This window comes from Anabrus simplex, chromosome 7 (assembly GCF_040414725.1).
Source record: "Anabrus simplex isolate iqAnaSimp1 chromosome 7, ASM4041472v1, whole genome shotgun sequence".
Classification (NCBI taxonomy): Eukaryota; Metazoa; Arthropoda; class Insecta; order Orthoptera; family Tettigoniidae; genus Anabrus; species Anabrus simplex.
In genome coordinates, this window is record NC_090271.1 from 80789295 (window position 1) to 80861383 (window position 72089).

Below are 72089 nucleotides of genomic sequence, written 5' to 3' on the forward strand. Positions count from 1 at the left end.
TTTTCAATTATTGAACTATATAATTAATTAATAAGATGTATATATTTAATCACTGATAGGCCATGTTTAAATTAATATATATATAGGGTTTTTATCATCCATTTCAATCATCATTTCATATCTTTGTATCGCGGCTATAACGTATTCTGAACGAACCACATATTGGGTAAAGTATTTCAACATCATTCATATTAATAACTTGCAGAAAATTTTCCAATAGCCGTTGTGAGGTGACCAGAGTCAGCAGGCTAATTTCAGCCCATTTCCAGGAAAAGTACGTCATCTAGGTTACGAGAGACCTCACCCTCTCTACCTCATGAAGAGACAGTTGATACATTATAAACGCCCACTTTTCGAACTTCGCTACCTGACGCTTTATTTCAGCGGGAAAGTTCAGCCTATGTGAATGAACGTAATGAAGCAACGTGATGGATTCACAGCAATACATAGGAGAAGGGATGAGACCTCTAATCTTACTGGACCATGTGATATGGCTGATGGAAGGAGACTTTTGAACCGATATATACCCGCCGACAAGAGCTGGAGAGGACATTCTTATTCTCACTCTTAGACACTGAGACACTCTTGGAAGACACTCTTACTACGATTCTACGTCTGCACATCGGAGAAGATTTTAACTTAGTTCACTTCGCATCTGAGTAGTACCGTAGGATACTACTCAAGTTACTCTCATTGGGACTTGTTATCTCAATGACGAGAGGTATAGACAACGGGAGACCGGTTTTGACTAGTACAGGGAAGGAGAGCTTTTATTATGAATTTAGCTACGCTACTGTTCCGTAATACGGAAGAATACAAGTGTATTCTCTCCATGAGCCTAGCCCATGGTGGTTTTGCACTTAAAAGTAAGACTCATTACGACTTTATGTAAGGAGTAAAGTAGGAAGTGTAAAAGGCAGGAAAAGCATAAGTAGGACTGGAATCCAACAACAGATGAGGCAGCCGGTACGAGAGATCAACACATCAACAGAGTCTACATATGGTGAGCTTATGGCATAAGTTACTGCAAGTCTTCGCGCAACAGTTCATTTTCTTAAAGTTAATTTCATTCAATTTTTCTTTTGTTTCCGTAAGTTCAGATTTCGTTAATACGCCGTTACGTCACGTTTTTCATCCTGATAAATAGCTGTTTTAATTTGTATGTTCTGAAATTATTATTAATGATCCTTAAAATCTAAGTTAGTGTACTTAATGATTTGTGTCCGTCACCTCACCCCTGGGAGTTTTTTGAGTCTCATTACGTATTATTATTAGTATTATTATTATTATTATTATTATTATTATTATTATTATTATTAATTATCAACTTTCGTTTTCAAGCCATAAGCTTGAAGGCTGGCGCCTATGGGATATTGTTTATGGAGAAACAATGAGATATCATTTATTTATTTTAATATTAAAGTGACCCGCCACGTTATAATTTTGTCAAACATTTGTGGGCCGAGTGGGTACGTCACAAATGTGCACTCGTAACTTTACTCAGAATCAACCAATTTGATTAGGTAAGAGCTAAAATGAAAGAGGTTGATGTACTGAGTGTTCTTAGGCCAAAACGAACTCCGTACCTCAATTAGAACCAAAGATATTTCAAAGAGACAAAAAAATGAAAAATCAAATAATTTGAGGAAGGCGGAAGTTACATGATTTATAGTACCTGATGACAAATCTGTGCATGAATACCTTTCATTTAAAGAGTGAAGGAAGTCGACCGGATAGAATGGCCGGACTGACTGACTTACTTTAGTTTTTATATTTTTTTAAATATATAGATGGCAGAGAAAATCTATCGTCCGGCTCCATGGCCGACTGTTCAGCGTTTTGTACCCTGGGTTCGATTACCGCCCAGATCCACGGACTTTACTCGCAAATGGTTAATTCATTTGACTCGGGGCTGGGTGTTTGTGCTGTCCCCCAATATTACTTCACCTCACACATTACACTAACACGCAGCTTGCTAAACACGTCAGACAGTGCCCACCATCGATAAAAGCTGCACCAAGCTAGCAATAGCCACATTATTATAATCGTATGGCATCAGCTACTACCTGCAGATATTTTGATGTGGGCTACCTGCACGTTAGTTTCGACGTTCTGTTTTACTCCATCAGATAGCAGAGTAAACCGGAAGTTTCTCGGGTGATCTTTGGCTGAGTTTTATTTAATTCTGTCGGGCAAACATAAAATATGTCACCAGAGATCTTTTGCATGACGATAACGTACGATATGGAGTGTAAAATTGTCTTCTTTCTGAGTTTGAACCCGTGATCTTGGATCCGAAAGCCGATACCACCACTGATCCACAGAGAGGGCTATTGTAACTTATCATTTTACTGCTCAGAAAACTGGACGTGACAGTTTTAGGGTAAATACCATGCGAAATGAAAGTCAGGAAAAATTGACGTCTCTTCACGACTTTGCTTTACTGCTTCAGAGGACTGGGTGTTTTTGTCGTCCTTGACGCTCCTTTCCTTACATTCAACACTCTACACTTCCACAATTACACTTGCATGCAGGTTTCTATCATATGGTGAAAGTAGTGGCAAAAGATCTGCAGAGGTCGACGCCACGAACAATTAAAAAAAAAAAAAAAAAAAAAACAGTATTCTAAATTCAAGTATGCTGATATCTTAGGAATAATAATAATATATTCCTATCATCATCATTATTATTATTATTATTATTATTATTATTATTATTATTATTTACTGTATGTCGAGTCGTCAGCCCTTGACTGGTTGGATCCACAATATCTGACCAATCAGATAGCCCAAACGTCACGTCACGTAGGCCTACTAGCGAAATGAGGATTGAGTTAGTTTTCCGCAGCTTTCCTCATCAAGCCGTAAGGTGATAATGGCATATCAGTCTGCCAAGCCCACTGAAATGCACACACTAACTGACGTTGTGAGTGTTGCCTTCACAACATCCCACCACAGGGACTAGCTGCTCATACATCGGTCACTTTCATATTGCCAAAGATGAGATGAGAATAAATTAAAAGAAACTGACTCTAGCTCATACCAGAAGATACAGTGGACTATAAACACTATATCTGACTAGAGATGGACCTGAGATTTATTTCTAGAAGTAGTACTGTGCTAAGGATATAACTGTAGTAGCTTTCGTATATCAGGCACATTAAATCAAGAACATATGATATAAATACAGTACTGAACCATTCTGTTCATGGTCAAAGAACGTTGATATAAGGATAATTATGGTAAGCATACGAGACCACAAAGAAAGGACATCAGGTGGCATTTTATTGTGCAATAGTATCTAACATTGCACGCTTTTCAAGATAACTTAGCGTCAGAAGCGAGCTGAAGTTCCCAAGATGCTTTTTAAAATGTATTATCCCAAGCGAACCTCTTGACTTATAGCGTGGGACGCGAACAACTCCGTGAGAAGCCGCGGGAAGTTTATATTGGAGGTAAATGAATGTATTCAATATCCCCGCTCACAAGAGAAATATAGAGCATTGGATGTAATAATTGCAATGAGCATATTTTTCTGGAAAATTTGATATGCTACATGACATTAGTTGTAATCACAATAAAGGAATGAATAATTACTCTGCGTACCGTGGGAGAATTTTCCTCTCCGCGGGCACGCTCATGAGGACCCATACACGAAGAGCTATGTAGCGTGGGTGCACGATCGCTAATATATACGGCCACCGAGGGCGCGAGCGTCATTTACTGTGTGTATCGCTGTCAATAAGGTGTCTGTCACGCAGCGACTCAGCGAAGGGAAGATTACCTTTGTCTACGAGCATCGCAGTCAGTTTACCTTGTCCTGGGGACTTTTTCTCTTACGTCACGTGTGTACTGGACGCTGCTCATCCATTGCGCTGAGGCAGTAATTTGGAGCGGAGCCACAGAACATCCTTCACGGCATCGAGGTACGACCGTGGACCATCAGCGACGTCCAATCAACGCACCGACCACATCGAGGAGGCGGAAATCGAGTCACCTGCAGTTGAACGTCACAGCAGACCAGGATGTCACCAGTCATCAAACTACGATTGCTGTCGCCTGCCCACAACGTTAACATGATGGCTTAAATTAGCAATGTCCACAGGGGAACTGTTCAGATTATATCATAAGACACAGGTCAGATCATTCCACTTCTTAGCATGCAACAGATAGCAAATGGTTAGGTCAGCAACAGATAAATTTGGTCTTCCGCCAATATGTAAATAAGTAGGTGTCTGAGGGCACATGTAAATAGAATTTATGCCCAGGACTCAAGCTTAGTTGGATAGTTAATGTGTGCATGTTGTTGTTCTCATTTATTTTCGTTAGTGTCATAATTGAATAGATACAATGTTTCAATATAGGGAAATTAAGGTCGTGTACTTTCATTTATCCAAGACTTACGCAGTCTCAAATGGGTATAGCCAGGACAAGTTGTTTAGATACTAGCTAAATGTATGGAGCATGGTAGACTGTAGTGTTAATTTGTGAGACGAAGAAAAGCATAAGATCTATATTTCTTTAATGCACTCGGACTAGCGTATCAAAGTGAGCGGGTCATGTACTAAGAAGCCCATAAGAAACTAGGAATATGTTTGTTAGGCCAAGAGTATAGAGACAAGGCCCATAAATAGCATGATAAATAAAGGCTTCAGTGGTAATTTGATAATTTTGGTGCCAGCAATAGCGCCAAGGTGTATTTGTATGAATGTGCCAGTTAGAGCACCAGTGTGAAGTTAATAAACGGGCCAGTTGTATTTGAGTTATAACTGGAATAGAGTGTTGAATTTTGAACTCTAAGGAATAAACTGGCATGCAGTAATTACATGGGAACTATATAATAAGAGGGGGAAATGAAGGGTAGATGAATGGGCCGGAACGAGGGGAGAGTCGTCACTTGGCTCTGTTTACAAGTTGTCGACCAAGAGAGAATTGTGGTTGTAGAAACATGGCCGCTCAGTTTATACAAAAACCGAGGCGTGTTGAAGGACAAAAATTAGGTCGTTCTGACGTCACGACACGAGAGTCTGCAGCGAGGAACAATACGATTTCTGTCAAGGGGAAAGGATAGCAGTAGCCTTTTAGTACTGCCGTCTGTAAGATAAATTTTTATACACGATTACGTGTGTCATTTAAAGGTGTACGTAACTATTGATATGTGCCTGCACGATGTAAATAACATTTTTCTCATCATACTAGAAGTCATGTTGTCGTAGGATTTGGGAATAGTCTCGTGGTCGATTTCCAGACGGTAGAGCGTGTATTGCATGCTTAGTTTATAGCTTATATTAATCATGAGTACTGTGGCATAGATTCAATTTAGGAATAGGTTATGTTCTTTGTAAATATGATTTGGTTATTAGCAGACTTATGATTCAATTTATTTTCTTTTGACGGAGCCATTATGCTGGCTGTTGCAGTATCGGGTGTTTCCACGAGGCTACCAATCTCCTCCACAAGGCCATTAACTCCAGGCGAGATGCCTCTTTACTTCAATAACTTTTTTTAATGACAACATTGTCCATTATGTAAATTTCATTGAGGATTTTCGTTTATAACAATTTTAAATATTATTATAATAAATTAGTTTATTATAGCGAACGTGCAGCTCAGTTATAGTTTTTTGGCTCGAATTAGTTCACATCCTGCTCATTTATTCCTCTTCATTTATTTTATTTGTCACGTTGACCCCTTTTGTACCCGTAATCCCTCGTTACTGCTGTTGCTGCCAGAGCTGATGAAGAGGATCTTCGAGCAAGGTAAGCTATGTGCCAAAAGGATTCGCCTGGTGGTGAGCGTATTGTTCACTATAATGTACTTGGACAGATCTCAGCATTTTCTTGACGCTGACAAGGGAGAATGAGGAGAATGGCGATAGATATAGAAGAACTAAGAAGAAACCATCATATAGCCATTGAAGGCATAAAATTCATTAAACCCTTACTTGGTTATCTCAAATATAAAAAATTAAAGGATTTAAGATGTAATAAAGGAAATATAGGACAGTGAGGATTTGGCCACATACACTGACGAAGTCGTACCATACCAAATAGCTTTAAGTGAATTCATTTTTAATATGCTACAGGTTTTGACAGCTAAGTTATCATTACAATTTATAGCACGAAACGGAAAAAGATGAATTAATTATTGTTGGGATATTAAAAACTTGCATGAAAGTAATAACATTATATCTTGGTCACCGGACCGCAAACTAGTTTGATGCGGCTCTCCATCCTACCCTACCTTGTGCCAACTCCATGTCTTCGTTATTTTCTCCCTTCCTCTCTTCTGTATATATATATAGTTTCTTGTTATTTAATTAATTACCCGTTTTAGTTCTTCCTGGCCAATGCATGTACGAATTTTGAAATGATAAGTCACGCCCACCCTTGACTAAAACTGGAGATGGACAATGAACACGGCATCAACAGTCACGTAAAACTACAAGCTTGAATGCATTTTTGAATATATTTTTTACTTTTTTCGCGTATTTCTGCCACCTAAAAACCAAATTAAACCCCATGACGCAACAGTCCTGAAGAGCCGTGGGATACCAAGCGACCGCTGCTTAGCCCGAAGCCCTGCAGATTATGGAGTGTCGTGTGGTGAACACGACGAATCCTCTCGGTCGTTATTCTTGGCTTCCTAGACCGCGGTCGCCATCTCACCGTCAGATAGCTAACCCCATGACACTACAGCCTTGAAGGGCCTTGGCCTACCAAGGGACCGCTCCTCAGTCCGAAGGCCTGCAGATTACGGGGTGTCGTGTGATCATCACGACGAATACTCTCGGCCAAGAACAGTCCTCACTTCGAGATTTTATTTAGTCATCTTCTGTCCATCGCAACTGAGGACCTGAGAATAGCAGAGGCGTATGCGCCAAAGCATACGTTTTGGCTTTTTATTGCAACATACAGTATCAAGCGTACTATTTCATGCCGCCGGACTGAGTGGCTCAGGCTGTAGTCGATTGGAGAGTTCGTTCATATCCAAACCGTATCGACTTAGCAGGCAAGAAATAGTAATATGATTTAATAATGTTATTTGCTTTACGTCCCACTAACTACTTTCACGGTTTTCGGAGACGCCGAGGTGCCGCAGTTTTGTCCCGCAGGAGTTATTTTATGTGCCAGTAAATCTACCGAACACGGGGCTGACGTACATGAGCACCTTCAAATACCACCGGACTGAGGCAGGATCGAACCTGCCAATTTGGGGTTAGAAGGTCAACCCCACTGGTTGAACCCCACTGTCGGCAGCCCCGAAGATGGTTTCCCGTGGTTTCCATTTTTCCACTATAATTAAGGCCACAGCCGCTTCCTTCACACTCCTAGCTCTTTCTTAGCCCATCGTTGCCATAGAACCTGTCTCCGTCGGTGCGACGTAAAGCAAATTGGAAAAAAAAAAGAAAAAACTAGAGAAGGAGTCAGGAGAACAGAAATAGCCGTAAGTCTAGTTTAAAGCTCATAGTAATAACAACAAAACGCAGCAAGATCACAGGCATTTGCGTTACACAGACTTTCTTCTAATGATTCGAGAATCGAATTCCAGCGGTTTATGATCTCCACGTGTGAACAAGTGGTCATTATTCTTGTACCGAGCTGTATTAATAGCATTACTTACAGCAGTTAATGTTCTCCGCCATTCAATAAAGGAATATCACTCCCTTATCTTAAAAAAAGGTTATCTCTTATTCTTTTATTGTCTTTTGTTTCCAGCAGCGTGGACGAAGACTCCCTTAAACATAACCGGCTTAAGACCTAAGGCTTACCCAGGAGGCTTGTCGCAAACAAAAACAAACCTCATGGTCCTGCAGACTTTATGAGAGACCTTCATCTTGTAATGACCCGGTATTAAGTATCTTATATTGTATGTCTACCCCTTGTTCCTATTTTCTCACACGGGGTTGAGGATGAAGAGAGACGAAATTATATGACATGTTTTTACGGCCGCAACTCCTTGGCTAAATGGTTAGCGTGCTGGCCTACGGTCCAAAGTGTTCTGGGTTAGATTTCCAGGCGGGTCGGGGATTTTAACCTTCATTGGTTAATACTGATGGCTCGGGGGCTGGGTGTGTGCGTGTCGTCTTCATCATTAGAATTCATCATAGGTAGGGCGCCATCCTCACAGATGCGCAGGTAGCCTATAAGGTGTCAACTCGAAAGACCTGTACTAGGACTCTCCGGAGGCCGCACGCCATTATTATTATTATTATTATTATTATTATTATTATTATTATTATTATTATTATTATTATTATTATTAATGGTTCATGTTTGTGGGTTACTGTAGTCACGTCCTAGTTCGTGAACCATGGGCAACGGCTGAGTGGCCTAGTAAGTGGTCCTGAGAGTCGGGATAGTAGTTGCTATGGAATGGGAGTGGGCATCTCGGACATATTCTGAGTCGTGGCCCTCCTTGTGCTCAGGCGGCTAGGATTATACAATCACCGGTGGTCCATAACCCGTTAGAGGAGAGATCCTCACTTGGACTATGTGCAAGTAGGGGAGCATCCTGCTTCATGAATTTACCGAGCTCAGAACATTTTAAGCAAGCATCGGACCTATGGGAGTAATGGAGTCCCACTCCCATTTGACAGGCGAGGGACTCCTTGGAAACAACTTGGCGAACGAAATGGAATTCGATGGGGAGCTATCAATATTAATGGGGCTTATGGAAGAAAGAAGGTAGAACTGGCTGAGTCAGCAAAGAGGATGCATCTGGATGTGCTAGGAGTAAGTGATATTCGGGTAAGGGGAGATAATGAGGAAGAGATAGGAGATTATAAGGTGTACTTGACGGGTGTTAGAAAGGGAAGGGCAGAGTCTGGGGTAGGGCTCTTTATCAGGAATACCATAGCACGCAACATAATTTCTGTTAGGCACGTAAATGAGCGAATGATGTGGGTAGATTTGTCAGTGGGAGGAATTAGGACAAGAATTGTGTCCGTGTATTCACCATGTGAGGGTGCAGATGAGGATGAAGTTGACAAGTTTTATGAAGCATTGAGTGACATCGTGGTCAGGGTCAACAGCAAGGATAGAATAGTGCTAATGGGCGATTTCAATGCGAGAGTTGGGAATAGAACTGAAGGATACGAAAGGGTGATTGGTAAATGTGGGGAAGATATGGAAGCTAATGGGAATGGGAAGCGTTTGCTGGACTTCTGTGCTAGTATGGGTTTAGCAGTTACGAATACATTCTTCAAGCATAAGGCTATTCACCGCTATACATGGGAGGCTAGGGGTACCAGATCCATAATAGACTATATCTGAACAGACTTTGAATTCAGGAAATCTGTTAGGAATGTAAGAGTTTTTCGGGGATTTTTCGATGATACAGACCACTGTAGTGAACTAAGTATCTCTAGGCCTAGGGTAAAGAAAGTGAAATCTGTCTGCAAACGAATAAGGGTAGAAAATCTCCAGGACGAGGAAATTAGACAGAAGTACATGGATATGATTAGTGAGAAGTTTCGAACAGTAGACAGTAAGCAGGTTCAGGATATAGAAAGTGAAAGTGTGGCATACAGGGATGCTGTAGTAGAAACAGCAAGGGAATGCCTAGAAACAACTGTGTGTAAAGATAGGAAAAGGCGAACATCTTGGTGGAATGATGAAGTGAGAGCAGCTTGTAAACGTAAAAAGAAGGCTTATCAGAAATGGCTCCAAACAAGGGCCGAGGCAGACAGGGATTCGTACGTAGATGAAAGAAACAGAGCGAAACAAATAGTTGTTGAATCCAAAAAGAAGTCATGGGAAGATTTTGGTAATAACCTGGAAAGGCTAGGTCAAGCAACAGGGAAACCTTTCTGGACAGTCATAAAAAAATCTTAGGAAGGGTGGGAAAAAGGAAATGAACAGTGTTTTGAGTAATTCAGGTGAACTCATAATGGACCCCCAGGGAATCATTGGAGAGGTGGAGGGAATATTTTGAACATCTTCTCAATGTAAAGGGAAATCATCATGGTGGTGTTGCAAACAGCCAAGCTCATGGGGAGGAGGAAAATGATGTTGGTGAAATTATGCTTGAGGAAGTGGAAAGGATAGTAAATAAACTCCATTGTCATAAAGCAGCAGGAATAGATGAAATTAGATCTGAAATGGTGAAGTATAGTGGGAAGGCAGGGATGAAATGGCTTCATAGAGTAGTAAAATTAGCGTGGAGTGTTGGTGAGGTACCTTCAGATTGGACAAAAGCAGTAATTGCACCTATCTACAAGCAAGGAAACAGGAAGGATTGCAACAACTATCGAGGTATCTCATTGATTAGTATACCAGGCAAAGTATTCACTGGCATCTTGGAAGGGAGGGTGCGATCAGTCGTTGAGAGGAAGTTGGATGAAAACCAGTATGGTTTCAGACCACAGAGAGGCTGTCAGGATCAGATTTTCAGTATGCGCCTGGTAATTGAAAAATGCTACGAGAGGAATAGGCAGTTGTGTTTATGTTTCGTAGATCTAGAGAAAGCATATGACAGGGTACCGAGGGAAAAGATGTTCGTCATACTGGGGGACTATGGAATTAAAGGTAGATTATTAAAAGCAATCAAAGGCATTTATGTTGACAATTGGGCTTCAGTGAGAATTGATGGTAGAATGAGTTCTTGGTTCAGGGTACTTACAGGAGTTAGACAAGGCTGTAATCTTTCACCTTTGCTGTTCATAGTTTACATGGATCATCTGCTGAAAGGTATAAAATGGCAGGGAGGGATTCAGTTAGGTGGAAATGTAGTAAGCAGTTTGGCCTATGTTGACGACTTGGTCTTAATGGCAGACTGTGCCGAAAACCTGAAGTCTAATATCTTGGAACTTGAAAATAGGTGCAATGAGTATGGTATGAAAATTAGCCTCTCGAAGACTAAATTGATGTCAGTAGGTAAGAAATTCAACAGAATTGAATGTCAGATTGGTGATAAAAAGCTAGAACAGGTCGATAATTTCAAGTATTTAGGTTGTGTGTTCTCCCAGGATGGTAATATAGTAAGTGAGATTGAATCAAGGTGTAGTAAAGCTAATGCAGTGAACTCGCAGTTGCGATCAGCAGTATTCTGTAAGAAGGAAGTCAGCTCCCAGACTAAACTATCTTTACATCGGTCTGTTTTCAGACCAACTTTGCTTTACGGGAGCGAAAGCTGGGTGGACTCAGGATATCTTATTCATAAGTTAGAAGTAACAGACATGAAAGTAGCTAGAATGATTGCTGGTACAAACAGGTGGGAACAATGGCAGGAGGGTACTCGAAATGAGGAGATAAAGGCTAATTTATGAATGAACTCGATGGATGAAGCTGTACGCATAAACCGGCTTCGGTGGTGGGGTCATGTGAGGCGAATGGAGGAGGATAGGTTACCTAGGAGAATAATGGACTCTGTTATGGAGGGTAAGATAAGTAGAGGGAGACCAAGACGACGATGGTTAGACTAGGTTTCTAATGATTTAAAGATAAGAGGTATAGAACTAAATGAGGCCACAACACTAGTTGCAAATCGAGGATTGTGGCGACGTTTAGTAAATTCTCAGAGGCTTGCAGACTGAAAGCTGAAAGGCATAACAGTCTATAATGATAATGTATATATGTATGTTATTATTATTATTATTATTATTATTATTATTATTATTACGGCCGGATTCCCTTCCTGACGCCAAACTCAGCCGAGGGGCTTCATTCCAACTCCTAGGCCTTTCCTATCCCACCGTCGCCATAAGACCTATCTGTGTCGGTGCGACGTAAAGCCCCTAGCAAATAAATAAATAAATAAATAAATGATGGTAAATGAAATTGTGTAAGGAAATGGAAGGAATCGGCTCTGGCCTACGAACAGGAACTGTCTCGGAATTTGCCTAGAAGAGAAATTTTAGGAAGCGACAGAAAATCATTCTCAGGATAGTCGAAAGTGGAGTTCGAACCCACTCATCTCCTGAGTGCAGAGTTTGGCTCCATCGCCGTAGCAAGCTAACACTCGGTGGTATTGGTGGTGGTGTATGTATGTATGTTTGTTGGGTATTCAGACCGAAGGCAGGACTCAGCTAAGAACCCCCTGGTCGCCAACCCACGCTCCCAAGTTAAGAGCCCCTAAGACCCCTTCTAGTCGCGTCTTACGACAGGCAGGGGATGCCGAGGGTGTTATTCTACCACCCGCACCCACAGGGGGACGTTCCACTCTGTAATATCTAGGCTTGTATTATTTCAGAGTAATCATTAGTAATTTCATATTGCATTGCTTTACTTGTGATTATTGAAAATGAAAAATGGCAGTGAATTGTGGTTCTGATATTGTTATACCTGTGTTTCCTTTTACATATTTCTACGTATTCTTAGTAATATTACATATTTTTAGATATGTGAAGAATGCAACATGTTTGTACATATCCAAGTAATTATTCAAAAAAGTTTGAAAATTATGTCAGCTCGTTTAAATTTAAGACTATAGTAAAATGAATGTAAAATTTCATCTCAGAATATATTTCAATTGCTAAAGTCGGCTTTAGAATTCCTTCGAAACTGCGATCCCTAACCCTTTTTTCTGTGAAATACAAGAGGTCAAATGTCTCCAATCTATAGAACAGTAAACCTTTCTCAGACTCTGGGATGGCTAGTTGCCTTTCGTTTGTCAGTTTCCAATAAACTTCGTATAGCCTTGAAACAAAATCTAAATTATTCAAGCTCTGTGTCTGTTTGCAAGATCATTAGTGGCAAAGAAGGAGAGGCCCCGGAATATATTCCACCCAGCTAGTTTCTTTCTTTTAAAATGTGCACCGGTGACTTCCTGCGATGTTGAACGGTCCTTCTCAGCCTACAAGGGAATTTTATCGGATCAGCGACAAACATCACAACGGAAAAACATGAAGTATTTGATGACACACTGCACATCACGATAAAAAAATTACCGTACTATTTGTATTAATTGATAGGGGTTTAAAAACAGATTCTATATTTAATTTATTTAGTAACGTTTTCTTGATTCACTTTCAGGGCATGAGGGAAACAGGAAATCAGATACAGCAATACATTGTTATATACTCCACAATTTACACTTCATAACATCTTTTTAAATATTTGAAGTATTTTGATTATTTAATATTGTCAAATTTAGAAAATAGACTATAAATTATAGAATCTCCGTGGCTCAGGTGGCAGTGCGCCAGCCTCTCACCGCTGGGTTCCGTGGTTCAAATCCCGGTCACTCCACGTGAGATTTGTGTTGGACAAAGCGGAGGCGGGACAGGTATTTCTCCGGGTACTCCGGTTTTCCCTTCCACAATTCATTCCAGCAACACTCTCTAATGTCATTTCATTTCACCTGTTATTCATTAATCATTCCCCCAGAGGAGTGCGACAGGTTTCGGCAGCCGGCACAATTCCTATCCTTGCCGGTAGATGGGGCTTCATTCATTGCATTCCTGACCCGGTCGAGTGACTGGAAACAGGCTGTGGATTTCCACTATAAATTATCCAAAGTAACAATGATGACTTTGTCATAAAATATGGAGGTATTTACAACATTGTCATTTCGTAACCATAAATCATAATAAAGGAATATACAAACATTTTAGTAAATATTACGTACTATTACATATTTTATGAATACATATCTAATTACATATTTTTAGAATATTACATTTGTAACTACATATTCCACTGAACCCGTGCTTCGCTACGGAATTCTACATTGTATACAGAATTATGGATGATGTACACGTTGTAAATAATATTTCATTAAATTTCATAATAACATAGGTAGGTACCGGTATATAAAAAATTAAATTTTAGGTACCTTACCCCCTAAACTACAATTTCATCCAGCGTGAATAAAGTTATTTACAGCCTATACTGTAGTGCTTTATTGTCTTAAGATATCGATTTTCATTAAATTCTGTTCTCCCATTTTCTCGTGGCTCGGTTCTGATACGGACTTGCAACACAAATCAAAATTCTTGAAAATCTATTATCATAGCCGGTATGGTAAAAATGTAAAAGAAATAAATGATCGGAAATTTAATTCTATATACAGTAACTTAAGTTACGTAGTATTTATCGATAGCACCAATAGTAACATAGATTTTTTGAATTGAATTTTAGGCTTTCCCCTAAACTACCATTTCACTCAGTGTGAATAAAATTATTTATAGCCTAGATTGTAATGCCTCACTCCCCGACTTTAAATACCTAGCGAGTTTCATTAAATTCTCTTCAGCCATTTTCTCGTGATGCGCGTATAGACAGGCATGACGGAAAATTAAAAAGTACATTTCCTTGTTATAATAATAATAATAATAATAATAATAATAATAATAATAATAATGTTATTGGCTTTACGTCCCACTAACTACTTTTCGGTTTTCCGAGACGCCGAGGTGCGGGAAGTTTGTCCCGCAGGCGTTCTTTTACGTGCCAGTAAACCTACCGACATGAGGCTGACGTATTTGAGCACCTTCAAATACCACCGTACTGAGCCAAGATCGAATCTGTCAAGTTGGGGCCAGAAGGCCAGCGCCTCAACCATCTGAGCCACTCAGCCCGGTATTTCCTTGTTACTGAGAACATGAGCGATACAGAAATACCATTCTTTTTAAAATTCTGAGCAATGTACAGACAGAACTCTTATTTTATACGTGCAGATTTCACACTTCGATATCACAAACATTCCGGCCCTAGTAATCATAAATATGTATTATGCAATGCAGCATCTATGGAATACAGGAAGGGGATCCGGATACAGAAATTAACACCAAAATCGCATCACAAGAATGTGTTTCTGAAAGTAAAACTATCGTGAGTGTAATCGTATTCTTTACGATGTCGATGGACGGCTTCATCAATGAATGGATTGCAGTCCTTTGAAACGTAGAATGTTCAGGATACCACGTCGCCATCGAGCCGGGAAATCATATGAATTCTTAACCCTCATAAAAAGCAAGAAAAACCTATTTCGGTCACATTTTCCTCAGTGACAAATACAGCCGGGTACAATCGCGATCACAAGAATTCCGCGTGGAAAAGGAAACGGGTAACGTTTGGGCGAAGATTTTGGCCAACCCTGAGGATGAAGGAAAAGTAACCAAGCCATCGTCACATGTGTTCGTCTTCCAGGAGGTGTGGCTTGCGACGTTGCGCACTCAGAGGTCACTCGTAACTCCATTTTTTCGGGAACTGATTAAGACGTTTCTATGGTTAAACATTCTGGCTATACTAGCTTTTCCTAATCAAGGAGCACAATGAATTAACTGTAATTTAAATAAGATGGAGTGTGCACGATGTAATCCCACCCCAATATATGGCATGTAATTGTGATATCGGCGCTGACAATAACTACACAGGAACGATTTTCCAAACGCCCTTGGTCTCTGATAGTCATAATTATTTAATGCCAGGTTATTTTTACTTGTTTTTTGGGGATAAAAATTATTATTATTATTATTATTATTATTATTATTATTATTATTATTATTATTATTATTATTATTATTATTATTTTAGTAGTAGTAGTAGTAGTAGTATTAACAAGGTCTGTATTGACGAAAATAAGGGTCATTCTTTCTTACAGTGGTTGAGCGCGATGCCGTTTGATAATTAAGTCATTAGTGGAGACCCTTAATATTTCAGCCAGACTTCGCTCACAAGAATTACAAAGAAACTGGAGAATTTGACCCTCAATGAGTTGACATACACATTACGTCTGTTGCCTTGAAGGAGGCGTGTGGTTCCTCCCTTCATTCCCCTCTCCCTTCATTGTCGAGCCAGTGGGACGTATGGGAAGGCCGGGAAGCAAGTACCTTCCCCTACGCGTGTGTTTCGATCATGGTAGATACCCTCGTACTTCCGTTTTCTCCACCTCCCCTCACTCTTCAAATGTGTGCATGTGTTAACGCGTCTGATGGATGTGACAAATGAGAGAGAGTGTGTAAGCAGGTACTGGGTGGTTCTGAGGGCTGTACTGATTTCTTGCCTGAAATGAATATTTCTGGCCACGAGATACTAAAGATTTCGAGTGTACAAGTTATCACAAAAGGCAAAGGAAATTGCGTATGGCTTTTAGTGCCGGGAGTGTCCGAGGACATGTTTGGCTCGCCAGGTGCAGGTCTTTTGATTAGACTTCCGTGGGCGACGTACACGGTGTGATGAGTATGAAATGATGAAGACAACACATACACCCAGCTCCCATGCACAGAAGGCAAGATAGAAGGGGAACAAGGAACCGGGCGAGTTGGCCGTGCGGTTAGGGGCGCGCAGCTGTGAGCTTGCAGTTGGTTTTGCTCAGATGGATGGATGGATGAAGCGGAGGCGAACTTGCAGAAGCTAAGAATACTAAACCAGAGGGGACTGGCGACTTCAACAGAAGAATGACGAATCCTGGTGGTCGACATAGCTGCTGGCTTCGAGGGCTAGTAAGTAAGTAAGTAAGTAAGTAAGTAAGTAAGTAAGTAAGTAAGTAAGTAAGTAAGTAAGTAAGTAAGTAAGTAAGTAAGTAAGTAAGTAAGTAAGTAAGTAAATAAGCCTTGATACCTATGACTTACGATGATCGACAGGCCACGTGCTGTTGGAGTTGTTATCTAGAATTTCTCATTCTCTACTTCTGCACCGGATGGCATCTTTCTCTGTTCTCCCTTCCCCCAACCCAAATTCTTTCTTTTGAAGCCATTATATGTCCTCTTGGAAACTTGTGTGTGTTTTATGCCGGAGAACTCAAGCATCACAAAAAAATGACGGGCCGTTTGACAGTGGAGAAACAGTATATTCAACATCTTGACAACATCGCTTCCGGTTCCTGCCACTAACATTTCATTAGCGTAGGCCGAAGAAAATAAAAATAAAAATAAAAATAAAAATAAAAATAAAAATAAAAATGAGAGTTCGGGGAAGGGCGGAGCAACTTCTCTTCATGTGAGCTTCTTTTCTTAGCTGCTGGCTTCCCATCCAGAAGACTGAAGTTCGAATTCCAGTTGATCCTGTGATGAGATTTTCATCTCAGAAATCACATGGTGTCAGGAAAGCCATCCGGCCTTAAATTTTCGGGCAAAATTAAAATGAGCTGCGTGGCTCCAACGACAATAGCTGGGATATGCTGAGAAAGTGTTAGTCCGATTCATTGGCTGAATGGTCAGCGCCGAGGCCTTCTGTTCACAGTGTCCCAGGATCGATACCCGGCCGGGTCACGGATTTTAATGGAGTCTGGTTAAGTCCTCTGACTCGGGGACTGGGTGTTTGTCTCAACACACTACTCTTCATACTTCCAACCAGCACAGAAATACGTAATAGCGAATACATCCTCCCACGTAAGGATGGCGTCAGGAAGGCCATCCAGCCGTTAAACAGGGCCAAACGCACAGGTGCGACACAGTTCACACCCTCGTATGGGAAAAGCGATATAAGTAGTAGTTCAACGTTCCTTTAACTGCCATACATTGTAACGGACGCCAGAGTAGTGGAATTTTACGCTCGTAAGAGATTGTTTACGGGGCAATAAATCCACTGACAAGTGTTTCATGCTTAAATATCAACCATCATCATTAGTTTGGTGCAGTCTTCTCAAAGAAGGTTGGCGACCATCATGGAGTATTTCGACAAATATATCTTATCCTCCTCAGTCCCTATGTAGCATATGCTCTACATGTGGTTTTCTTTACTTATAATAATACAAAACAATTTAAAGCAAAAATAATAATGGTAGGAAAGTCAACTCTGAGTCCTGATGTAGCATATATGCTACACGTCATAAAAAACTTAGTGAAACATACTACATTCTTTGGTGAATTTTTTACATTTATTTGAGAAAACTATAATCTATCAAATGCAAAAACAAGCTCGGGACTGAAGAGGTGATGACTGAGAGTCATCCGAAAATTTGTGTAACGTAAAGCGACAAAATGTGTGACGGAAGTGTAACCATAGCAACCGTGCAGCCAGTGACGAAAGGATGTAAGCATGGATGGATGGTCAGACAATGATACCTAGCAACCGTGTCGGCTATGTCTTATGGCTGGTTGCCGTCTGAAATTAGCAGCAGTTGATAGATTGCCATGACCGGGAGGCATATTTTATTTTCTCAAAGGGAAAAGTGGGTGGTTTTTTTTTTTACTATTTTCTCTTTCCCGTGTCAGAGTTGACCTAGCCTATAAGGATGTATTATTATTATTATTATTATTATTATTATTATTATTATTATTATTATTATTATTATCATTATTATTGATGATGATGATGATGATGATGCTTGTTGTTTAAAGGGGCCTAACATCGAGGTCATCGGCCCCTAATGGTACGAAATGAAATGACAACAGAAAGATCAAAAAATCCACTGACCAAAATAAAAAAATGCCATGAAGAATGAATAGATGGACATGAATCCCAAAAAAACAAAAAAGAAAAAAACAGTGGATCCGACTCAAAAAAAGGTTATAAATATTAGTATTACTGACCAAGGGACCACTTATAAAGCACAATTCTGAATCGAGGATGCTTGATGTCTAAAGGGGTCCAAAATCCAGGTCTAAGTCCCCTCAGACTGCACATGTCGCAAGTAAAGTAGAACCATGGTATCTGTCATGTTGGGGTACTATTCAAAAGTAGCGAAGACTTACGGTGTTCCACACAAGATGGTACTAGTCACAAGTATTGTACTTCGTACAGGTAACGCAGACCTATGGTATTTCTCACACAATGGCGCCACTCATAGCCAACGCAAACCGACGAGGTTCCTCATCTAGGTGTACTAGCCACGGTACCGGAATTCCCGTGGTGTTCCTCACATAGTAGGTACTAATCACAGGCAACGCAGAACCACGGTGTCGCTCATATAGTGGCACAACTCACAGGCAACGCCCAGACCCGCGGTGCTGCTCACATGGATTCGACGCACGGGTACTGGAAACCCACAGGAGAACCCACTCTTTGCTGCTACTAATCACAAAAGTATTTCGTACCAAATATAGTAGTCCTACTCGCAAGTACAGGCAACCCATGGTGTTCCCCACGTGATGGTACGAATCAAATGTAGTTTCATGGTTCTATTTCAATCATTCCTTGGTCGCCCATTTTAGTCGCCTCTCACGACAAGCAGAGGATACCGTGGGTGTATTATTCGTCTGCGTCCCCCACCCACAGGGGGTAAAGAGAGAGTAAAAGGAAGAAGAAAGAAGGGATCCGTCACTTTGAAAAATGAAGTAACGGACGAAGAAAGGCAAGGGCCACGAAGGGCGTGAAAATGAAAGACTCCCTAGGCCTCGAATGCTCTAATACCGTCGGGGTCGGAAAAGAACAAGAGTTGACCAAGGGATGTCGTATAGGATAGACGAAAGTGAGGAGCCTGGCACAAGTAAGTGGAAGCAATGCCAAGACTCAGCTAAGGGCCCCGTGGTCACCAATCCACACTCCCAAGTTGAGAGCCCCTTGGGCCCCTGTTAGTCGCCTCTTACGACAGGCAGGGCATACCACGGGTGTATTCTACATGTGCGTCCCCCACCCGCAGGGGGTGGTATTATTATCATTATTATTGTCAGTCCTAAAATATGGGGGTAACGTTCCTGGCATTTAATTAGAGGGCCCGGCCAGTCCAGAGATTTTAATTCTGGATTGATGACTGGAACGGGTTTCATTCAGCCTCATGAGACTTACTGAGGAGCCGGCTGACACAAGATGCAGCGGTTCTGGTCGCTTTTTATAAACTATCGTTTTATAAGGTAAATGGAAGATCACCGATGTTTTGCTATAGGAAGTTGTGCAAGGACGTTTATATACAGTATCTTGTCCTAACCGTAGATAAGAAGGACAATACGCAGATTTTTAACTGTATATGATTTTTATGCCCTTACTGTATGGAAGATTTCGTAGTTCTTAGAAGTTGGGGCGGTATAATCTTCGACCTTGAATATCTAGAAATGTCCGACTCGTTGGCTGAATGGTCAGAGTTCTGGCCTTCGGTTCAGAGGGTCCCGGGTTCGATTTTCGGCCTGTTGGATATTTTAACCTTCAATGGTTAATTCCAATGGCTCGGGGGGTGGGTGTTTGTGCTGTCCACAACATCCCTGAAACTCACACACCACACACAACACTATCCTCCAACACAAATAGCACGCAGTTACCTACAAATGGCAGATGCCGCCCACCCTCATCGGAGGGTCTGTCTTACAAGGGCTCAACTCGGCTAGAAATAGCCACACGAAATTATTATTATTATTATTATTATTATTATTATTATTATTATATTATTATTATTATCATCTGGAAATAGTTCCGCATGCTGAAGATCATTACTTGAACGAACAGTTCTGTCTTTCACACGTCAACCACATGTAGTTAGCGATTATGGAAACGATTACTTTCATGATCACGATCTCGAAGAACGGTACCGCCTAAAATCCAAGAACTGGACCCCAATACAAAAGAAAGTGTGTTTCCAATTTATGGTTGCTCAATATTGGACACTTGCTTTTTAGAAAATCCTCAGGGTAACAACTTTTGTTTCCCTGTGGGGGGGGGGGGCAGTAGAATAATATCCACGGTATCCTCTGCCTATCGTAAGAGGCGATTAAAAGGGCATATTATGTACGAGGAAGGGTCACCGCCGTCTGTGTGAAATATCAAGAAGGTTTTGTACAGTAGCTACTACAGACTAATACAAGTGAACAATAATGAAAATAAGTTATACTTTTATAAAACTGTCTCCATGTGATCCTAATGTCCTAAGTAACCTATGTATAATAAACTTACGTAAACTTAGGGAAACTTCTTAATATTTCATTTTACTCACTAACATAAGATAAAAATTATTATTCAAATTTTGCTGTATTCCAGAAATTAAATAAATTCACATGAGGCGGTGTCTGCTTCCATTTAAAGCACCAGGGGCTATTTGAAAAAAGACTCAGCAGAATTGGCTTTCAATGTGGCGCTTATCACTCATTATCTACGGTGCATACGAAAGGAAGAAAGTAACGTACAATAAGATGAGTCAGCAAACAGGATACATACAACACAACGTGCTGTGAATGAGCGATACAGTATTCCTAAAAGGTAAGACAAGGAGGAAGTAGAGGATTACAACATGTTTCTAACAAGTTCAAATGCATTCGATCCAAAAACAAAAGTTCAGGAGGTGCCAGTCAGGACAGCGTGGTTCATATAGGCCTTTTCCCAGAGTTGGAGTCTGAAAGCTGAGTGGCAAAGCGCTTGAACTACCGAAAATAAAACAAACGCCACCAAACAATGTTGCCAAGAATAGGCAGTGCCACGCCATGCGAAGAGCTCCGTCATCAAAACAACGGTGACCTGAAGAACTTTGTTATAGTTACTTGACTGGAAAAGCCTCAGCTCTAACATGGACAACACAGCACTATGAAGACACGTTGCAGAACCTGAGGCGCGCCATAAATTCAAAACGCCCGGGCGTGCTATCGAACGGCATTATTCTTCTTCTCCATGACTACGCCCGCCCTCACACTGCTAATTCTGTGAAGAATACGCTTCAGAGACTTGCTGGGAAACTCTTCAACTCTTCCTAGTGGTATATAAGGCAATTTCATTTAATGGTTGGTGCATTTATATTTAATGTAAAAACTGAAGTTTAGGCATTTCTAGTGATTTTATTAGCTCAGTAACCAGCTTACATGTCTTTAAAAGCACGTTTTCAGGCATATGTGAGGTAAGGTATACTGTATAATATGAACTGGATGGCCGAATCATCAGACACGACCTAAGATTTACCAACTTTAAATGTGTATTTAATTTTATTTCTACTCTGCGATGAAACCTGCATGGACACAGCAATAGCCACCTATTTACCATCCATTTCGAAACTGACAGGTTCTGCAGCAGAATCAGCTGTTCTCTCCACGAGAGACAAATATCGTGACATAATCGACGTCTATATCTTCGTCATATTTGCGGCTGAGGCCTTGGGACACAGTGTGCCGTAACTAAACATCTTGTTCTAGACACCGGAAAGCTTCTGAGAGACGTAACCGGTGACCCTCGAGCCACACAATATCTTCAGCAACGGATGGCTTTCGAAGGATAATGAGCACAATACCTATTTTCTAAAATCTAGACGAGATATTCAACTGGTAAATTCCAGTAAAACATATTGTTTTGTATAGATATGTTACTTACTGTACATATTTTTTTTATGAATCCAGATGTATTCCCAACAATGTTATAATTATTTTTGAGTTTATATTTGGAAATTTATGTTCCTGGTACCCAACATTTATTTTATACCTTGTAAGTCATGGCAAATTACCTCACTGTTTTCTCTACTTGTTTAATGTCGCTCAAACACATCAAAGGTTTCCGACCTTAGAATGATGGGAATGGTAGAGGCCGTGGCCTTAATTAAGGTCAGTCCCAGCATTTGCCTGGAGTGAAAATGGGAAACCAGGGAAAACCATCTTCAGGGCTACCGGTGGAAGGATTCGAACCCACTATCTCCCGAATGCAAGCTCACAGCTGCGTTACCCTAACCGCACGGCCACTCGCTCGGTACTACATCACTTCTCATCTTACTTGGTATGCTTCACTTTGGCCCCGCCTTCGGTTTTTGCTGTTTCCCCTCCACATAACATTTGGTGGTGCTGTTTAAGGATCCAGCCAGCCCCTGGGCTGATGACCAGACAGACAGATTTTATACAGTACAGCTCCTGTAATACATTCATTCCCTGCCAGGCTGAGTCCCTCAGACGATTGAGGCGCTGGCCTTCTGACCCCAACTTGTCAAGTTCAATCCTGACTCATTCTGGTAGTATTTGAAGGTGCTCGAATACGTCAGCCTCGTATCGGTACATTTACTGGCACGTTAAAGAACTCCCGCGGAACTAAATTCCGGCACCTAGGCGTCTCTGGAAACCGTAAAAGTAGTTACTGATACGTAGAGCCAATAACATGATTATATTCATTCCCACATCGAAGTGCTCATGCGTCGAACTGAACTCAGTTCCTTCAACACTGGCAGGTAAGTGACTACTTACTGTTAGTGTAATGGTACGTGCCAGCCCCGTGGTAGCCCCTTTCGTACTTCCAGGAAGGGGCTAGTGACTCAGACGATCTGGGATCTCCCAGCCGGCTTGTGGGGTAGGGCCGGCCTTCCCGTGTATTGTTCTCGTCGGCCGGCTTACCTGTGAGTTTCTTGGAGATTCAACGATAATGTTCTGCCTGTAGCCACCTCGCGAACATTCTGGCTGAAATCACCCGAACTATAGAAAGGGACGCTAGCTGCGGACAGTCAAATTTTGAGGACGAGCTTGACTGTGCTAGCGAGAACACGTACGTGGTTCTCGCTCCGCTGTCCCTCTCCTCGCCAGGCGATCTGTACTTCCTAAGTGCAAGCCAGGCTACTGTACTTGTTGGTACATTTCCGAAAGAACTGATGTCAGAGCTGAGCACTTTTCAATGCTCATTTACTCTCTCTTTCAGGATTTCTATTTCAGGAGGACTACTGCGGACAACAGAGGGGGCAGCCAGATGGAACCGAGGAGGCACTTTTGTGTATGTGGGGCTATGCCCTTTCTCCATTCACCATCCCTAAATTGTAACTACAATTAGTGGAAAATAAATAATAATAATAATAATAATAATAATAATAATAATAATAATAATAATAATAATAATAACCCCGAAGAGGTTGCGAGGGAGTTCGGGCTATGGTCCGGAGCCTCTTCAGCCGAGTCTCACCAGCGACGAAGATTAGCACGGTGCCGGAGACCGCCAGCACCCGAACCGGAGCTGGAGCAGGAAGCACCGGAGATCGAGGTGGAGACAGAGCCATACAGGGACGGGTGTGACTCCCCCTCCCTAACGGCTGCTTCTTCTCCGAGGGCCACACGGACCCTGAATGCGAGGCGCTGGTGGTGTACTACAAGGCGGGAAGCCCTGTGTCTTCTGAACGGGTCAGAATGCGGCGCCCTCGCCACGGAGGCAGGATCATCCCGACGACCATGTCCGTCGAGAGCTTCCTCCCAGGAGGCCTCATCATCAGGCATCACGACCAGGAGCGGATGCGCGACGCGGAGAAGCAGCTCTCTACTCTGTTCCAGGTCATCCGCCTACCGGGGAGGGACGGCGTGCCGGGGACGAACGCTGGCGCCCTCAGGAGGAGGGCCGAGACGGAGACCAGGGAGGCCATCACCCAGATGCCGAGGAGGCTACGGCATAGGGCGGTTAACACCGACCTAGTCCAAGCGACCCAGCCGGAGACCAACGACGCCACCACCCAGGTGGTGTGCGCTGTCCCGCGGAGCTCCGACTGTGCGACCCAGGCCGAGCAGCTCGGCTCTGCTAAGTGGACGCAGACCGAGGTCGCGAGTCCGCCAGCAGTGATGTGGACGAAGTGGACAGAGACCCTGGCGTTCTGAGGGTGCTGTCCGGGCCCGGCCTCCAGCGTGTCTGTCGAGATGCAGACATCGACGTGCGACCCACAGGACAGGGAACGCAGCCGCGTGTCAGCACCGACCGACGCCACCGCTGCCAGCCAGGAGGAGGAAGACGCCGTCTCCACAGAGGGTTCTCCAGCAACCCCTGGGTCACCAGGTCGGGAGGAGGGCCATCAGGAAGAGGCCTCTTCCCCTGCCGAGAAAAGACCCCCACCCCCGGGAAGTAGACGATGCCCCCGAATGAGGAAGAAGAAGACGACGCCGGCCCACCAGGAGAGGGCCGTCCAGCCGGAACCCACCGAGGAACCAGTCAGGAGAGGACCTCAGCGGGAAGCGGCAATCAGGTGAGACCGAATCGTCCCCCTCGGCAGCTCTTGCAGTGTTTCCGCTGTTTGAGGTGGGGCCATCGGCAGGAGAGGTGTGGGCTCCTAGTGAGGTGCAACCGTTGTGGGAGTGATCACCACTACACGGCCTGTGCAGCATGTAAGGAGGCGCCGGTGTGCGCCAACTGCTTGGGGGAGCACCCGACCTCCCATTGCAGTTGTCCTGTCTACCGGGCCATGGCGGGGGCAGAGTGGAAGGAGGCTCGGCGTCATGACCCACCCCCTTCCAGGAGGCCACCGCGCCGGTGGGCTTGGCCTCATTCTCCGGGATCGGAGACTGGGTACGAGGGACCCCAAGGAGGTGGCGCTGTGCGGCGGGCCCTAGTGACACTAGACGCATGGCTCCGCAGCCGGCAAGGCCCCGCACTAGTCACGGCAGTGCCCAGACGGACTGATCCTGTGGCAGATTGAACGGCGAGACGACGGATCATGGCTGGTGCATGATACCTCTTCTTAAGTAACACAACCACTGGACCTTTCCAGCCCATATTCTTGCATGTGCTATCACAAGATGTCAGGTTTTACATGCGGGCTCTTTCTGCCTATGTGGTTTTCCCATGACCCTTCAATGCCATACCCTAACACTACCTAACCAACACAAACTCTTGCCGTGGTAGCGAGTCTAACTCGGAAACCGGCAGATAATCCTTGTATCACTTCCCGCTCTTCCCTGCTATGTCTTCTTAGAAATTAATAGCATGTCGGAGGCTACGCAGATTGAGTCGATGGTCACGGCGGGGGAGCGGTCTACGCGGCCCTCCCGTAAAAAAAAAAAAAAAAGGTGGGCAGTCAATCGCAGTGTTGGGCTCCGTGGTGGAGTTACGGTCAGTGCTGGGCTCCGCGGTGGAGTTAGTGTTAGTGTTGGTGCTGGACTCGGGGTCAGTGCTGGACTCCCTGTTGAAGTCAGTGTGAGACTCAGTGTGTTAGGGTTCGGTGGCTGGGCTGAGAGCGACAGAGGTGTTAGCAGTCACTAGTGTCCCACCGAGGTTTGAATCAGGAGCTGTTGTTGTGATGTCGGAAAATCCTGCGAGTAGGTGGACTGGAGACGACGGAACGGAAGACTTTTACTACTTGAGAGTACTGTGTGCTTGTGTGTTTGTGTGGACTGAGGATCGCCGTGAGTCAGCAGGTAAATCCGCTGTCACCGGGCGAGTTGGCCGTGCGCGTAGAGGCGCGCGGCTGTGAGCTTGCATCCGGGAGATAGTAGGTTCGAATCCCACTATCGGCAGCCCTGAAAATGGTTTTCCGTGGTTTCCCATTTTCACACCAGGCAAATGCTGGGGCTGTACCTTAATTAAGGCCACGGCCGCTTCCTTCCAACTCCTAGGCCTTTCCTATCCCATCGTCGCCATAAGACCTATCTGTGTCGGTGCGACGTAAAGCCCCTAGCAAAAAAAAAAAATCCGCTGTCATAAGTGTGAGGGTAAATGATCCTGTGTTAATGTTCGCTGTTGTGAGTATCTTCCTGCTGTTGAATACTGTTGAGCTGTTTAGTTGTTCACTGCATTTGACTGTGTGAATTACTGGACTGTCTGTGGAGTCGAACCAACGAACAGTCATCGTGTGTCGAGCGGCCCGTAGCCCTGTGTTCAGATCAAGCTGTCTACATACAGCTACTGTATGAGGTGACTGGACTTGGGGACAGTGAAAGTAAGGATTAAGCGACCGCAGGTATAGCAACGGGCTGGACCGCCTGCTGCACCGTAAGGAAGAGGGATTTGTGAATAGACTTGTATAGTAAGTGTGGCTATTCATGGTTAATTAGAATTGTGTGTGTGTGTGTGTGTGTGTGTGTGTGTGTGTGTGTGTGTGTGTGTGTGTGTGTGTGTGTGTGTGTGTGTGTGCATTTACTAGGCCATGCTGAAAAAAAATTAGAGTAGGTAATGTAACAGATGGAGTTTTATTCATAGTAGTATTCCTGCTTTATACCCCGTTGGAAATGTTTTATTAGGAAAATTAAATATTTCTTACATAGATGACCAAATAGGAAGGAGGAGGCAATTATATTGACAAGGAAACATTCACTAATGGATATTGGTAATATATAGGGCTAATGTTGTGTCTTTTTTCGGCGCTACTTCCTTGTTTCAACGAAGTACTGCATACCATTTTGCATTCTGTTTACGGTCTTCTTCACAGAAGGTTGGCGACCATCATGGATAAATTCTTATTTTGCTCTACCGTATTGGTAATTATTGTATCGTGGAGGTTCCGCTCGCACAACGAGAAAAATCATTTCCATCCAGGACGACGTTTCCCTCCCATCTTGCCTTCTATAATAAACTGTATAAATAACAGGCTGTACATTATTTGTTATTTCGGAAGATGTGACCGCAGAATGCTACTTTCCAAAGTTTTATGAGGTTTAGAACTTCCCATAATGTCCCTGCACGACGGAGTTGGTTCAACCCCCAAAACGGTGTACTGAACGATCTTTTTCTCTGCTGGAAGTGTGGTGAATTCCACTCTATAACAGTGTTGTGTGTTCCTTTAAATTTTGAAGGACTTCTGTGACGCAGGAATGTCAGAATTTTACACCCTGGCACCCCCCCCCCTCCCCGTATTAACAGTTTATCCTTAACCTAATATCTTTCCCATGAAGGGCAACAAAGGAAAGTGCAACTCTTCGTTTAACCGTTTTATAAACTTGAACATTTTTTCAGAAATATTAAACAGAAATTGCAGATATGGAAATATCGTTACCGTAAAATGAAGAGCTATAAATGTGAAATGAAATGGCATATGGCTTTTAGTGCCGGGAGTCTCCGAGAACGTGTTCGGCTCGCCAGGTGCAAGTCTTTTTTCAATTTGTTTTACGTCGCATCGACACAGATAGGCCTTATGACGACGATCGGATAGCAAAGGCCTAGGAGTGGGAAGGAAGCGGCCGTGGCCTTAAGGTACAGCCACAGCATTTGCCTGGTGTGAAAATAGGAAACCACGGAAAACCATCATTAGGGTTACCGACAGTGGGGTTCGAATCCACTATCTCCCGGATTCATGTCTTGATTCGACACCCGGAGGCGATCTGCGCGTCGTGATGATCCCCCTTGCCAGCGCAATTAACCAATGATGGTTAAAATTCTCGACTCTGTCGGGAATGTAGCCGAGGACCCCTGTGACCAAAGAGTAACCATTTAGCCATGGAGCCAGACTATAAATATAACGTTCTCACGGAATAAGAGGAATGTTTACTTTTTGCCTCTCTCACAACAGTACTCATTCCTTGACCCCAGTCCTGTATAACAGTCTGAGCTTTGTCTGGCAGCTGGACCGCCTGCTGGCATGCCTCTCAAGGTCTCCCGAGCATGCCCGTCTTCAAGGCCAGCCCAATTGCGAGCCAGGTGTTTGACCCCAAACACAAAGGCTCAGTCATGCAAGGCCAGGCTGCGAGAATGGCGGGAACTTTCCGGAAGTCGCTAACATTTTGCTATGCACCTTCGGTAGACTGCTGAAAAGTTAAGAAATATACTCTGGAGAGACTTAAGTTTTCTCTGAACTAGACTGAGAAATCTAAGAGTCCTCCTTTATTATTATACGGTACTGTAACAATTGCAAAGAATGCGAACAGCTCATATCATATTTACTGAACTGAACTCCCGAAGAGGACTAGGAATATAGTGAAGATTTTTTTTTTTTTTTTTTTTTTTACAATTGGCTAACGTCGCACCGACGTGGCGACGATGGGAAAGGAAAGGCCTATGAGTGGGCGGTGACCTTAATGAAGATACAGCCCCAGCATTTGCCTGGTGCGAAAATGGGAAACCACGGAAAACCACTAACAGGGCTGCTGACAGTGGGGTTCGAACCCACTATCTCCCGGATGCAAGCTCATGGCTGCGCGCCCCTAAACGCATGGCCAATTCGCCCGGTATAGTGAAGACTACTCTCGAGAAACTAAACTTCCTTTCAATTAGATCCGAGGAATCTAGTTCTCTCTTAGCATTTAAAAGCAATATTATACCGTAAGTGTTGGAAAGAATGCGAAAAACACCTGTAAGATTTATGGAAATAAACTGCTGTAGAGAATTGAGAATTTAATTAAGAAATGCATTCTGGATAGACTAGATAGATAGATAACAGCATTTATTTTCTGTGGCGAAGTTAGTTATATAGTAAGTGTTGAAAAGCGTGTGAACGCCAGTTCTCACATTTACTTAGTTTCCGACCATGCATAAATGGAAAATAAACGTTGGGCGTAAGAAAGGCAAACTTCTTTTATGCAATTTTACATTGAAATAGTCACAAAGTTAAAATATCTCAGATGGTGTTCGATAAATCGCGAATCTAATTCCGATGCTCCCCAACACCTGCAAACGTGTTTCTGCGGGAGAGATAAAATGGTTATTTCTTTCTTTATTTATTTAGGATATGCTTTATAATGTGCTGGCCCTGCAGTGTAAGGATAGTGTGCCTGCATCTTACCCGGAAGCTACGGGTTCGATTGCCGGCCAGATCAGGGATTTTTACCTCGATCTGAGGGCTGATTCAAGATCCACTCGGACTACGTGATTACAGTTGAGGAGCTATCTGATGGTGAGATGGCGGCTCCGGTTTACAAAGCAAAGAATAATGGCCGAGAGGATTCGTCGTGCTGACCATACGACACCTCATAATCTGCAGGTCTTCAGGCAGAGCAGCGATCGCTTGGTAGGCCAAGGCCCTCCGGGACTGTTGCGCCATGAGGCTTGGTTTGGTATGCCTTTCATCTCTTCTTATCTTCCGTTAGTCTACACCTTATTCTTCGAGGGTTGGGAACACATCCTATGAGTCTCTAATTTGTGTTACGAGGAGCTGACAGTCTAGTTTTGTTCCTTAAATCTACCACCCCCACCACACAAGGAACGTTCACCAAGAGGCCAAATAAATTTTAAAATCTTAATGATAATGACATGCAAGGAATTCCAAGGACCGAGCTCGATCGCTGCAGTCGCTTAAGTGCGGCCAGTATCCAGTATTCGGGAGATAGTAGGTTCGAATCCCACTGTCGGCAGCCTTGGAGATGGTTTTCCGTGGTTTCCCATTTTCACATCAGGCAAATGCTGGGGCTGTACCTTACTTAAGGCCACGGCCGCTTCCTTCCCACTCCTAGCCTTTTCCTGTCCCATCGTCGCCGTAAGACCTATCTGTGTCGGTGCGACGTAAAGCAAATTGCGGAATTTCAAGGAAGCTGTGTACACCTGTATACAAGAAGCAGTTCGATTTAAAGGTATGGCTCGCGAGGAAACCCCATGGCACAACAGCCCTTCCAAATTGGCAATCGAGGGCCATGACCTACCAAGCGACCGCTGCTGAGCCCAAAGGCCTGCAGGTCAGCACGACGAATTCTCTCGGCCGTTATTCTTGGCTTTCTAGACCGGGGCCACCATCTCACCGTCAGATAGCTCCTCAATTGTAATCAAGTAGGCAGAGTGGACCTCGAACCTGTCCTCAGTTCTAGATAAAAATCCCTGACCTGACCGGGAATCGAAACCGGGGCCTCCGGATAAGCAGCAGGCACACTACGCCTACACCGCGGGGCCGACATTGGTTATGCGAGTAGTCGGATCTTATTCTTTTGAAACAAAAGCTTACTAAAGGCTGGAAGTTTAATGTTGGTAATGAACATGCACCTGTACGGAACAATACTTCAAGTAGTATATGTTCAGTTATTGACCTGGATTCTCGACTGGAAGTATGTCGTAACAATAGCATGCTCAGCACACAAAGAATCTAGAACAATATCTGTAATACCTGCAATCACCCATTACCGAATAGATTGTTTCTTTAAAACATTGTTTTTATCTTAATATCAGGTCAGTTGTCAACCTTTAGTTCCTTGACGGGTTTGAAATGAGGAATTCCCTTTAATAAAAGAACCTATCGCCAAGCCGTAACGTGTGGGAGAAACCACTTGACGGAGTTACGTATCACTGTTCTGTTTTAGTTTCCATGGCCCCATACGGAGCAGACTTCCCCAACTTTCATATCCTGATAGAATCATGGCCTAGGCAGTGACGCAAGCAGTAGCACGCTGTTCAAGTAAAAGTCTCCTTCGAATCGTTGATTAATCAGATTAAATCCACTGTAACCCCGGCCTATCGTAAGAGATGACTGAAAAGGGCACCTCCAGGGACTCTAATTTTGGGAGCGTAGGTTGGCAACGAGATTTCGCTACTTGTGATAACCTCTTCCACTTTCATCATGTTAGGCTCCTCGTTTTCATATCCTACCGAGCAAGTGGCTGTGCGGTTTGGGTCACACAGCTATCACCTTGCATTTGAGAGATAGTGGGTTCGAACTCCACTGTCGGCAGCCCTGAAGACGGTTTTATGTTATTTCCCATTTTCACACCGGGCACTTCGTTCTCACTCCTAGCTCTTTCCTATCCCATCGTAGCCATAAGACCTATCTGTGTCCGTGCGACTTAAAGCAAATTGTAAAAAAAAAAAAAAAAAAAAAAAAAAAACCCTGCAGGTATGGACGGTATCAGGAATGAACAGGTAAAGAACATCGGTGGCGTGGCTTCTGTCCAAAACTGTGGCACACTCGAAACCAGGCAAGACACCAGACCAACCAAAGTATTTGAGGTCGGTTTCCTTTTCCATCTGTCTGAACACCTTTTTCTTAAAAGGATGATCCAGTCTGTGAAGTGGGTACGCACCAGGTGGGTTCAGGCAAGGAAGATCATGCATTAACCAAATCCTGTATAGTATATTGGGGATGAATGTCAGAAAGGTCTTGCAGCTGGCGTTGGATTTTTATTTTTACAGGTATGGCTGCTGTTTATGATATTCTCAACCATCGACTCCTTGAATAAGCTGTTTAAACTGACAGACTCGCAAGAACCATTCAACGCCTCCTGTAGAACACAACATTTCAGGTGATACTTAAAGGTAAATGGAGTCGTTGGAGGGATCAAAAAAGTCAAAAAGTGTCCTTGGACTAATCCTTTACAATCTGCACTCGAACGATCAGAGTATCGGTGAGTACAAAATGTTGATTATCCCGGCGCTGGAGCAGAGTCCAAGTAATTTGATAACGTACAATCCTGGCTGCAGATCTGCCTCAGCGATTTGTCCAAGTACTACTAGGACAACTGTCTAAAACCAAATCGTAACAAAACACAGGTCACCCTGAGTTTTGGCACAGTCTTTATGTATGGGTCAACTCGGTGGTTTCCAGGAAAGTAGTTACTGCCTTGAATGAAACGTGTCTCATCGTCTCTGGATGCCTCAGAGCAACTAATGTCGAAAAATACCACTCGTGTTGTCTAACATCACCCCTGTTCGAAGGCAGCTGAAAATTAAATACTAAAACAAGAGGTGGACAATCGCCATCCTTAGCATGACCACCCAGCAGTATCTCATTTTACGGAAGAGTTTCATGAACAGACACAAGCCTGCAACAGCTAAACTAAATACTTCACAGTAAAGTATTTGGCTAAACCAAGCGCTCTCAGGAACCAGTACCGGCAGTAACAACCGACACGACCTGGAATAAGCTAACAGAGGGGTCTCCAACCCATGTGTCACAACCATCACCAGTATGGAGAACACTTAATAGGATAAGAACTGACATGACAAGAACTAGAGCCCTATAAACAAACAAACAAACAAACAAACAAACGGAGCTATACACAAAATGATGCCAGTGACGGCGGTGCATTTCAAGATCTGGAACATCTACCCCGTTGCTCAATTTGTCCTGTGAAAACTCAACGAAATGAGTTTGACGCAGTCAGTGCTTCACACTGGAGCGACTTTAACATTTAAGGAGAATCGGATACGGTCATCATCATCGTCATCATCATTTTCATCATCTCTCCTATCTGACCTTCCTTGGTCAACTCTTGTACTCTTCCGAGTCCAGCGAAATTAGGTTTTTGAGGCCTTGGGAGTCTTTCATTTTCCTGCCTTCAGTGGCCCATCCTTTTCTTTTGTCTGTACAGTACCTCCGTTCTTCGAAGTGTCGGATCTCTTCCATTTTTCCTCTCATTAGGGTTCTCTTCAGAAGTTGTGTTTTTTTTTTTTTTTTTTTTTTTTATACGACGAAATGTCGCTGAATGGAAGATCTGTGCTCAGTGTAGTAAACTTGTGTTGTCGCCGCGTGATGGAGCAGCTCTTTTCAGGCACCCCCTCCCCCTACCCGAATGGAACTGCCAGCCCTCTTGCCTATCGAACCCAGGACTCCGAGAACGGCAGCTAACAGTGCTAACCGTTATTCTACGGAGACTGACATGAGTTAAATTACCAGATAACAAAGAATTCGGAACGTTATAGGGCGACCTGTAACTGAGAATTCAATTCATTTCTTCGGATAAACGCCAAAAGATCTTTACATTCCAAAATTGTACGACATGAATCACTCTGAAGCTTTATTGAAAAACAGTTCGGCTACGGAGGAATAATAATACGGAACTGAATTTCTGCTTGTACATTGCGAATTTTCGGTTAACATTTATCGCGAATCAGGTGTACAATGAGAAATTCTACTTTATATTCTCTTTTTGTCTATGTATTATAGAAGTATCACGCCAAACTACTGGAGAGATGGGCTTGAAAAAAAAAAAATGAAGGGTCCGCGGAAAAGTTCGGCTCGCCAGATGCATATGGTGATGAAAACGGCACATACACCCAGTCTCCGTGCCAGCGAACTTAACCAATTATGGTTAAAATTCCCGACCCTGCCGGGAATCGAGCTCGGCTGTGACCAAAGGTCAGCACGCTAACCATTTAGCCACGGAGCCGGACGATGGGCATGATAGTATTTGAGCTCAAGGTTCACGTTGTTTCTAACCAGTTTGTATTTGTAACTACACCGCTGTTAGTTTTGCCGCTTACTGTATCAATACATGAACAAAATCACTTACGTCTCCTCTAAACTCCCTGTAAAAAAGGAAACTCCCTGTAAAAAAGGACAGGGAGTTTAGAGGAGACGTAAGTGATTTTGTTCATGTATTGATACAGTAAGCGGCAAAACTAACAGCGGTGTAGTTACAAATACAAACTGGTTAGAAACAACGTGAACCTAGTATATGAAAAAAAAAAAAAACACGTCGATATCTCGCGCCGTTGTAATTTTACCAGCTGTTGAATTAGCCAGTCAGATCGCTTCGCGGGCGAATTCAAATGGGCTTTACGTGGCGATGTTGCTAAATCTGTTCGTGGCTTGGTCAGGCTTGAGAGCCATGCCGAGAAATGAACATCAAACACTAACACACCGCGGGTTTCAGCCATTGCCACCGTAGCGTGCCTGCTATGGGTTGAGACTGTCAAGTTCAAGTCCCTCCCCTGGAGAAGTTTATTTCTTGTATTGGCGCTCTCAAGCCGGTCATAAGCCAAGTGCAGATTTAGCAACACCGCCTCGCAAAGCACATCTGAAGTCGTTCGCGAAGCGATCTGATTGGCTAAATTCAGCAGCTGATAAAATGGCACGGCGCGCGATATCGAATGTTTTAAAAAAATTATTTATCAGTATGACCAACCCTCTTACGCTCATATATCCGGTTTCCGCTTTTTTCGACCACCCTGTATACTCTGAACATCAAGATATGTCATTACAGGAAAACTGATTCCTTCATCATGCCCCGAATTACGTGCGAAGATACTGAAGATACTGGGTAATTTTAACTATAACCTAATAAACATAAAAAAATTATAGAACAAATTTTTGTAACAAATGATCCACCAATAAAATAAACAAACCCTGCGGTGCTACAGCCCTTTCAGGCCTTGGCCTACCAGGTGACCGCTGCTCAGCCCGAAGGTCTGCAGATTACATGGACAGTGCGACGAATTTTCTTGGCCGTTATTCTTGGTTTTCTAGACCGGGGCCGCTACCTCACCGTCAGATAGCTTCTAGATTGTTTTCTCGTACGCCGAGTGGATCTCGAACTAGCACATCCAGATCAAAATCCCTGACCTAGCCAGAAATCGAACCCGGTGCCTCCGGGTAAGAAGCAGATTTGTTACTCATAGACCGTGCGGCAGACTATGATTCACCAATGTAATCAGAAGATTCTTAATTATTTCATTTTTTTTTCAATTTGCTTTACGTCGCACCGACACAGATAGGTCTTATGGCGACGGTGGTATAGGAGTGAGAAGGAAGTGGCCGTGATCGTAATTACTGTAAGGTGTGAAAAAAAAGTTCAAAGAATGAATTTCTAAAAACAATCAAAATTATTAATTTTTGGAGTTCTAATTCCTTAAATACCATTCGAGTTCGAAAGAACAACAGCTGACATTGTACTCGTGTATTGCCGTAACAGCTGTAATCAGCTGTACTTCATGGGAGTACAACGACACGCAAAGACAGCTCTTTTAGTGCAAACAAAACAAAATTAAGCTGCGATGGCGACCTCAACACCTCAGACCTTCAAGTCAACGTTTCTTCTTAATAACAAAGATGTACAGTTTACGAAACTTGGCTCTATGGAACCTTGATCTGAAGCAAACTATCTAAACACTTTATTGAAAAGAATGTTTCGATGTGCCTTATCAGATGTTACATGAACAAAATAAAACTAACTCGTAGTACATAGAGTTTATTCAGGGCCTTGACCTTCCACAACACTGCTGTCCAGCCAGATTACCTGTATCCACGTGGTCAGCGTGACATCCTCAGCCTACTGTTGAGGCGTGAGTAATGGTTTCTGTATTTGAGGAACACGCACAAACGTATACGAGTGGTATCCTAAAGTTCGGGCACTGCGTGCACATACTAAACCATGAGTATTGGTTCTACGTCTTATTAGCCACTTTCATGGTTTTCAGTGACACTCAGGTGCCGAAATTTAATCCCGCAGGAATTAATTACATGCTATTAAATCTACTGTCACGACGCTGGCGTATTTGAAAGTTCCAAGTTTTAATACACTGAACCGGGATCGAACCCACCAATTTGGGCTCAAAGGCCTTACTCTACTGTCTAAGCACAATTTAACCATTGAGACCTAAAAATCACGTTACACTTTATCAAAAAATATACAAACCGCCACGAAACACTTTCGTACATTTTGTAAATCTGGGACAATTATTTGACGTCTTATCATTTAAATGCCGCTTTTACGTATAATTCGAGATTATGAAATAAGTCTAAAAATTCAGGATGTTGGATCTAAATCGGAACAGCTGGCAACCCTAGTGTAGTCCGGCTCCTTGGCTGTACGGTCAGCGTACTGGTGTTCGGTTCCCGGTTTCGATTCCCTACCGGGCCAAGGATTTGACATAGTTTCTATGATTCGGGAAAGCCTACATAAACGTGTGGTAAAGACTGTCTGTCGGAAAATATGACGGTAGAAAGAAATACTGCACAAGGAGATCTGAAAGGAATACAAATAGGTTTTTTTTTTAACACTGGGAAGTAACACGTAACAATGATTTCCGGTAATTATGGCCACAGAAAGAGAACACGCATGTGCTATACGGTTGTTGATGATACTGTTGTGTGTCACCTTTGACCAAAGAGGTCCTCCGATAAAACGTATTCTGTGATAAAAACAGTAAACAAGGAGCTGTATACCGAGGAAGTGACTGCCTGGTTTGGGTCACGTAGCTATCAGCCTGCATTCGGGAGATAGTGGGTTCGAACCCCACTGTAGGCAGTCCTCAAGATGGTTTTCCGTGGTTTCCCATGTTCACACCAGGCAAAAGCTGGTGCTGTACCTTAATTAAGGTCACGGTCTGTTCCTTCCCAATCCTAGCCCTTTCCTATCCCATCGTCGCCGTAAGACCTATCTGTAAAAAAAAAAAAAGAGAGAGAGAACTGTATCGGGACATTTTGTGTAGTTTACGGGACTCACATGTGATCGGCGATATAGACAGAGAACCTTTTCAAGGGCAAAGCTCCTGAGTAGCGATCACTACTGGTCTCGGGAATTTCTTGCCAAACATGAAACAGTTGTGGTTCAAAGTACCTTATATTCACCTAATTTGGCCCCCCTGAAAATGTTAACTCTTTCCAAATCCGAAAAGTAAATTGTGTCAAATTTCCCTTTGGGAAAATATAATTATTATATATGTTTTTCAATAAATGAAACTCAAATTTATAAAATATAATTTATTTGCATCTCACGAATCGTTTTCGAGACACATCTGTATGGAATTTGGAGTCGACAAGTGCAGGATTCATTGCATAGACAGGGGGGTGGACAGGCTCAGGGACTATGGAACTACCACGAATGAAATAATCAGTTTTCTACAGTGTGGTGAGATGAGGCTTCTTTGATAAAACAGCCTTCCATATTTCTCTCAGTCCGGTCATCCATCAATACTTCACATCACAGGCTGCATAGCTGGAAAGTAATATCGTCTCATAAATTTTGTATCACTAATTTCGTAACGAAAATTATCAGATGAGCCCCAGTCATAAGACATATTTCTGTCAACAACATCGGAAGGGACATTATTTTAATCCGGAAATGAGATACAGCAGGAGGCATTACATGAGTTTTAAAAGATGATTTTTAGTTGTGCTTCCAGAAGTTTTACCAACGCTAGTGAAAGTGTACAGTCGCCCAAAGGGATTACTTTAAAGGCGATTGAGCATCCGCGTTTCAAGTACTTACGGTAAGAAACGATGCACCGGTAGTTTTGGATCCTACCTCAGATTGAATGTTAATACCAAAAACGTTTAAAATGATCTTCAAAACTGGTGTGCTGTTGTTCTATATGGATTAAAAACATGATCCATGACCTAATTAGCGACTATCTGCAATAATGAGTTTGTAATTAGACTCAAAGTATACAAATTAAAAATACCAAAAGTGCATCTATGAAACGACTATTCTCATGTTAAAACTACTGCAATAGTTCCAAGGTATTTTTAATGAAATGGTTTAATTTACGATATGCAATAGAAAAGGTATTTTACCCTTTGACCTGCTCGGTTTACCATTTATATGAAACAGAGACTAAATGTCGTGACAGTTGTCAACAGTCACTGGAATAGTAAATGATACATTAAAAAAAAAAAATGTGCTGACTTGGAAAAAGGAGACTATAACAATAATATAAACGTTACTTAGAAAAGCTCCTCCTACTTCATTTTACGCAGATAAACTTTCTGGGTGATGAAGTACAAACAGCAGAACGATTCGGGATGTTTAGCTTGTTTTCTTTGTCTGGAAAGTAGTTTCTTGAGAATATCCCAAATATTTTGTATGTCTAATTTGCAAATATTTGCTGTTTTAAAAAGCAGCTAATATGAATGTTTAATTTAAAGTACAGGTTAACGTAACACAGTATAAAATAATGATGTGCGATTCTATGTTCTGAAATTAAGATTATTCGAGGCAGTAAATTTACCGGTACCACATACCTCACACATACAATTCTTAAACGCCAACCGCCTGCGCACGATTTCAAACTCAATACCTTGGCTATGGAAGGCGAATGCCACCAAATTACTCTCTAAACAATCGGTTTCAATAAGAAATATGTTATTAAGGCGGAAAGTTGAAAAATATATTCTGACTTCTGGTTCACTGTGCCTGTGGTGATTCAACTTGTAAATTAATATTTCGATTTCAATTTCCCCCCGCTGTTTCAAAAATGTTATGAAAGAGGAACACAAATCTATCGCCTATATACCATTCTGTGTGTTGATATTACTTCTTTCAACCTCTGTTCCCTCCCGTTGACCTGCACCTCATTTTAGTATCATTTAGCTATAACAAATATAGTTTATTTACATTATTTTTGAAAAATTCATTGTCCTACTACTAGGCGTGTAGTGAGTCTACTATTTCTGTGTAGCTCACTGGGAGCTTTTGAAGGGGATTTGAATCAACTCATTTAATTTTTGGCAGATCGCTGTTATCACTTCTGTGAATAAGCTTCCAAGAATGAATGTATCTGAAAGGAAGACTTTTTTATTTATTTTTTTACAATATGCTTTAGGTCGCACCGACACAGTTAGGTCTTATGGCGACGATGGGGTAGAAACGGCCTAGGAGTGGGAAGGAAGCGGTCGTGGCCTTAATTAAGGTATAGTCCCAACATTCGCCTGGTGTGAAAATGGGAAGCAACGGGAAACCATCTTCAGGGCTGCCGACAGTGGGGTTCGAACCCACTATCTTCCGGATGCAAAAATAAGCATTACTCAGCTGACGCGAATTTTGAGCTGAATTCATATAGAATACTATGACATGGATACTGATCCCGACATTTACGATGCGTGAGTAAGCACCCATTTTGTTGATCCTCTGATAATGAACAAATGTTGTGTGCTATGCACCCAAAACTCGGGGCTGAAAGTACATTGTTGATAAGGTTATCGTTCAGTCAATTTGTCGCGGGAATGCGCGATAACAGGGGTCAACCTTCGTTACCTAGTCCCTCATTGGCTAGGAACGAGAGAAGTAGACCACGGCTGAATAGCCCGGAAGACTTTTATCATATTGTCTCCGGTCGTGAAAGCCTTCATACTTCGAATAATAATAATAATAATAATAATAATAATAATAATAATAATAATAATAATAATAATAATAATAATAATAATAATAATAATAATAATAATAATAATAATAATAATATAATATTCATTTTCTTTGATAATTATTTATCTAGATCTTACGGTTTGCTAAAAGGTATCTCGTCTCTATGAAGAAACCTTCATATGTTGATCTATAGAATTGTTTCCCGACTGGTGGTATGCATACCCTAGGCGAAAATAATCACTAATAGCGGAAAAAGAGCAAATCTTGTCATCTTGACAGGTGTCAAAAGCATGTGGCTTTGTTTACAAACAATAACACGTGGCCGGTCACGTGGGCATGACGTCACGGGGTCAATGAGCTTGGCCAGGGTCAATAACCTCGTGGGAAAATGCTGATTCAGCTCCCTTTGTTTTAGAACCCCCCTAGCTCATACTACTTACCCACTCACAGAAATTCACCAGGGTGTCACATTACATTTGCAGTCACTGCAGCAGACTGTGGGACTCATCAGCTTAATCTCGGAGTATCCCCGCTAGCCTGCCTGAGCACCTGTTCGCTCCTTGCAGATCAACATTTTTCTCTCGCGGGCATTATTTAGAGATTTATACTTTCAGCCACAAACAACATTCTATACTGAAACTTCCTGGTGTGAGTACTGTACTTACTATTGTGTGCTGTAATGGAGTTGACAGTTGCTAATCAGGGAAATCGTTGTGCACTTTGCAAGTTATATGTACAGAAAGTATAGGGAGAGTTAACCTCGTATGGTCACCTGGTTGTGTCTGAAGGAGAAGAACAAGTGTAAAGAACGGCTGAGGACAAGAGGCGAAGAAATACTTCATACCGTCGTTCATCAGTGTGGACCACCTGAAGAAGCGGCTTTCACAGGGAGAAAGCAGGTTCAAGAGGCAAAGAAGAGAACAAGAGAAGAAGCGACTCCACTATCACAGATTTACGTTCAGGAGTTGGGTGATCTGCGTAACAGGGGCTACGACTTTGTCAAGAAACTTTTAAAAAACAATGCGTCGTCAACGAAATCATGCACGCGGTCTTCAAGTAGAGCCAAAAACAAGTGCGCAGATAATTCTTAATGAAGAGGCGTTGAGGATGAATAATGGCAGCCCTTTTAGCTGACGACGGCGTGGGAGAGAGAATTATAATTGTTAGTGCCGAAAAAGGTAGAGAAAGTCTTAGGCACTGTCGCGATTTTTTTTAAAAAATAGATGGCACATTCAAGAGTTGCAGCAAACAGTTCGCCCAGATATACACCATTCACGCAGACCTTGGAGGCCAGAGTGATGAAAGCAACGTTTATCCAGTCGTTTTTGCGTTCCTGCCTAACAAAAAGAAAGAAAATTATATTCGTTTCCTTCACCTTATCTTGGAAGCAGTTCCCCAATTGAATCCTAAGAAAATCACTACTGACTTCGAAGCAGCTATGATATCAGCCCTACGAGAAATATATCCGTCAGCAGAGTTAAGTGGCTGTTTTTTTCACATGAAGCAATCGCAATGTCCGTGGAGAAAAGTACAGGAACTTGGCCTGACGAGCGATTACAGGGAGAATGAAGATATAGAGTATGTCTCCACATCCAAATGTGCACTGCTCTGGGATTTTTGAAAAATTTACTGGCTTCTTCGACTATTTTGTAGACATATGACTTGAAAACAGCGAGATACCAATCACTATGTGGAGCTATTACGAAAAGCGACATCGAACATCAAATGCTGTAAAGGGATGGCATCACAAGATCAACTCTTTAGTTGAAAATCCACATCCTCGATTCGACGATCTGGTGGTTTGTTTAAAGAAGGAAGCAGAAGCGACGAACTGCATGTACCTGAAACTGGAGCTCAGTCTTGAAGGTAAGAGGAGGAAGACGAAATATGTGAAGAAAGAGGACAGAATAGAAAGAACCTTTAAGAAAAAAATGAAGAAAAGAGCAACATCAGGTCCTGCTTAAAGATAATTTCTTACATAGTAACACTAGCGTAATCTTCTCGCTGTCTCAGGTATTCCTAATGTAAATAGGTATGTACAAAGGAACAAAATTATAACGACGCTTGCCTAAAGCCAACAAAAATAATTGAAGCTTAGTTACATCTGATTTTAATACAATCATTGCGCCAGTCCAAAGCCTGGATAAAGTGTGATGGAAATCAGCATTTTAAAAGATATAATTTACTGTCAACCAAATGACATGATTTGTTCTCCTTCAGACACACCCAGGTGAGGAATGAGTTCAGACCCGCGCATTACAAGACTCTACTAGAAACTGACCTGTAGAAAACAGCTAATGCAAGGGCTACAATTTATAGAAACCGGTTTTAAAGGGAGTACACAAGCATGATGTTTTTATTATAGCTTGCTTCACGTCGCACCGGCGCAGATAGGTCTTATGGCGACGATGAGATAGGAAAGGCCTAGGAGTGGGGAGGAAGCGGTCGTGGCCTTAATTAAGGTACATCCCCAGCATTTTCCTGGTGTGAAAGTGGAAAATCACTGTGGGGTTCGAACCCACTATCTTCCGGATGCAAGCTGACGACTGCGCGCCCGTATCCCCACGGCCAACTCGCCCGGTCAAGTGTGAAACGATTGGGAACTATAGGATATTCACAAACGTCCTTGTTTGCTTTTCTCTGGGATTTCCCCTTACGACGCATTACCGAGAAGACCTTGGGTTCAAAGCACGTACAGTCGTGCTATTCTAAACGTTATCCACGGATATGTCTGAGAACTGATAGATCTATGAGCGAAAGGAAATGGTGCTGTCACGTTTAGTATACCTTCTTGGCATATTAACTGGCATGCCGTTATTGCGATCATTATCGTCCGTCTGAGTTGGATCAAAATTCCACAGTTTACATAATAGTAAAACCAGCGCTGGGTTTCTTGTTAGCGTTCGCCTTCCTGCAAAGATAGAGTACCGATGCATTTGGATGGCAATGAATAGTGTGCAAATGCCAATAACCAGTTTCTACAACGTTATTGCACTTAAAATGGCTTAAAATCAACATAAAGAGCACAATAATAGTACTACTGTACTTACAGCAATCTCTAAATTACCATAAGACTTTAAAATACTGGAAAGTAATTTAAGGGATATCGTACTCTTATTTTCAACTGAATGTGGACTTGGCATGAAGTAATGTGTGATCGTTAAATCAAAATCCCACAGTGGATATTTCGACGAGATTGAAATAAGTATAAAGATGAAATGAAATTAAATGAAATGAAATGGCGTATGGCTTTTAGTGCCGGGAGTGTCCGAGGACAAGTTCGGCTCGCCAGGTGCGCAGGTATTTTGATTTGACTCCCTTAGGCGACCTGCGCGTCGTGATGAGGATGGAATGATGATGAAGACGACACATACACCCAGACTCCGTGTCAGTGGAAGTAACCAATTATGGTTAAAACTCACGACCTTGCCGGGAATCGAACCCGGGACCCCTGTGACCAAAGGCCAGCACGCTAACCATTTAGCCATGGAGCCGGACAATATAAAGATGGAAAACATAGTGATATGGAAGAACATGCAGCAATCAGCAAGGATATTGTGAAGATACAGTCGAAATTGTAAAGGCCCTCACCTTTAGGATTGCTTTGGGCATACAGTCTAATCAAGGGTATAAAGAAAAGAAATAAGAATTAATTAATGCCCCTTGAATTGTTACCAATTTTAAGAGCCACCGAAATGTGGAACTGAACCCAGAAAAATGGTATAGTAAATATTACAGAAACGGATCTCCCTTTAAGTTACTTAAGCGCTCTTAAATGCCATCATAAATTCACCGGACAAAAATTAGTCACCCTAATGCGCACGCACAAATGGACCGTTACGCCTGTACAGATGGCGCAACGAACGAGTCCCGTGCTCAACCGCACGCGCACTGTTCTACGGGAGCATAAAGCAGTAGCGATTAGTGAGACATTGATGTTTCACGCGGACAGTGTGCGTCATATGGGTAAATATATGTAAGGATATGACAGAATGGTAAAAAGGCGCAATGTGTTTGGCCGTGCCCATGGCCATACGGTGGGTGAAGTTGCTGGATTTGTTGGTGTTTGTCACAGAACTATTCAACGTGTCTACAAGCAGTGGTGTACTACACGTGGCCACGAAATACGTCAGAACTGTGGTCGGAAAAAATCCTGATTGAGAGGGGCCGGAGACGCGTTTCACGGTTTGTGAATGAAAAATCTTTTCCAAACCCGATATGAATTGCTGCAGTCAGTGAATGAAGGCCCATCCCAACCTGATAGCGGAGAACATTGCGACGGGAACTGCATGCAATGAACACTGCAGTCGGTCACCTCGCAAGAGGTCATTGCTCACACAAACACATAAAGCTGCGCGTATTCAAAGGGCTAAAAATCATCGAATGTGGACAGTAGCTGACTGGTGGAACGTGATGTGGACAGCAGCTGACTGGTGGAGCGTGATGTGGACAGCAGCTGACTGGCGGAACGTAATGGGACAGTAGCTGACTGGTGGAGCGTGATGTGGACAGTAGCTGACTGGCGGAGCGTGATGTGGACAGTAGCTGACTGGTGGAACGTAATGTGGACAGTAGCTGACTGGCGGAGCGTGATGTGGACAGTAGCTGACTGGCGGAACGTAATGTGGACAGTAGCTGACTGGCGGAGCGTGATGTGGACAGTAGCTGACTGGTGGAACGTGATGTGGACAGTAGCTGACTGGCGGAGCGTGATGTGGACAGTAGCTGACTGGCGGAGCGTAATGTGGACAGTAGCTGACTGGTGGAACGTAATGTGGACAGTAGCTGACTGGTGGAACGTAATGTGGACAGTAGCTGACTGGTGGAACGTAATGTGGTCTGACGAATCGCATTTTTTCCTGTATTCCAATGATGCACGTCGTCGAGAGAACCAAAGGCCAAATGAAGCATTTCATCCTGGATGTGTGCAAGGTCAGATTCAAGACGGAGTTGTGTCTGTGATGTTTCAGGGGTGTTTTTCGTATCATGGATTGGGCCCGCTTACTGAGATGACCACTAACATGGACCAGCATGTTTATTTAAACATTCTGGATGATCAAGTGTTGCCTTTCAGTCAACATCTGCATGATGAGTATGCTATTGATACCTGATTTTTCAAGATGACAACAGCAAAGTTCATCGGGCTGGACGCATATGTGACTGGATTTATGAACACTCCCTCACCCTATTATATCTCGATTGGCCTGTAAAGTCACCTGACTTGAACCCCATTGAAAATCTGAGGGGGATGTTGGAACAGCGGTAAAACCCCGATATCAGCATCCCCGCATTTTGGTGGAATTGTGCGTTCAAATCCTCAGCGAGTGGCTTAACCTGGTTGCGACGTATCTGCACAACCTTGTGGACTCACTTTCTAGCCGAACACAGGCGGTTATCAAGTCCACAAGTGGAATTGCACGATATTTAATGATGCTTGTAAAGATTTATCCAGGGATGACTCAGTTTTTTTGTCCAGTGAGCTTATAATTTATTTGCATGTAAAGAGAAACAGGTCCCAGAATATCGATAAAAGTTAATAATAAAAACACATTTAAAAATGATGGGTGGGGGTGGGGTGTGATTAGAACAGTGAGTTCTCCCCAAAGAACGAGGCTCGAAACCGGGTGGATACCGGTTGGGAATTTCGCTTGAAAAATCATGTGCTGTTAGGCCATCCCGCCTTAAAGCCCAACCTAATCCCAACATGAACCAGGATGGTTCCAACGACTTCAGAAACACTCAGGATAACCTGAAGAATGTTTCTTCTGTTGTGACAACGTCTCACTTCGCAGCACGCACGGAAAGTTGGCGCTACGAAAATCTGCCCGTCTATCACAGGCAAACTATGAGTGGTAAAACATTCAGAATTACGATATCACTAAGAAATTTAAGGCCTCGCCTAAATGCTACAATAATAAATTTTGCGCGATAACGCAGCCTGCCCCCGCAGGGACCTCGTGCTTTTAGCGCTCCATTACGCATAAGGAGCACATTTCGAAGTGGTTTCATGTCCTACTAACTATGTTTACGGTTTTCAGAAACGCCTAGGTGCCGCAATTTCGTCCATCTGGTGTTCTTTTAGATGCCGTACATCTACCAACACGGCGCTGACGTATTTGAGCACCTTCAAATACCACCGGACTGAGACACGCTCGAACCTGCCAACTTAGAAAGCCAGTGGCTTAACAGTCTTAGCCACTCAGAAATATTACAAATTGTAGAAGCATTTTTTTACAAGCCTTAAGGTATGAAACCATGTAAAACCACCCTAAAGGCTGCCGACAGTGGGGTTCGAACCTACTACCTCTCGAATGTCCGACTCGTTGGCTGAATGGTCAGCGTACTGGCCTTCATTTCAGAGGGTCCCGGGTTCGATTCCCGGCCGGGTCGGGGATTTTAACCTTCACTGGTTAATTCCAATGGCCTGGGGGCTGGGTGTTTGTGCTGTCCCCAACATCCCCGCAACTCACGCACCATACATAACACTATCCTCCACCACAATAATACGCAGTTACCTACACATGGCAGATGCCGCCCACCCTCATCGGAGGGTCTGCCTTACAAGGGCTGCACTCGGCTAGAAATAGCCACACGAAATTAAAAAATTACCTCTCGAATGCAAGCTCACAGCTGCGCGCCCCTAATCATAGAAGGAATATATTTTAGATGCTACAGCTGAGTCCAGAGTGAAGTAAGCAAGACAGAATGAGTGGACATTGAAACCGGGCAAAGATAGAGAAGCGTGCTGTCACATTTGTCGGTCGTCGTCGTCATCATTATGATAGATGACTTTATAATAGGTTAGTATTTACAGTACATGAAGCTGCAGGACTGAAGACAAAGCTTCTTCTAAGGCCTATCACCATTAATTCAAAATTGCTCCCTCCAAAGTGGGTCGCTAATAAGCCTATAAATATCAGAATCGAAGAAGATGAAGGGCATTCAAGAATAGCAACTACATATCTTAGGAAGATGATTTATTACCTTGAATATGCTCATGAAATACATCTGGATTTATCTTCGATGACGAACTACTCTATTTAAAAAAAGATCTGGTCATGAATAAGGCCAGGTGCTTTTCTATTAGCGATAAACGGGAAATGTGATTCAGAGGTAAGAAAAAAATGTGTTAGTTCCTTGCAGGTGGACTTTTTTCAGAAACATCTGAATAGATAGGCATAAAGCTTGTTGTGGGCATCCACAGGCTGTGTATCTACATGCCGAAAATATAGTTCAATTTTGACAATTAAGATTAAGTGTGATAAAATAGTAAAAGGGAGGAAAACGGGCTCAACGTTTTTTTTGAGTGACTACACAATACGTTCTCTCACAAATATGGCTAACTTGTGACAAAAATGTCACGAATAGGGCGTTTATGCGATGAATTCTCATCCCTGCCATAAAAACAGTACAGGGACGTGTTTAAATATTTTAAAAATATATATTCGTTTTGAGGATGTTAACTATAAAAGAACTGGGAAGGTACTTGGATTTCTAATGAACTAGAAGCCAGACTTTCAAAAGATTCATGTCACCCATACAAATAAAACAAAAAACCCTACGGGAAACCATCTTCAGGGCTGCCGACAGTGAGGTTTCGAACCCATCATCTCCCGAATGAAAGCTCACAGCTGCACGCCCCAAAACGCGTGGTCAACTCGCTCGGTCTAAAAATGTTTACTTGTGAAAGAAAATATAGGGGTATTTTAGCATATAGGGATATATTCACTTTTTAGGCTGGAGTGCCAATATATTCCTTCTGAGTTTCGAATAATTTTTCAAAATAAAATTGTAGTTTTAGTTGAAGTTTTGATGATAAAGTGTCATTTTCAGATGAAAGACAATGCCTAAAATAAGTTCTGCCATCTTCGAATCCACCGAAGGAATTCAATACATTTGTCATACCATTCCGCTTCTATATACACTTGTCACAAACAATGAGCAGTCTCTTGTAGATAAAAACCTACGTCAAACCTAACATACCTCGTCCTGTGCTAGGAGTTTTCGTAATTAAATTTTCTTGTTCTTTAACATACAGTTGTTCGATATACTCTCTGCCACACTGCGTTGTTAATGGCGGTGGTACAGTAGGCATCAGCGTTGTTTAATCTTGGTTTAACCTGCTTCTGTATGACTGACCGCGTTCTGCTCATGCTTTACTTTATTTCCATTTGTATGTTCAATTTTCCCTTTTTTCTGACCTTTTTCCCAACTTAGTGGGGTCGGCACTCGCAGTATTGTGTTGTCCAGGAATGTATGAAGAGGTATGTATTTGGACAACACATAACCGCCAGTCCTGAACCAGAGGATTTAACTATATGCAGTTAAAATCCCGGACTCTCAGGAGTTGAACAGGGGTTCTCTGAACCGAAGCCCAGTATGCTGACCATCAAGTTAAGGAGTCTGACTCCGTTTACATATTCAATATTGGGACGAAAACGATAAAATAAATGATTGTCCATTGTCAAGTAAAGAAGAAAAATAAGTAGATTCATACAGATTTCCATTCCGACTTAAAGTGGTGAAATGCCCGCGGACATTTAACCTTAGTAGGTCTATAAATAAACTATTACGCAAAAAAAAAAAAAAAAAAAAAAGAAGAGGAAGAACATAGTCTACTGTATGTTCCTTATATTTAATTGTTATCAGACTTAATTCCTATCAAGCCTGGCTGAGAGGTTCAGACGGTTGAGGGACTGGGCTTCTGGCCCAACTTGGCAGGTTCGATCCTGGCTCACTCCGGTTTATTTGAAGGTGCTCAAATGTGACAGCTTCGTGTCAGTAGATTTACTGGCACGTAAAATAACTTCTGAAGGACAAAATTCCGGCACCTCAGGGTCACCGAAAACCGTCAAAAATAGTGGGACGTAAAAAGCAACGTTATTATCGTCATCATCAAAATATAATTCACCTCCCATTTAGATACAAACCCTGTGGATATGCGCAACAAATATATCTACAGGTTCAATTGTTTCTGAGAAAAGAGTACCAGCGCTCATTCTTCTTTTGAGTGACTGTACATTGACGAAGACTAAAGCACATGGCTGTATGATTGATTTTAATACATGGTTTCCCATTTTCACACCAGGCAAATGCTGGGGCTGTACCTTAATTGAGGCCACGGCCGCTTCCTTCCCACTCCTAGCCCTTCCCTGTCCCATCGTCGCCATAAGACCTGTCTGTGTCGGTGCGACGTAAAGCAACTAGCAAAAAAAAAAAAAAAAAAGATTTTAATACAAATGCAGCAAGTAGACGCTGAAGTATTTTTACAATTAAAATATCTTTGATGTCAAATTTACTTTTAAGTATTTTCAAAAATAGAAGGTATTTGCTTACAAATTTTCAAAAAATAATAATGTAGTCACATTTTAAGTATGAAAAACATTCGGAGTGATTTTAACTGACATTTGGTCTGCTGGTAATTTTAATATTTAGCAAAAATATCTAATGTAAGATGGAGGAAAAACAGCTCCGCTGGTATGGTCACGTCGGTTGATGATGATGATGCTTGTTGTTTAAAGGGGCCTAACATCTAGGTCATCGGCCCCTAACGGAATGGAATGACAAATTAAAAGTCCAAAATCCTCCACCGACCAGAATTCAAAACGTGAGGACGAAGACTGGATGGATGGATGGATGGATGGATGGATGGATGGATGGATGGATGGATGGATGGATGGATGGATGGATGGATGGATGGATGGATGGATGGATGGATGGATGGATATGAATTTAAAACAATCAGTGAATCCGACCCGCAATGTGTCGCATTCACAGAAACTGACATGAAACAATAATATTACTGACCAAGGGACTGCGTCTATAGCATAATACTGAATCGATGATGCTTTTAGTCTAAACGGGTACAAATTCCAAGTCATCGGCCCCTCATAATGGTACTTATCGCTAAGAAAGTAGAACCATGGTATCTGTCATGTTGCGGTACTAATCACAAGTAGCGTAGACTCGCGGCATTCCACACAGTATGGTACTACTCACAGCTAAAGAAATTCGCACATGGAATACAGACCTATGGTGTTTTGCACATTGCGGCGCCATTACAGGCAACGCAAACCTATGGTACTCATCACATACGTGTACTAACCACATGGACTCGCGCTAAAACGTGGTGTTCCTCATATAGTGGGTACTAATCATAGGCAAGCCACAACCATGGTGTCGCTAATCACAGGTACTGTAGAAGCCGGCAACGCACTCTGTTGCTTCTAATCACAAACCTAGTTGGTACCTAACATAGTGGTACTACGCGCAAGTAAAATCGACCCATGGCGTTCTCCCCCGCGTGGTGGTACTAATAACAAGTAGTTACATGTTTCTAATACAATCATCCTTTGGTCGCCCCTTTTAGTCGCCTTTGACGACAGGGTGTATTCTTCGTCTGCGTCCCCCACCCACAGGGGGTTGTATGATTGGTCCGCGAGAGGTATTTTTTATTTCCCTCAAGTCCGCCGACAAGCCGGTTAGGACTCCCCTATCCGACATCTGGGACGCGCCACGTGGGAAAGAAGAAATCAAAATATGAAATGACGCTACGTAATATGGTAAGTCCTGTTGCTCATTTCATGAAATGAACAGGAAAACTATACGAGCTTTTTACCATTTCGTAAACTGGGTAAGGAACTAGTACAATATTCATTAACTGTGTTATAATTCACCCAGTTCGTGAAACGAGCTCGTACACTATCTTCGCGTTGCAATAACAAACAACACGTTTTTTTTATACTGCTGAAATGTTTTGAAACCAGTGCTATTTACAAACATATACTGCGGTCATTCGCAGTCCATTGTAAATAGCGCATGATGAAATTCATTTTAAAGAATTTGGGTGTATCATGGGAGACGCCAATTCGCGATAACCGACTAGCATGACTAACTACTACCCGGTATTGGGGAGAGGTGACTGAATCGCTGGCGCCCTGGATGACGAACAGTCGCAACAGCTGGGAGACTGGCCGCGATCCAGAGTTCAATACTTTTTCTCTTTTTCAATTAAAAATACCTAGAGACAAAACAGTCTAGCGGTCAAAGATCATGAGGTAAACCTGACGTAGAAAGCGGTGATTCGAACCTGTGTTTTTATCAGACCCATGTCCTTTATTGTATAGATGTTTGATTTGTGGATATGTAATTGTATTAGTTCTCTCTGTGGGCTAGCGATATAGTATCGGCCCTGAATCCCAAAATAACGAGTTCAAACCTAGTAGTAGTGGGTTTTTTTTTGCTATTGGCTTTACGTCGCAACGACACAGATATGTCATATGGCGACGATGGGACAGGAAAGAGCTGGGGCAGGGAAGGTAGCGGTCGTGGCCTTAATTAAGATACAACCCCAGCATTTGTCTGGTGTGAAAATGGGAAACCACGGAAAACCATCTTCAGAGCTGCCGACAGTGGGGTTCGGTAGTAGTAGTATGATTTTCGCAGGCGGAAAAAAATGTATATTCGGTACTCCATGTTGCACGACGTCTGTGACACGTTTCGTGTTTACCTGACAAAATGTAATTAACAATAGGTCACCCACCATCTAGCCGAGGTCATATTATTATTATTATTATTATTATTATTATTACGTCTGAGTCCTCATCCCGAACTCTGGTTGTATCTCCCAACAGCCCCACCATCAGCATTCATGGGAAAACTGTGTGTCACTGAAGAGACGTAGGGAAATGACACGTGAGGTCGTTTTTCTCAATCACCCAGAAGTTACTATTAGGCCTATATATCAGTCTGCTAAGCCCAATGAAATGGTTACACCAACCGACCCTATGAGTGACACTTTCACATTATTCATTACAGGGACTGGCTGCATAAGTAATGGCATTGTTCATACCTCAGTCATTTGCTTATTGCATATTGTCACAGCCAAAGGAGATCAAGATAGGTTAATGAAAGTGGAAAGAAAGAAAGAAAGAAACAAAGAAAGAAAGAAAGAAAGAAAGAAAATGTTTAGCCGATACCTGAAGACAAAGGGCACTAAAAAAATGATCTCGCCAGCAGAGATAAATTATCATCATCATCATAGATGTTACTGATTTTACGTCCTTCTAACTACTACTACTTCACGGTTTTCAGAGACGCCGAGGTGCTGAAATTTTGTTTCGCAGGAGTTCTTTTATGTGTCGGTAAATCTACCGATATGAAGCCGACGTATTTGAACACTATCAAAAACCACCGTACTGAGCCAGGACCAAACCTGTTAACTTGGACTCAGAAAGCCAGCGCTCTAACTGTTCGAGCCCAGCTATTATTATTATTATTATTATTATTATTATTATTATTATTATTATTATTATTATTATTATTATTATTGTACCGGGTGGTACACCTTTACGCCGCAATTTTAAATCTTCCGCCAATAAGTACTCCTCTACAGGAGAAAGTCTGAACTTTAAAAACTGGATCAACTCATTACTTTCTCAGAATATGTCACTACCATAAATTTTGTGATTACAAAGTTGTCAATACTGTGTGGATTTCAACTTGTTTCGTTTTCCATTAATCAAGAAGTGTGGACATTCTCTCATAGATGTCACCGCCTAAAAACTATGATCATGCACCCTGGTGCGAAGTGAAGGAACTTCCCGGAAGAAATTTTGTATTCATAAGTTTTTGTTTATACTAAACTAGCAAGATACCCGTGCTTCGCTACGGTATTATACTGAAATTTATAATTGAATGGATGTCGATTTATATATAATCCGTCAAAATTCGAGATCTGACTCGTTTTCAGAGAGATTACGGCAAGTACCCTCCCATTTTTCAATCTTTCTTTCCAACAATCGATTTCGTACTTCCCGGGCTAGGACCACGTATTCCAACCGGTCAGTTCGGTCCCTAAATGTTTGCCATCTTTTCCTATAAGCTTTTTTAATATGGATCTAATTCTTGAGGAGATTCGGCGTGGTGTCTTCTTGGGTGCCTTGGCAGTACTGAACCCGCGGCCGGACTGGATTTGTAGTCATTACCCGTCCAGACCCGTTTCCAGCGCGGTCCGCACATTTGACGACGGTCCAGATTATTATTATTATTATTATTATTATTATTATTATTATTATTATTATTATTATTATTATCATTATTATTATTATTATAGATGTTCTGGACCCCACAGCAAGATGCAAGACGGCTAATTGGCGGTAAATTCCATCTGCTGCCATTGTCATTTTTGATATTGTGACCAGCACCATTGTCGCGCGTAGGCAAGTACGCGGAATTTCTGGCGATACGAATGACATACTTCCGTGCATTATTGACCTTATTATAGAGGTGAACAATTGGACAGTCAATCTCATTCCTATCGTTTATTTCAAATGTTTTTAATTGGTATTGATATGCCAGGAGAATCTACTGTAATCAAAGAACGTTCTCCGAAGGAAAAGATGGCTCTTGAAAACGAACCCAGGAAAGATTAAACATGATCGGTTTATGCTCAGAATAAGTACATCGAAAATCCACAGCCTGTTTCCAGTCATTCGACAGGGTCAGGAATGGAATGAATAAACAGTAAAATCAATTGGTCTAACCTCCTTTTACACCCCACCGTCGTTAGTTTCATCCCCCCCCCCCCCCCCCCGCAAAAAAGAAATGAAGGCGTGTTTCTTTATGTTTAAAAGAGGTTCCAAACTCCAATGTTCTCGTCTATAACCTTCAGTTTTGAGATATAAGTATCCCCATAAAAATAATTCACTTTTTTCACATCTTTCACACTCCCCCCCCCCCTTAGCGAATTTTCCTGCAACAAACTCGTTTCTTTAATAGTAAAGTATCTTCTAAATACCAATTATCACGACTCTAACTTCTTCAGTTTTTGATTTATGTGTCCTCATGAAAGGAATTCAACTCCTTTTCACTCCCGCCCCCAAGATTATTCCCCCCCAAAACGCGTTTTTCTTTGATTTTAAAGGAGATCCAAATACAAATTTTCACGCCTGTAACAAATATAGTTTTTATTAGATGTAAGTATTCTCATACAATTAAGTCTATTAATTTTTCAATAATTTCACCCCCCCCCCCCCAATTGGATTTTCGGAGATTACGCGTTTCTTTACTTTTTAAAGCAGATTCAAAATATCAAATTTCACGTCTATAACATCTTCATTTATGAGATATCAGTAGCCTAATTAAAAGAAATCAACACTATCTTCAGTCAATTTTACCCCCCCCCCCTCCACCCAAGTAGTATTTCCGAAAACTAAAAATACACGTTTCTTTATTTTAATAAGATAAAAAATACAATTTTTCACTTCTGTAACATGTTAACTTTTTTGAGATAAACTGTAGAAATTCTCATTTTAAAATTTCACCACTTTTAGTTCCCCTTAAGTGGAGTTTCCAAATACAAAACACCTATGTTTCTTTACATTTACAGGAGATTCCAAATACACACTTTTTACGTCTGCAACATTTTACGTTTCTCAGATATTCTGTAGATATAGTCTTTCAAAAAATTCACCCCAATTTGTCACTCCTGTTCAACCGCCATTAATTGGATTTTCCAAAAGCAAAATAATACGTGTTTCTTTGTTTTTAAAGGAGGTCCCAAATACAAATTTTCAGTTCTGTAATATCTTCAGTTTCTGAGATATATGTATCCTCATTAAAGGCATTCGACCTATTATTCACCCTTTTAAACCCATCCTATTGGGATTTACAGAAAACAAAACAATACATTTTCCTTCATTTTTAAGAGAGATTCTAAATACCAATTTTTACATCTGTAAACTTTTAAAGTTTTAAGATGTAGACACACTTATTTTAAAAATTCACCCCCTTTTCACCCCCCATTATTAGGATTTTCCATAAACGAAAAAATACCTGCTTCTTTAGTTTTAAAGTAGATCCCAAATACCACTTTTCAGGTCTGTAATATCTCCAGGTTCTGAAATATAAGTAGCCTCATTAAAAGCATTCAACCTTTTTTTCACCCTTTTCCAACCTTCCTATTGGGATTTTCCGAAAACAAAAAAATATGTGTTCCTTTATTTTTAAAGGAGATTCTAAATACCAATTTTTACATCTATAAGCTTTAAAAGTTTTGAGCTATAGATACACTCATTTTAAAATTTCACCCCCTTTTCTGCCCCACCATGAATTGTATTTTCCAAAAACAAAAAATACATGTTTCTTTATTTTTAAAGGAGATCCCAAACACCAATTTTCAGGTCTGTAATATCTTCAGTTTGTGAGATATAAGTATTCTCTTTAAAGGCATTCAACCCCTTTATCACCTCTTTTCACCCCTCCTATTGGGATTTTCCGAAAACAAAGAAATAAGTGCTTCTTTATCTTTAATGAACATTCTAAATACCAATTTTTACATCTGTAAACTTTAAAAGTTTTGAGATATAGATGCACTCATTTCAAAAATTCACCCCCCTTTTCACCCTCCCATTAATTGGATTTTCCAAGAACAAAAAAATACGTGCTTCTTAATTTTTAAAAGCGAACAAAAGTTCCAATTTTCAGGTCTGTAATATCTTCAGTTTCTGAGATATAGGTACCGGTATCCTGATTAAAGGTATTCAACCCATTTTTCCCTTTTTTCACCCTTTTTCACCCCTCCTATTGGGATTTTCTGAAAACAAAAAAATACGTGTTTCCTTATTTTTAAAGAAGATTCTAAATACCAATTTTTACATCTGTAAACTTTTAAAGTTTTGAGATATAGAGCAACTCATTTTAAAATTTCACCCCCGTTTTCACCCCCTTAGCGAAGGAATATCCAAAAATCCTCTCTTAGCGAGCACCTACGTCTTAATATGAATATAACCTCAAAATTTCATCTTTTTATGTCCAGTAGTTTTGGCTCGGCGATGATGAATCAGTCAGTCAGTCAGTCAGTCAGTCAGGACAAGTTATTTTATATATATAGATTTCGTTCTTTCATGTGTGGGTTGGCAATATTAATCTTTTCTTTCCGCCTGTTTTTAATTGAGCCAATCCAGAATTTCTATAATTAATTTTTGACCAATCATGTATTTCTTCTTCGACTTTGAGTGTATTTTCAAGACGGACCAATAAACAAAGAGGGTGTGGCTTGATTATTCATGAAAGGTCTCGAATCTTCCACGAGGGTATAAAAACTGCTGATTTTCTTGTCTCTCGGCCACATCATCAACATTTAGCTTAGTGTATGGACGTGTAGCAGGGGGCGGGTAGCGCCTCTTCTTTCGAACAGCAGCTCTTCAACAAGGTAATGGCCGTTTAACATCTTTATTTCTTGCTAGCTCAACAGTTTAACCCTCGGGGAAGGTCCGAAATCTTTTTATTATGTAACCTATCTCTTAAACATGTAAAATTTTGTAAAACTTCACATATCTTTAACTGTAAATCGGGGATAGAGAGTGCTTTACCCTCTCGAGCTCCCCTTCCTTTTGATTTGAGGTGACTACGTTTTCGTAACTGTTTTTCGACTCTTCCTTAATGTGTTAAATTTATTCTGTATACGAGTCACCTCCATAGTTTGGGAATAGCCCCTGTTTCATTGGCATTGCGCCTCTTAAGTTTTAAGAAGTTTCATGTAGGAGTGCAAATTCACGCCTCCATTCTGTTTTGCATTTTGGGTCATTTTCCAAACCTATTCTTTTTCAGCGAAGGCCCAGTAGGTTGGGTACAAGATACCCCTGTTTCTTTGTAAGTGTGCCTTGAGGGCAGTTGATAGTAAAGTTTCTTGTGGCCATTGATAGGCTCAGAAAATTGAGAGCGGGTCAGCTCTTTCTGATGTGGTAAAAGTGCCTCTAGGAGGCTCGATATGGTTGTTGGAGCTGATGCTCCTTGAATGAAGGGGGTTCCTGCCCTTTGATCAAATGTGTGCCTTGGTAAAGTTGGGCTAGTAGCTCAAGGATTGTAAAATTGGAGCTCGAAGCCCAGACCTTGTAAAGACCCCGAAACTTGTGTTTCGTTGGTAAAATTATACCTTGTACCTGATTATTGGCTTGTTGTTGACTTGTTATTTGTTAAAGTTTTTTTTGAAAATATAACCTTTAATGAAATTTTGATTCATTCCTCAGCATTGTAGTTAGACCCATTCCAGCCCGCACCTTCTTTCACCTCTGCATTCCACGGGTAATCCCGTAACAATTATTATTATTATTATTATTATTATTATTATTATTATTATTATTATTATTATTATTATTATTATTTCTTTTTTCTTCTTGTTATTCTTGTTCTTCTTCTTAATCTGTTTAGGGGCCTATCCTCCAGTGTTGGTTTTTGCCTCTGACTCAGAGAGGGATCCCACCTCTACCACCTCAAGGGCAGTGTCCTGGAGCGCGAGACTCTGGGTTGGGGATACAACTGGGAAGGAGGACCAGTACCTCGCCAGGCGGCCTCACCTGCTATGCTGAACCGGGGTCTTGTGGGAGGACGGGAAGATTGGAAGGGATAGACAAGAAAGAGGGAAGGAAGCCGTCGTGGCCTTAACTTATGTATATACCAACCCGGTATTTGCTTGGAGGAGAAGTGGGAAACCACGGAAAACCACTTCAAGGATGGCTGAGTTGACCTCCCAAGGCTGAGTGGATCCCGTTCCAGCCCTCGTACCACTTTTCAAATTTCGTGACAGAGCCGGGAATCGAACCCGGTCCTCCGGGGATGGCAGCTATCACGCTGACCTCTACACCACATTTTTTACAATTTGCTTTACGTCGTACCGACACAGATAGGTCTTATGGCGACGATGGGACAGGAAAGGGCTAGGAGTGGGAAGGAAGCGGCCGTTGCCTTAATTAAGGTACAGCCCCAGCATTTGCCTGGTGTGAAAATAGGAAACCACGGAAAACCGTTTTCAGGGCTGCCGACAGTGGGGTTCGAACCCACTATCTCCCGAATACTCTACACCACAGAGGTGGACATTATTATTATTAACCGAGCTCGATAGCTGCAGTCGCTTAAGTGCGGCCAATATCCAGTATTCGGGAGATAGTAGGTTCGAACCGCACCGTCGGCAGCCCTGAAAATGGTTTTCCGTGGTTTCCCATTTTCACACCAGGCAAATGCTGGGGCTGTTCCTTAATTAAGGCCACGGCCGCTTCCTTCCCACTCCTAGCTCTTTCCTGTCCCATCGTCGCCGTAAGACCTATCTGTGTCGGTGCGACGTAAAACAACTAACAAAAAAAATTATTATTATTATTATTATTATGATCATTATCATTATCATTATCATTATTATCATCATCATCATCATCATCATCATCATTATTATTATTATTATTATTATTATTATTATTATATTGAGTAATGTAATTCTTCGTTGCTACGATCGAGAAAGGTGTGTAAGTCTAATCTAATAACTGTTTTCCTGTTCCGGTTTTAACCCTACCTTTAATCCCTCTTATTCTGCCATTACGGTCAATCGATCCATTAACTGTTTATCTGCCTCCGGTTTCTTTCAATGATTTAACGTCTTTCTTGCTATAAGGTCCCCCTTCTCTGAAGTCGTCAACTCGCCGCTTATCGCAGTACTTATCGATTTCTGCGCGTGAGAAGGCGGCACATCCGGTAAACTCGGTGTCCGCATTCTTGTTGCTCGTAACATGCGATAAGAGACGACCGTCTGATTGTTCGAACACCTGTCTGAGTGGAATGACCTAACACCTGACCTGCCACCATTCTGCATTTGCAGAATAACTCAGACCGCTGTTTGATGACAAGACGAGGTAATGAATACTCATTAACGAAAGCTGTTAACAGCCAGGGAAAGGCACAATCATAAGGTACCTCAAACAGTTGAAGGCTGTTCTCCTTGGAAAAGAATGCGATGTTACTGGTACACAGATTTGCCAGGCGTCTTGACTATTACCATGTTCCTGCTAAATTTCCTGCGTCCCGAGCAGTCATTTTGGAAGTAGTTTGAACTTTTCTCGACATATGTCTCTACTATCTACTTAGATGCGCCTTCTGGTGCGAGAATGAACAATTACATTTTGAAGTAATTTTGTGTGTCCGCCTCTGTGGTGTAGTGGTTAGCGTGATTATGTGCCACCCCTGGAGGTCCGGGTTCGATTCCCGTATCTGCCACGAAATTTGAAAAGTGGTACGAGGACTGGAACGGGGTCCACTCAGCCTCGGGAGGTCAACTGAGTAGAGATGGATTCGATTCCCACCTCAGCCATCCTGGAAGTGGTTTTCCGCGGTTTCCCACTTCTCCTCCAGGCAAATGCCGGGATGGTACCTAACTTACAGTAAGGCCACGGCCGCTTCCTTCCCTCTTCCTTGCCTGTTCCATCCAATCTTCCCATCCCTCCACAAGGCCCCTGTTCAGCATAGCAGGTGAGGCCTCCTGGGCGAGGTACTGGTCATCCTCCCCAGTTGTATCCCCCGACCCAGAGTCTGAAGCTCCAGGACACTGCCCTTGAGGCGGTAGAGGTGGGAACCCTCGCTGAGTCCGAGGGGAAAACCGACCCTGGAGGGTAAACCGATTAAGAAGAAGTAATTTTGTGTTCCAAGGTCTCCTAAAATGAATTGTTTAATGATTGTTTTTGGTGTTCAAAAGTTATCAATACTTCTACTTCTTCGCGCTAACTTAACTTCTTAGCCAATTAGAAAATTTGACATTTATATAACCAATTATCAATTTTTGACATTTATTAAATTAACCAATAGGAATAGTGGGTGTGTCAGGGTTTCGACCCAGAGAAATCTGGAACCTTCCTCTCCGCTATAAAAGCTGGCACATTTCGGGGCATGTTGTCTTTGAGATCGCTCCACTCTAGAGCGTGTACGTAACGGAGGCAGGGGGAAAGGCTCCCTCGTCCATCTTCGGGTGGTCCACCAGCTCAAGGTAATGGCAGATTCGGCTTAACAACGTAATAGTCTTTGAAAGCTAGCTCGAGGGCAATGTTTCAAATTTCTTTCGCAATGTAACTTTTATTTATTAATGTAAACTTCTCACTCAATTCTAAAGAACTTACTCGAAACTGCAATAATTGTGGTCGTCACGACATTTACATAATTTGATTGCCCATCCGAATTAATTGTATATATATGTATCATGTATCATATGTAATTTTATTCATTATTAACGTCCATCATCATCATTTATGCAATTGTACGTAAGAACGAGAAATACTTTTTAATTGTAATATATTAGAATACTCCGTGGTAATGTCAAGACAGGTCTTGCGCTAACAGGCTTATTGGTGTCTCGCAATAGTCCAGGAAGGTTAATTTTGGATGGTTCTTGGAAACGTACGCAACAGCAAGAGGAAGATGACATAATTTCGTTGTTGGGACGCTAAATTACCCCATATCACGTGCTCCTATCAAGTGGGCTTTTTCTGTCAAGGACAGACACTTCATCTATATATCGACAGGGTGGTGACGTATATCGGCTCTCATTGGAACGAGATTTCATGTGACCAAGGGAGGAAGTGGGAATATGAAGAGGATTTATATAGATCTACACTGCGTGGTGAAGATCATTCTAGATTCTGCATCCAGCTTTCTTGAGTCTCCATTCACAGGTAGTCCACAGGCTTTTAGAGAGTCACTCTGCTATCTGAGTGCATCGCTTACGATGTGCTTATACTCAACATTTCTTATCGGCTCTGTGAGACTTACTCAGATTATTTAGAAAGACAAGTTCATATAACATAGAAGGACTGGATGTTTTCCGTCCTCTCTATTCAATTAATTCCGATGTGGAATTTCACATTGTAAGGCTGGTACTATGTTTTTGGTACTCAGCACAATAGGGAGTGATAGATTCAGGGTGGAATCCATTCCATGAAGCAGATGCCAAGGATGATGCTGTTGGAAGAGGGACGACAACGATCAACCACGGAAGCAGACGACGAAAAGATCGACCTCCAGTGAGCATGAGTTAGCCCTGTAATCGCAAGTCCGCGCGTGTAGTATTGAATTGTAATCTCAGTCAGTAATTTTTAATTTTGGGAAAAACTCGTTTTTACGTAATTCCATCTTTTTTTGGAATAAAACTTTTTTTTTCATCGTTAAATAATTGACTTTTTAGTAGGTTCCCTATGTTTTTCCACATGGTATTTAATGGTCAGTATCCTTATACCTCACGACCGGGATAGTCTCATTAAATTATGTTTAGTACTTTTTATATCTAAATTCGGTTTCAAATTAAATTTAATTTCGAAGCCTGGCGTTCAGCGTGCAATTGTTGTTAATTATCTATATAGGGTGTTTGATCCGTTACAAAACAGGGAATAAAGAGTGATTCCCTCTTGTATTCCCCTTCAATTTGGTGTCTCGAGGTGACTGCGATTTTGTAAACTTTAAAATATATCTAGTAATTTCTGTAACTTAAGTATTTTTCTCCATCTAGTCTCCTCCGTAGTATAGGCTTAGCCTCTGTAACGCCGGGCCATAAGTCCAAATAGGGTTTTATGTATTTCATGTAAATTTCAAGGAGTGCAAATGTTAGCCTCCTTACCATTTTGGTTGTTGGCCAGTAATTTAACCTTTTGTTTTTACCAAAGGCCATGTAGAATGGGTACTTGTTACCCCTGTTAAACTCTATTTCATTCATTTCATGTTAAGAATATCAGACTGTTGTATAATTAAGAGAGCGAATATTATTTAATTTTGTTGAATGTAGGTTTTGCCTTTGATAGGCCTGGACAGTGTAAATTTGTAGAGCAAAGATGCTCTTCCTATTGGTGTAAAAGAAATAGGGAGATCTGTCTCCGTGACTGTTGGTAGCACTCATGTACAATTTGTAGTTAAGGAGCTTCAAGCTCTGGTTGTTAATTGGTTATTAATTGTTCTGAATTTTCTTAACACTGTTACCCTACCTCACGAGCTAGTTTTGTCCCTGAATTGTTATTTGCTTAACAAAGTGTAAAGTTTAAATAGAAAACAACACAAAAAAAGAGAACGAAATATTTGCTCAAATTGTAAAGTTTTATATGAATATTCTGACTCTCCTATATCCACCCATTCATGCCCGCACCTTCTTTCACCTCTGTAAACGACGGTATCCCCGTAATAATATAATAATAATAATAATAATAATAATAATAATAATAATAATAATAATAATAATAATAATAATAATAATAAAATAATAATAATAATAAAATAATAATAATAATAATAATAATAATAATAATAATAATAATAATGAGCCGGGGTGAGTGGCTCGCTCAGACGGTTGAGGCGCTCTGGCCTTCAGACCTCAACTTGGCAAGTTTGATCGTGGCTCAGTCCGGTGGTATTTGAATGTACTCAAATACGTCAGCCTCGTGTCGGCAGATTTACTGGCACGTAAAATAACTCCTACGGGACTAAATTCCGGCACCTCGGTTTCTCCGAAGACCGTAACAGTAGTTTGTGGGACGTAAACCCAATATTCCTAATTATTATTATTATTATTATTATTATTATTATTATTATTATTATTTTTATTATTATTATTATTATTATTATTTCCTTTCAAGAGGACATTTCTTCGCTCTTGTTTCATTTGATGGGTGGAGGGGGAGGCATCGTTGTCTAAATTGTTGAGGATTCTGGGGTTCACTGCCTTAGTGAATATGACGAGTAGCAGCGGACAGCTATAGTCGCCATGGCGATTCTATCCACAGCATGCAGCCTTTTGCAGCGGAACACCCGCTTCTGTCCCTTAACTCACTTGAAAGCTATTAACGCCGCATGCCTGGGCTTCTAGTAGCAGGTTGTTAGGCCTTTGACCGCTCACTTCCGCAGAAAGGCATCTGTTTATAGACGCATTAAAAAAAAAAAAAAAAATTGGGCTTCTACAGTATAGGTCTACCTAGACACAGTTACGTAAAATCCTTAAAACGCCAAGGAGAAGTAAAACACGTGCGTACTGTTTGGATAATAGGATACTCTGAAGTCGTTAGGCCTATGGAAGAGGAAATATATTCGGGCAGTAACGCTTGATAAAGGAAGCTCGCATGTGTCACTTATAGGGGGGATTATTATTATTATTATTATCAAAGTTTTCGACATCAAACACGTAGAAATTCTCACTGTAAACCAACAGAGAGAGAAAAAAACGGGAAGAGGAAGAGGAGTAGCCAACTGTTCCATTCCGAATAATATGGTCTGCCTACCACAACAAAGATCTACAACAAAATATACAGTATTAATGTTATCTAAAGTGGCATAAACATTTACTGTCCCTTTAAACCATTGTCCACTGCACAGCCAAGAGGAAGGAGGATATACAGGTAGACCTCGTTATACGCGATAGTTACGTTCCGCGGAATTGTCGCGCATACCGAATTCGCGTAAATCGAGAGTCATTTTATATGTAAAATATAGGGTTAGGTTTTTGTTTACTCGTATGTTAAGTTTAAAATAGCAGAGATTCTTACTATTTTTGCAAAAAAACAAAAACAATAGCCATTATGTTTCTGAAACGCATTTTAATGCAAATTTTACATAAACTTAATTTTTTAATACTGAAACACAATAATAAACTAAATTCTGCATACAAGCTCTTGGCTTTAGCTTCAATAGCAGCTCCAGAGAGAGGCATGTGTTGGTTGGGGTAGGTTGTGACGCTCAATCCAATCCATTATTTCCATCACTTCCGAGCGAGATTTGGTCATTCTAGTCACACGTAAGTTAGTAGAAGATAGAGCAGTTTTTCGAATTGATTTCGCATTGTCACGAATAGTTCTCACAGTGGGTTCAGTAAGTCCCAAAGCACGCTGAATATCAACAATACGCTCTCCTTTCTCATAGCGATCCAAAACTTTTAACTTCGTTTCTAACGAATACAACTTTGGTACACGTTTCTTTCCTTCGAACAGGTACACTTTCTTTCCTTTTACCCGGCATTTTAAAATAGGAAACTTGTCAAGTGCAACTTCACAGCTCTACTGACCGAAACTGACGATTCACGTCTCGACAAATACGACAGAACATACGCGCAGAGATGCGCTTGCTCCGTTTAACCTTGGCGCGCGACGTAGTGTACGTACAGAGTTTGGCACGCATATCTGTACCCGCCTTAAGGCATTACAGCTTCCATGTACTGTCAACAGATGACAGCACTAGACTTAAAACCAAAATCGCGTATATGCGAAATCGCGGATAACGAATCCGCGTATAACGGGGCTTACCTGTACATAGATAATCGTTACAATGGTTTGTTTTCATTAAGACTGATTCATCAGCTGCTGCTGACTAATCTATGAAGTACAATTATTGATTGTATAAGGATTTATTCCCATAAAATGGTACCAAAGCGGAAATATAACTGTGGATTTAATAATAATAATGTTATTTGCTTTACGTCCCACTAACTACTTCTACGGTCTTCGGAGATGCCGGGGTGCCGGAATTTAGTCCCTCAGGAGTTCTTTTACGTGCCAGTAAATCTACCGACACGAGGCTGTCGTATTTGAGCACCTTCAAATACCACCTGCCAAGTTGGGGTTAGAAGGCCAGCGCCTTAACCGTCTGAGCCAATTAGCCCGGCAACTGTGGATTTGTCCCAAAATTTGAATGTGGTACAGACCTATACCAGGGCTATCTTTTTCGTGGCCAAGAAGGAAGCAAATGATATCGCACTTTATTTCTGGGTGTTTCAGACAAAATTAGTGCTGTTAAGAAGTAATTCTTCCGGATCTCTGTTTATCTGCATTTCAGGAACGGAAATTATGCAGTTATGGCAACAGGAATTGAAATTATCAACTTCTTTAGTAAAATGTAACACATGACAGCAGTAACGTAGCCAGGATTGGCCGATGGGGTGGGGGTGGGGGTTATAGTTACAAAATTATGATTAGAACATAATGAAAGTGCTTGAGCGTGTATGGTGCGCGCATGCATGACTGTCTTCATACAGGCACTAGTACAAGTAAATTAGGTTGATATCTCAGATTGAAATACAGCACAAAATCTTACATTAAATTACAGAACAAGAACAATATGACCAAGGTCAACAGTTTTACAGCGAATGCTATGTTCAGTTTACAATCTTAAATCCTACTTTCGAAGCTTCTTAGAAAATAGATTCACCAGATCTGTTGGTTTTACAATTATGTCGCCGTGAATGTCTATTTTAGTTTATTGTTTGTCAGTTTCTGTTTATCCGATGTATTAAAAATTCCATGGCGGGGGTGGGGGGTCTAACCACCAGTACCCAGCCCAGTGCCCCCCCCCTACCCCCGCGACTGCGACTACTACCCTGAGTGGCAGTTGACGTGCTGGATATTCATAGCACCCAAACAGCGTTTAGATATGGTAAATTCCTTCTGGAAGACCGATTTGGGTACGATGAATCTGCCGAGTAATAACATGCAACACGTGCGTGCATGGAATTTCCCAATTTAAAATATATATATATTTACTTGAAGGGATACTAAAACTGAGTGTTTCCATGGAAATCCGGTCAGTGGCTGTTGCACAATTTATTTACTTAATAAACCATGATACTTCAGAGAAACAATTTTATTTTTCTAACAAGGTCCTTAGAATTAAATTAAAGGGAACGGTCAAAAATTGCATGGGTCATACAAGAGAGAAGACAAACTTTGTAATATTTTCGAACGCTCGGCGGTTGTGATGATGTGGTGTAATGTGAATGTGGACATGTCGGCATTGTATTTTCTTTTTCATGGGAGAAAATACATCGTAGTTGTTTCAACTCGTATTATTTTATGTCCTCTCTCTCTCTCTCGTCCTCCTCAACCAGATGGTTGGTGGGTAGCACGACTGTCCTCGTCCAACGACCTTCTATCCTGAGCCAGCTGCCATCGAGGAACCCTGCTCTTGGTCGTCCTCTTCTAGTCTTTCCTTCCAATTTTCCTCCAAGCAGTGTGGTGTACCATGATGAATGCCGGAGTAAATGACCTATCCAACTATATCTTCTTTAGACTGATGGTTTCTTCAGCTCTCTTGAAAACTACTTCATTTGTTAGCCTGTGAGTCCAGGGTATTCGTAACATTCGACGCCAGCACCACATTTCGAATGCATCTATTCTTATCAAACTTTAATAGAGTCCAGGTTTTAGAGCCATAGGTCGCAATGCTCCAAATGAAGCTCTTAATGAAATGCTTTCTTACTGGTAGGGATATTGCCTTGGAGGTTAACAGGCTTCTTTTTCTATTGAAGGCTTCTTTAGTCTGGGCTATGCGAGAACGGACGTCCTTTTCACACCTCCCTTCAGATGCAATGATGCTTCCCAAATAACTGAACTAGTTTACTTGAGCAAATTTGTCTCCTTCCAACCAAACATTAACATCCTGTTGACCACCCGGAGTACATTTCATTATCTTGATTTTTGTTTTGTAAACATTCATATTACATTTTGGTATTAGTAGATCATTCAATTTCTTTAGTGAGGTCTCTATCTCTTTCTCAGTCTCAGCTATGAGGGCAATATCATCCGCGAAACGTATTGTTTGGTACTGAGCCCTTGAACTTACCATTCCATCGTTGGTCGTCTGCCACAGCTGCTGCAAGAGAGCAATATTGAACTCTTCGATCTTGGGGTCGTAGCGGATTTATTTCTGTCGCTACAGTGACCAAACGATGGGGTTCAGAAGAGAACCTAACTACTTTAAATGAGGAGCAAAAATGTGCTTACTAAAATTTTATTCAATTATATGAATGCAAAATAATTTTTAATAAAACATATTCCATAAAATCACTTAATTATTTATGATATTTCACGCAGTCACAATACAATGCACGAGTGTTGTCTTCTTATTACTATTTAACATTATTTCAGAGAATGTAAAAGTATCATGAAATTCGTGGATAGCAAAAACTAGAAACATGAAAACAAAATCTGAAAATCGGGCACCGTTGATCCAAACGGTAACTGAAAATTAAACCGCACGATCTGTGGAAAATCTGACCTTCAACGAGTAGAATTCCAGATTTACATTTAATTAAGGTTATCAACCAGTCTGATACCCTATCGGATATTGGAACATCCGCCGAATGGACCCTTAATCGAACCAAATTGACTACAGTTGCTTTGGATAGGTTGCGAAATATTACTAGAAAGCATGGTACACCAAGCACTACAAGTTAACAGCAATGGTTACAATTAAAAATAAAATTCCACCATGTATTGTCATCTCGTGACACCCTTAAGTTACGGAATAATCCCGATGCTGAAACATGCATCACCCAAACAGCTGTTCAGAAGGAACCAACAACAACTTGATCCGAGGTGATCTTACGTCACGTCGATCTGAAGGAACAAAACTGCGAAATGCAGCAAAACATTTATTCATTATGCATTTAGAAGAAATGCCAAACAGTGAAGTTTAAGGAAAGTGAGAAGTCACTTGAAAATATTCTTATAGAACCAACTTTCAGGTTATAAACGGTTATATCGTTAAGTTTAATAAATTACAATTCCACACTATAACACAAATGAAAGGAAATATTTCCATTTTTTATTACTACTCTTACCACCATTACAAATTTGTCTACCTACACTTGTCCCATCAAACCAAACTACAAGTAATCGGTAGATCAATGTCTCACCTAATATAAAGTGAAAGAACGAAAATTGAAAATAAAATGCATTAACAGCTGACGAATCGAAACCGCATTCGTAGCACAAATCCTACATAAATCACGTAAGTGTTAACACACGGCACTATTACAAGATACCGGACATCTGAACAATAAATCATTAAGTAAAATATAAATAGGAAATGAAAGTTTATCGAACTTGAACGCACTCGGCCAAGCAGTAATTATCAATCTCCATTAGCTAGGTATCCATGTTGGACAACCCTCACGTTCATGCCACTATTGGTGCCATGCTATTATGGGAGCACCGTCTGGCTAGTAAGAATTATGATGAAACATGGCCTTGATAATACATGATAACCCCCTTCGCATTCGCATTCACTACTGCAGACACTAACATCGTTCAAGTCGATTCGCAAAACAACTAACCTAAGACTTGACTATATACAGACGACACCCTAATCCTGTCGTTGAGCCTACGTAGTGTCTACACATCCTTAAGTTTATATAATACACGCAGCATCCTTAATCTATCGTTGAGCGGATGTTGAGATGTCTACTCATCCGTATATTCATATAAAACGCGCAACATCCTAAACCTATCGTTGAGCCGATGTTGGGATGTCTACACATCATTAACACTGTCAGGCGAAATTGAAACTTCAAACACAAGCGCGGATATTTACATTTCATCCTCGTTGAAACTCTAACACAATAAATGAAACTCGCTACAGCCGAACTCGAACCTGGAAATATAACTGTGTCCATTTCTTATAATAACGCGTGAAATTGAAATTAAACAACGCCCGGCTACTTTAATCCATGACTCAATACAATCTCACCACATGCAGTGAAGTTCGGAAAATGAAAATAAAATCAACACCCGTATAATTTGACGTAATATCGATAAAACAGTAATCACCACCATCACGAGATTCACAACACAACTCAAGCGTGAGGTTTCAAATGGCCTTTCATCTCCACGTTCCAAACATGTCTATCCATGAACTATCCAGTGAAGCAACTTTCCATCGATCTACACAGGCCAGACTATCATTCTAAACATTCAATATTCTACCCAGAATGTTTTCAATTAAATAATAATTTCGTCTCGTAAAAATAAACACAGTGGAATTTATTACAATAATCAAATAACACCTCGATCATGTGTCAGAATGCACTCTGTTCGTGAGGTCAACGATCATATAATGCACTACACTGGTTTTACATAGACTCGTCACTTGGATTTAATTGCCAAGACCTACAATCTTCTACAAACATTGGTTATCATGGGAGATTCTCGACTTGAAATTACAACAGGCGTTACACCGCGCTCACTTAGGTTCTGACCACTATTCAATTAGACAACTCTTCTGGATTGCTTACAGGACACCGTCATCTTAAACAGCCTGTCTCAGAAATATCACATTTTAACACACACCCTGTCACAAAAATTCTTCTCCATCGACAAACATAGCCTCCATACTCGGCTACACGTTCATTGTACACCACTCATAAAATGCAGGCTAACTCTGCCTTCAACGTCTTCCTAACTATTCTCATAATATTTCATTTCCAACACAATCCATTTCTGCCTGTTCAAAACTTTTCAAATATACATAATTCCATGATAAAACAACTCTATAAGAATCTTACAATTTACTTCATTACATCTTTCTGACCTCAAGAACAAAAAAAACATACCGCGATTTTCTGTATTACAAACACACGGTGTCACAAAATTTAAGTCTCCCCAAAAACTGATAACTTTACCAGACTTCACTGGATTTTCGGTATAAATCACAAATCTCACTCGACATTACTGTTGAATACATACTTCATCATAGAAAAAGATATTCTGACGTAAATATTAGTTTTATTATTACTATTATTATTATTATTATTTTGATATTTGAATTTATCACGCTCACCACGACTATTTTATCGTTATCATATTTGCAACTTTTATCAGCATGAACAATATTTCATTGATTTTTAGTACCATATTTAGACCCCGTTTTTTACCGTCTCTTAACGAGATTTCAAATGCATTTAAGAGTTTCGCACCGTGACATGAACAATAGACACTTCGCCTGGACATTATAATATACTTAAATATACACACGCAACATAGTAATTTAATGGGACAAGCATGTGCAATCTAATCTAAAACATTATTAAAATTAGACAGACCTGATAATTATGTCATCTCGGGGATCCTGGCTACATATTAGCCAGCTCGTCTCAGATTCAGCCACACATGACTGGAGAATACATTATCTTCTTATACATTAATTATTATTACACCGATTCTACACTTTTTGTGATATAAAACACATTATTAAATAATATTCTGGACGACCACTGTATATACGACTTCTCCGTTTCCTCAGAGAAAATAAACTGCCCGTGAGAACTTCCCTCAATCGACTATCGTCAGGTGGCTTCTTGATATGGAACCCAAAGCTTATCTGGACCCGCTTATGTTTCGCTTCACTGACTGCAAAACACACAGTACTTTAATGAAAAATATCTACGCCTTCGCGGTTTTCTTCTGCAGAAGTTCAGGAATTCTATGTCAATTTCACTAAATATTTTAACTCGAACCAACTAAATTAATACATACCACAAGTTATTTTGAGGAGACAGTTAAAGAAACCCTCTTCTTGGAGATGCGCGACGCGGGTTCTTCCTTCCGAACTTACTGTCCAGAGGGAGGATATATTTATGTTTTTAGGTGACGCTTCCCTGGTCATGAGGTCTGGTGGTGCAATCATCAGTTTCTTAACCACTGGACCCATTTCTCTGAAATTCACCCCAACAATTCAACCTAATTCCAAGCCACGGTGGTATTGTTTACAGATTTTCACGTACTTTTAACGGACGTAATTAATTAATTTCATGTAGAAAATTTCGCGCTCATGTGGTTGCTTGGCCTTGGCTCGCGCGGACAGTTTATTAGAATGGATGTCAAAATTTTCCCAGGCCTAATTAAATTCATTTCCACCCTGTGGATTCTATCTTCTATTTCTTACAAATTTCAATTATTTATTCCTTGGTTAATGATATTGCCAAAATCTCTCGTGGTGGAGGTTTATTATAAATTGTTAATTATTTAATACTCGAAGTCAGCCGAAGTGTCTCGACAATGTTCGAACAGATCGCTAGCTTGCCACGGTGAGAACGATCCCACGGTAACTTCTCACGCCATGAAGGGTGAGATAATCTCGCAAAAAAGAATATTGCTGCACCAATAGTTATTTGTAGCTGCAATATTTAGCTGCAATATTTATCATGGTAGAATTTTGGGTTCAGTATAGTTCACCATTTATTTTTATTCCATGGGTGGAAGTGACTGAAAACTCTGTCATTGCTTCTTCTAAACACACATTGAATAACAGAGGTGACAGACCACATCCTTGCCTTACTCCTTTTCTTATTTTCGCGTTGATTTGGTCCTTTCCTATAAACGCTGTCTGGTTCTTGTACAGCTGATAGGTGATTTTCCGGTCTCTGCAGTCCACTTTCAGACTTCTAAGGGCTTTAAACATAATATTTCAGTTAACATTATCAAACGCTTGATCTCTATCAATGAAAGCATTTAGGATGTTCTTATTGATTCATAGTCCTACTCGAGTTTAAAACCAACGAAATTCATTTATGCTGCAATTTATTGTTCTTAATCTATGTTCTCGATACTACCCAAATGCTTTAAGTTTGACAGACGACTTACTTTGAAGAATGTACAACATCCGAGATATTTAAACAATCAGTGTTTGCCTCATATTGTATGTAACTCTGATTCTTCCGATGCAAACTTACCCTGCCCAGGAGTCTTTATGACCAGGGAGTCATAAAATGGGTGAACACAAAAATGCAGCAAGATCCCTCCCTCACGTTCCCCATCCCCACCTATGAAGCCGAGACCTGGACAATCAAACAGACAGATAAGAGAAAAATAGAGCGCTTTGAGATGTGGGTTTACAGACGCATTCTCCGAATTTCTTGGGCTGAAACCCAAGCCAATACGTCCGTGCTGGAAGAATTAGACATTCAGACTAGGTTTCTCGAGAGGATCAGCCAGGCTTACCTCTGGTACATCGGACACACAGCCAGAAGAACTGGCACTCTTGAGAAGCTTGTGGTGGAGGGAACGATTAATGGCAAGAGATCGCGAGCGAAGACATCGAATCAGATGGGAAGGGGGGGGGGGGGGTGGAGGGGGGGACAACTTCGACGAGACTAACCTTATAGTGATAGACCGTCAGACTTAGAGAAAGGTAAACCAAACCAAACCAAACCAAACCAAACCCCATGGCACTATAGCCCCGAAGGGCCATGACCTACCAAGCCCAAAGGCTTGCAGATTTCGAGGTGTCGTGTGGTTGGCACGACGAATCCTCTCGGCCGTTATTCTTGGCTTTCTAGACCGGGAGCCGCCATCACACCGTCAGATGGCTCCTCAACTGTAATCACGTAGGCTGAGTTGATCTCGAACTAGCCCTCAGATCCGGGAATTGAACCTGGGGCCTCCGGTAAGAGGCATGTACGCTACCTCTACACCTCTGGACCAGCTGGAGAAAGCTAGTCAGAACAGAAAATATGTGAACGCCTCTACGTCCTGTCAAAGGTACAGAATTGAGAAGATACAGTTAGAACAGTTAAAAAAAACTTTTTTGTATCTTTTAACTTGTCAGAAATGGGGCTAGTGTGTGAATACAGAGGTGTGATATTCAACATAACTGGGTGGAAATGATTTTGTTTGGCAAAGTTGAATATGACCTGAGTCTATAACACGTTTTCAGGAAAAGCTCCTGCTCTTTTCGGCCACACCTTTAAATTATAATTGTATGAGCTATCAGCAACAAACGCCTTACGAAAAAACAAAGAGGGTGATTCAGAATGAACGCGTCAGCGATTATGAGGGAAGGCAAACTGACCATATTTCAAGAGGAGGACCCATGTCCGAAAATGCATGGTTTGGGCGCTGTGGGGCGTCCAACTTTGACAACGCTTCGGATATGGCAATTAGGGTGCGTTCCTCATTTTGTCAAGAAACTTCCATTAACCCAACAAGAACATCACAATGTGTTCGCGCCGGCCTCTCACTGCTCGGTTCCATGGTTCAAATCCCGGTCATTCCATGTGAGATTTGTGCTGGGCAAAGCGGAGACGGGACAGGTTTTTCTCCGGGTACTCCGGTTTTCAACGTCATCATTCATTTGCAACACTCTCCAGTACAATTTCATTTCATCTGTCAGCCATCAATCATTGCCTCAGTGGATGCGACAGGCTTCTACTGCCGGTACAATTCCTATCCTTGCCGCTAGATGCGGCTTCATTCATCCCATCCCTGATCCGGTCGAATTTCATTTCATCTGTCAGCCATTAATCATTGCCCCAGAGGATGCGACAGGCTTTGGCTGCTGTACAATTCCTATCTTTGCTCCTAGATGGG